The 72089-nt window shown below is 41.1% G+C and overlaps 2 protein-coding genes across 2 annotated transcripts in view; both read right to left on the minus strand.

Moving 5' to 3' along the window:
• Window positions 1-5051: 5051 nt before the first annotated feature.
• LOC113406887 (voltage-dependent anion-selective channel protein 2) lies at window positions 5052-22213 on the minus strand. The gene is made up of 10 exons (XM_026653726.2): window positions 22072-22213; window positions 21574-21634; window positions 17476-17547; window positions 15538-15587; window positions 11820-11972; window positions 11684-11736; window positions 10896-11123; window positions 9221-9371; window positions 8142-8199; window positions 5052-5239 (listed from the first exon to the last, which is right to left on the minus strand). The coding sequence occupies exons 2-10, from the start codon at window positions 21611-21613 to the stop codon at window positions 5148-5150; spliced, it is 897 nt and encodes a 298-aa protein (XP_026509511.1). The 5' UTR covers window positions 21614-21634; window positions 22072-22213; the 3' UTR covers window positions 5052-5147.
• Window positions 22214-53229: 31016 nt separating this feature from the next.
• The window catches only part of LOC113406881 (sphingomyelin synthase-related protein 1), a 29339-nt gene continuing 10479 nt past the window's right edge, over window positions 53230-72089 (minus strand). The window contains exons 2-6 of the mRNA XM_026653717.1: window positions 64758-65347; window positions 57858-57953; window positions 56214-56331; window positions 55215-55365; window positions 53230-53585 (exon numbers count right to left, since the gene is read on the minus strand). Of these exons, the coding sequence (XP_026509502.1) occupies window positions 53281-53585; window positions 55215-55365; window positions 56214-56331; window positions 57858-57953; window positions 64758-65332 (1245 nt within the window). The 5' untranslated portion in view covers window positions 65333-65347 and the 3' untranslated portion in view covers window positions 53230-53280. The remainder of the gene's footprint in view (window positions 53586-55214; window positions 55366-56213; window positions 56332-57857; window positions 57954-64757; window positions 65348-72089) is intronic.

Consider the following 72089-nt stretch of genomic DNA (forward strand, 5'->3'; position numbering starts at 1 on the left):
GCCCACAGATTTTTAGAGCAACATTCCCTGTTGATATCAGTGGAAAATTTTGCTTTTTAAAAAAACGGATAGGTAGATATGGCCCATAAAGAACAGGGACGCTCAAATGTTTGATGGGGAGACAAATCCTAACCACTTGTGGTCTTTAAAGATCCCTCTGTACTTTTCATAAGGCAAATAGCTAAGGGGACAGGTGTAGCCAAATTCTAATTTATATAACTATATTCTACCTAAATTTTTCTATATAGTTTTAATTGGCTTGTATTCTTCATCTCCTGATGTGTTGGGTACAGCATTACTGTGTGCAGTTCCTTTCCAGCACAGAGGTGGCTGCATTTCAGCGGTAAGTAGTATGAGTGTCTTAAACAGCAGGTGCAGTAATTGCTTCTAGAAAGCACTTTGGCACTTTTTAGGATGACAGCAATTCTCCAAAGTGCAATTTCCAGATCATGCCAAGAAAGTCACACACGCGTGCCTAACTTCATGCCCTGTCGACTAGTGCCATTGTTAGCTTACTGACTTCAGTAGGGCCACCCCCAGCACATGCAGTAAGGCTTTGCAGAAGTAGGACCTACGTCAATATTTCTAGAACTGCCCCCCGCCCCGTCCAAGATGAAATTGCAGCTGTATAATTCAGTTTGCTTCTTTATGGTCCGTAGATCAATGGAGAAAACAATGAGGGTCGCTGCCATATTCTGAGCGGAAGCAGCATTCCTGTTCCACCCCTGAAACTACTGGGAAGAGACTGCAGGTAAAACACCTGCAGTCTCTTCCCAGTAGTTTCAGTGTCTGCTCCTTGAGTGGCTATTGACCGAAGCCCTGCACATCCTAGATCTCTAGCTCAGCATGATATAGTCATACAGACAAGACCATAAAACCTAGCTATTACTTTTCAATCCAAAATCATTCTGTTGAGCAGCTAGTCCTGGAAGGAAGCTGAGCAAGCCTGAAATCATATTTGAAGGTGCAACTCAGCAGTTCCACTGCAGCTGCTAACAGGTACATTTTTAACCCATGGACTGCACACTCTTGGGGAGGAAGCATTCTTTAGTAGTTAGAGTAGCAAGCTGGACATTTGAAGTCGTCCTTTCATTCCCAGGTCTACCAGCCCACTGGTTGTTTGAGGCTCAGCATTCATAAAATGCTCAGAGATGTCTGAATGAAAGGAGTTGCATGTAGGCAGTCCTGTGTCCATTTCAAACATAGCAGGTTGCTCAGAAATGGTGAATGCCACAGTGCACAAAAATTAAATGCACACTAAGTATGACACTAGCCCGATTTTCCACAAATCCACAGCCGCTGCACCTGCAAACACAGCTAGCAGCAGCTCTTCTCTCCACTGGCTCATATGGGAACCCCCCCCCCCCCCCCCCCGCCCCATGCCCTCACCTCCCAAAAAACCATTTCCCTGCAGTTTGGCACATTTAGTGTTTAGAAGCAAGACCACAAAGTTAGGAATAATTCAAACAGGACAACAGCATGTAAACAGTTGCTTAACTGTGCACAAGGGTCACTATTAAATTGCAAAAAGCCAGCAGTCTACGGACAGAGAAACTAAAACTATATGGACAGGCTTAGAATAGCAAAAGCTTCCCAACTTTTTACTGCTTTTTGTTTTGACTTTGACACACAGGCAGCTGAGGATTGAGCTTTAACTACTGCCCTGCAATCACAGGAACTTAGTCATACAGCAAAAGAAGTCAGTTAACTCAATTTTTAGATTTTTTTTTTAAAATTTTACTCTGAGCCCAGGTGTGAGGCCAAAATTAAAACCAAGAACAAAGGTATCAAAACCAAGAACCATTTTACTACAGCTGGTAAAATAATGTGTAGTAAATGCTTTATCCAACACATTTAACACTTGTTCCTGTTCAGGAATCCAGACTCTGGTTTTTGCCAATTTGATATCTGTAATTTTTCAGATAAGTGGCATAAACACAGGGCTGCCAATGGTCTGATTGGGACTTAATTCACTTTGATGAGGCCCAATATTTGTGACATGTGATGGTCACGTCAGTGGGATGTATTGCTTCCACTTCCTCTTTAGGTGGCAAGAATTAGAAATAGGAGAGCAAGAACCTTTGTCTGTATTCATGCCCTTGTTCCCAAGCAAAAATGCTTATTTCCCCAACTTGTTCTGTGAATAACCAGGCCTGCAAAAGTGAATGAGCATGCTGAATCAAACACCTATTTGTATGCATGATTTTGTAGTAATTTGCTCAGCTTTCATTACTACAAAAATAAGATCACTTTAGAATAGATTCAAGTCCACCACTGTACCTGATAGGCTACTATTTGCCATAAGCAGTACATGGTCACCAACAGAACATTGGGGGCACAAGGCTCACTCTGCAGCAGCTGCCTTGTGTGAAGAATTCTCAGCAACAAAAGCAGAGATGAGGCCTGTGCCCTAACACCGGCCCCCCCCCCCCAACCAGGAGTGTCTCGTTCTGAAAATTTTAAAGTAACTGATGGCTAATAGTTTCAGGTGAAACTAACTCTAGGCCCTGCAAGACCTACCATCTCACCCTTCAGTGTGAACATCCTTACTTTACTGGAGTATGGTGTGCAAACAGGTTCCATTCCAGCTCTGGAAGGTGGAGACCAAATGCTGCAAGTTCCATAGATATATGTAGGGTGACCAGATGTCCCAGTTTTATAGGGACAGTCCCAATATTCAGGGTTTTTTCTTATATAGGTACCTATTACCACCACACACCCCCATCCTGATTTTTCACACATGCTCTCTGGTCACTCTAGATCAGAGATCCGCAACCTTTGGCACACGGCTCACGAGGGTAAGCACCCTGGTGGGCCAGGCCGGTTTGTTTACCTGCCACGTCTGCAGGTTCAGCCAATCGCGGCTCCCACTGGCAGTAGTTCGCTGCTCCAAGCCAATGGGCCTGCACCGCTTCCCGCAGCCCCCATTGACCTGGAGCGGCGAACCGCAGCCAGTGGGAGCCGCGATTGGCCGAACCTGCGGACGTGGCAGGTAAACAAACTGGCCTGGCCCGCCAGGGTGCCTACCCTGGCGAGCCGTGTGCCAAAGGTTGCCGATCCCTGCTCTAGATATATGTGCACAAATCCCATTGACACCATGATGAGTTGCACAGGTATTCATGAGGGCAGTATTTATCCTAGAGTGTCAGTGGATTTTGTATATTAAAACAAAAAAAAGAATAAGAAACTATCCAGCAGAGGACTGTACTCCCAAGAGCTTAGTCTGTTTTCCCTAAGCCCATGTGTGGAGCAGGGAACCCAATGCACACTGAGGGGGCAACTCTTCACTTCCCAGATATTCAAGCTAGCTTTTTGAGAAGTGCCTCAGAGATTTGGGCTTGGTTCATTTTGGCATTTAGGGTCTCTCTGTACACTGGTCTATAGCTAAAAGAATTACTGCAAAAGTCAGTCTTTAAACCAGTTTAATGAAAATACAAGGCTTACGTGTATCATCTTAAAGTCACCAAGGTAATTAGGGGAAGAGTAACAAGTTATATGCCTTAGTTCAGCTCTAATCTGATGTTTTATCATCTCCCCTTCCATACCAGGTAATACTCAATGTAAAATACTCTTATCACAAGAAGAGTAAATTTGCCATAAAAAAAAAAAAAAAAAAAAAAAAAAGGAAGCCACCCTATTGACTATGGTGACTAGTAGGAAATGCTAGTAAATATTTAAATAGCTTAAATCTACCACATTGCTCTTTAGTACCCCAGAACAGATGCTGTCTTCCAGGCTGTTCCTCCCATCTAGTAGTGTAAATTCAGATGTACACCAATGTGGCTATATAGTGCAAAGCACATAAAACGTATGCCAGGGGAAGAATCTCCCTGAGACAGCCCCCTGAACGGGGGATGTCTCTTTAGCAGCATGTGACTGCATTTTCTAAATATATGTATATATATTTTACCTTATTTATAAGTCCCCAAATTCAGAACTAGAATTGTGACCTTAAAGTCAGTCTTTGCATCTCCATGTTAGGAGGATCACTGCACATGCATTTCCAGTATCCCTTCTAGAAAGGTTCTCTTCCACTTGGAGCTGTATTCTAATACCTAGGAAATCTTTTTAGCACTTGCATTACTGCAACAACTTCAGGAGTTACCACATTTAATCACTGATACTTGCAAAGAACTGTAACATCAAAAGAAAAATGCAAACTTTATCTTCTATTTCTCACTCTAAGGATTAAAGTAAATCACTGTATCTTTCACACATTCTAAATAGAAGCTTAGCATAGTCCTGCTCACATGGCCAGTTGATTGTACTGAGTGGGCCTCCACTCTGCAGCCAGACACTAGTGGGAGATGTAGGGGGCATTTTTCAAGTCAGACGGTGCAGTGAGTGTATTGTACTCTCCAGACCAGTAGGCACAGAGTACTGGACAAAATGCACTTGGTCCATGGAGGGACAGGAGAACTGGAGAATACAGAAAGAGGGCCTTGTCGTACCACAGCAATAGATCAAGGGGTGAGGTTCACTGGCTCCTAAAGGAGTTCCCATCCAATCGTCCTCAGCAGAAACCTGCTTGCTTCAACATGGGTCAAAAGGACTGGGCCCATAACGGAAGCTCGCGATCACTGATGACTAAGGTGTGTGGCACTACAATGATTTTATAAGTAAACTAAAGCTCACTGAGCCCTATCAATAGCTAAACTCTTAAAATATTTGGAGGCACAAATGTGTGTGTGTATTTGTTTTATTCATAATTTGAGTTGTCTTGGGATACCAAAGGTATTTCTAATTAAGGTGATTTAACAAAATTGCTGACCTCATTTCAAAACATCCACTGATCCATTTCTCATTCAATGGCAATATCAAAATGTTAAAAGGAACATAAAAACAAACATGCACACAATTGTACAGTTTTCATAAAGGTCTATTTCATTATTTGTGGGTAGCGCATTAAACAGTTAAATACATTTAAATAATGTATAAGTGACTGCACTAATGCAGAATTGATAACTAGATAGGTAACCAATTTAACTAGAAACCAGCTAACAAGTAACTGTCTAAAATACTTTGAATACAGCTCTTGTTCTAGGTCATCCCTCTTGGGAAAAAAAGCCTGCTGATCACACTGGAAATACATTTTTAAGGCCAAATTCTTCTGATATCCCTTCCTTGCAGCAGTTTCTTCGGCTGTTTCAAGCTTCCAACTCCAGACCAAGACCAAGTTTATGACCTCCAGAATTGATGCTCTTCCCATCTACCAGGGCGGAGAGTGTAAGCTTCACACCTGTAAGATTAAAACAATCCTGTGTTAACATGTAATCTGAAAGTGCTAACTATTGTGTCAATCAGCAATTCTTTGTTTCATCACAAGTCCAAGTTAAATTGTAATTACTTTCCCAGGTAGTAATAGTAAAGCAAGTTTCTAAAGCAATTTCCACTTACGTACATCAACTCCATTCAGCTTTTAAAAGAAAGTTGTACAAAATTAAGCTGAACAACAATTGTAGGTACCAAATGACTATCTGGGGGCACATAAAATGCAACTGCTTCACACAGAACTAAAAAAACCATGCAAATTCTATATAAGTATCACATTTTATATATTGGACTTATGAGATCATTTATTTACTCAAACTAATATGGAAATGAGCCCTTTCACGCATTATAGCTCGCACACAGAAAAATATGCTATGTACATGAGATAGCCATTTGGGAAAAGTGCGATGATGGCTTTTCCCCCCCCTCTTAGAGGTAGGATTAGAGATACTGCACAAGATGTATTTTTGCCCAAACAAAACAACAACTTCCATAAACATGAGGGGGAAAAAAAGTGCAATTTTGAGAATGAAGCTACCTTAATCCTAGCTGTTTAGAGAGCTATCAGCAACCAGTAAAATCAGAGATAAGACCTTTGGAGGAAGACAGTGAAGAATGAAAGAGACCGTCTTATTTTCATTTGCATTGACTAAAACTATCCCCCTAACAGAGAGAAAGAATCTAGAAGTCAAGTATTCTTTTGTCTGAGCCCACAAGAGTCTCAGTAGGGAAAGACACCAGATTCAGTAAGCTACTGAGTCCCTTCTGACTACCCTAATAAAATCAAATGAAGATCCCAAATACTGAAAGTTATTTAGATTCCACTCTCTGCCCCAAAACCTTGATCAGAACAAAGGAATGCTAACATAAAAGGGTGGATTTATAACTCTCTCTAATCTGAGATCCAGAAAGCATTTTGAAGCAACTCAGAAACCAAACACTTTTCAGGCCTTCTTAATGCATCAGAAAGCAGCACACAGGAAAAAGCCCTTTTTTTTCAATTGATTGCAAGTCACCTGTAAGGTTAAAAATCTACAAGAAACCCAAATATTTGGAAATACAGAACAACTAAATACTAAGTTATATTAACTCTGTCCCCCCACTTAACAATTCTAACTTCCCTGGTGTACTCCTTCCCCTCCCCCCACAACATAGTGGTGTTTTGGATCACAGATTTAGAAAAAGATCCTCCAGCCTGTGCATGCAATATGAACAGCCAATGTACTTATAAAGCTTTCCATTTGTAAGTGTGCCCTACACAGCCCTGGTTTATAATTGGTTTGATGTCTCCATTGTACACATGCTCTATCTGTCACCTGGATCATGCACTTGCACATAGAGCTATAAGGAACCCTCTATATTAGACAGAATCAGGCCCTTAATAAGGAGTGGAGGAGTGACTACCAGTTCCTGATTAGGAAAACAGTATGAATATAGTAAAATAGTTTGCTGAGTAAAGAAGGCACAACCCGGAGGCAGTTAAGAATAAAGCATTCTATTTTTAGTAGTGTCTGATAACACAGTGTTTGTAAATGGATGGATAAAGCAGTCTGGGTTTCTCAGATATGGAGCAGACTAAGAGCAGCTCAGCTACCTTTAACTGCACGCATGAAGTGTTAGGATTAAAAACTAATGAGAAATTTCAAACTCTAAATTTTCTTATGCGTTTTTGCAAACTGAAAAAGGAGAAAAAAAAACCTGAAAGGATTTTTATCTGTAAGTTATGGATACGAACAGACTTTTGTCTGGGAATTTCCTTAGTTTTTAAGAACAGAAAGAGCCATCTTCCTCCTTCTGCTGGTGTGCTTGTCCTAGGATTTCATCCTCCCCCCCACAAAAGCAGCAGCTGCAATCATCCAAGGTATGCAACCGAAATTTTGAGAGGCATTATCTCTTCTTGCCAACCGCAAAGTTAAGAGAGGACTTATTTCCTAGTCAGAGAGATGAGTCCCAATATATTTTAATACACTAGCAGTTAACGGTTTTCTAAACCAGAAGTTGCTTCGTTTCTGAAACAAAACTATGCTGAATGAGTTCGCTCCACAAGACAGCCCCATCGTGTATATGGTGTTAATGCTATTTGGACAGAAGCTGCTCAACCCAAGACCAAAAACAGGTCAGGTTTTTCCTCACATAAGTCTGGTGTGTTAATGATTTAGTTATTCACTATCATGTTTTATAACCAAAGTGATTTAAACAAACAGCACAAATGGACAATCACTGAGAAAATTGTTACCAAGGTATTAACTGAACACAGATAAACTGTGTTAGCTGGTGATCAAAGGATGTGTAAATTACTGCACTTGCTTAATATCTTCATAATAGTTTTAATGTGAATCAGGTCTTCAAAAAACAAAACCAAATAGTTCTTTCACTCTGCTGTAAGAAGTTGATTAATGGATACCAGCCAGATAACAACTGGACATTTTCTATGAATGATGGTTAGACCTTCCAGGATACTACCAACAAAAATGTTTTGGTTAAATTAAGATTACTAAGAGCTTGCTTGTTGTCATAGCAGCATAACACCGCATTGAAAGTTAGGAACACATTTGAAATCCATCCTACTGGAAAACAAAATGGAGGACACACTTAGCCCTAAATATTCCAGAAATGCCATTGGATTTAGCCAAGCAAAACTCAAACTCAGTAGGAGTTTTAGTTTATGGTATATGAAACTGTCCAAGTACGAATTAGCCTCCAATATAGATTGAAAGGGAGAAAGACTGCAGAGATAGTCATTCTGAAGAGAGAAGCCATCTACTTTAACTGGCATATGAGTGTAGAGATAATATTTCAAACAGCAGTTCCATGCATAATACCTAGGAATGCATGATTGCAGCGAAGTGATTCATTTATAAAACATTTACCTGGCCTCAGGGTCTGGGTGTAACCCACTCCAACTAAACTAGAGTTGTTCACTTTTGCCTGCAACAAAATAAAAAACTGAGTAAGAAACAGCAATTCAAAGAAAACCATGAAAGAAAGTTCTTTCTTATAATCCTGTAGTGACTATAATAGGTGTCAACAAGAACAGACATCACAAAATTAAAGCCAGTTTATATTTTGCAGTATCTTTATATTTACTGGATACACTACTCCCCTCCCCCGCAAAAAAAACACACGCAAATACCCTTCTTATCCCAGAGGGAAAATAATACATAGTTTGAGTGGGCAGGCAGAAATTTACCTTTCAAACCACATTCCAACACAATCCCTGTTACATGAAATGTTTGTTTAGGACCTTTCTAGGAAGAGAGCCAATTCACCCTTTTTTTTTTTATGCTTCCGAGATGAACTCTATCAGAACAAGCCACAACATCTAATAGTATTCGTTGAAGAAACAGAATTTCATTGATTCACTCAAATCAAGGAATGGCCATTTAGTTTTACTGGGCTGGTACATTTCTATACTAACCATCATTGTAATGCTCTCAATCAATAGTATGTGCACCAGCACTAGAAGTTCAGGTTTGCAAGACTCTTATTCTAGACCCAATGACATCTGTTGCACTGACACGACCCACTTCAAAACTGAAGTTAAACTAGAGCAAGCCAAGCTCTATTGTGAATAGGGTGCTGACTGTTACAGGAGAGTTCTCAGCATGGGAACCCAGTGCAGTAATCTGAAAAAGTGTCTGAACTACCTCTCTAGAGTGATTTAATGTAATGTGTAAGGCACTGAATTGTGTTACTATAGGCATAGTAAGAAGACTTTCTGTAGAAAAAGTAAATCACAGTTACTTTGTGGTATGTAACTAAAGTCACATACTTTACAAGATTTAGTTGTTAACATCTGGGCTATCACAGACCTTTACATTAGTGATACAGAAGAGTAACTGGCATACTTCTTGACCCTTCCATATCAATACAGAATATGTATACTACTATAAAAGATATCCAGTTGTATATTTACACAGAGCAAGAGGAAGCTTAAAGCCATACTTACAGAGATGGAAGCAGTGGAATCCAACTGGTATTTAGCTGCAATGCCAAAACGAGTGCTGTTGCTGCCTGCTGTCCAAGCTAGATTTACAGCAGTATCAAGACTGTCGCTCACTTTCTGGTAAATTGAGCCACCAAATTCTGACCCATCATTGCTGCAAGATATTTGCAAGTGAAATTAAATTACAGGTTTATGTGTATAAAATATAAAGTCCTACACTTATATTTAGCTTTTAAAGTTTTACTCACCTGGGGATATTTTTTGTATTTTAAACATAACACTAATTTATTTTTCCATTATAAGACATTAAAAAGGAGGGCACATAAATGTAGTTTGCAAGGCAGAATGAGGTACTTTAGCAGAGTCCATGAAAGAAGCTTACTCCAATAATTATATTGCTACGGGTGATACTAATATATTCACTTGCACAATTAAGCTCATAAATACTCTAGGTAAATTCCTCCTTCATAGAATATCAGGATTGGAAGGGAGCTCAGGAGGTCAACTAGTCCAACCCCCAGCTCAAAACAGGACCAATCCCCAGACAGATTTTTGCTCCAGATCCCTAAATGGCCCCCTCAAGGATTGAACTCACAACCATGGGTTTAGCAGGACAATGCTCAAACCACTGAGCTATCCCTCCCCCCAAAATCCTGGCTCCATTGAGTTCATGGCAAAAACCTCTGTTTAGTTCTGAAACTAATGGAATATGAAATGTTTGATACAGACATGCAAGTTATAAATCAGAGGCAAATATTCAGAATAATCTTGTGGTTACTGGAAACAACGTTTCTAAGTAGCATTATAGTATTACTGTTAAGAAAAAGGTCAAAGGACATTTTATTCTAGAAAAGCAATACCATTTTCAAATCTTTTAATAAACTTTGAAAGCAGTTCACTGCAAGTCTGAACAATCCTGGTTAAAATTCCCCCTCTTCTCCTCCTTTTTTAGAAAGAGGGGGGGTGCGCAAGTGTGTGATTTGACTCCAGTGAATATAAGTAAGTTGCTTCCTACCTTAACACCATGCAGATTTAAGTTAACATCACTGAGACACCAGTAATGCACCATTATCACAATCATTCAGCCTGAGAAGTCAGCAGGAAGGTGAGAAAACACAAAAAACTATATGCTTTGCCATGTATGGTTAGATTTCATAAATTTAAGTGCGTCTTATGTTAAAGTTCCCTTTCAGGGCTAAAGGAAAGGGCCTAAGAATTAAAAGCACTGGCAAAGCATATTTATTGTAACAATATCATGCCAACTGTAATTGCTAATAACTATTTCCTGTAAGAGATCACAGGGAACAACTGTATTATTGTAATGCAGTTTTCCCAATCGCAAGGAGGGGACAAGTACTTCAGTCTACTTTGTAAATACAACACTTTCAGTATTGCTTTCTATATTTTGCAAACTACAATGTATATATTACAGAAATTACTTCATGTAACAAAGTAGTTAGAAAACAAGCTATAAACACTAAACTTAGAAAAAAGAGGTATAGAAGTAATTACTGATCAGGTAAAGAAAATCTCATGTGTTACCCTGGTTAATTCTGTACGAGATTCTCTCACACAGAGCATATTTGACACTTTCACAAACAAGTGCTATTAATTCAGAATTTGAAGCTTCTGAATACTCTTACTACAAGCTTCTCAAATACAGTATTTTAATACTCACACGTTAGTGTGCAGTTGGAAGTCTCCAGTTTTGTAACCCACAGAGAAGTTATTCCTTGTCAGCTTTGATTTGGCACTATCAAATGTCATCTGATAACCAGCAAGCCAGCCCTCGTAACCAACGACAGCGGAGCCATGGATCGCAGGTCCAGCAAAATCAAAGTCAACATCACAACCAAGATTTACGCATTCACGTTTATAAGAGGACTTAATTTTGCCACTTTTCTTCCTGAAGCAAAGAAATTATTTTTTAAAAAGGCTTCATCCTCTACTATCAGTCTAATTTTTACTACTTAACCTGCAGTAGGCACACAAAGGCCATTAGAGAATAGGTGTCAAGTCTGGGCAAGACATAACTGACCAGTCATGGAACCAAAATGCAACAGCCCATGAGAAAGTTTCAGAAAACACAAGAATTATACATTTGAAGACTAAAGAATGAAGAAACTTCTTTACTTCCTTATCCCACCCCAATCTCCCAATAAAGTATTCTCTTATATTTGTGCAAGCAGAGCCCTGAGTACTATTCTAACAAATCCAATTCTCTCATTAGGGTGCCAACTATCTTGTTAAGGAGTAAGAAATTTTGCATCAGTGCTCCAAGGAGCCACATTCAAATGTAACAGCCTGGATTAACAGCAGTAGTTTTGAGCCACCAAATTCAAGCCATATACATACTCTTCATTCACAAAGTTATATTAACCTATTAAATATTCATTTGACCTTTACATGCAAAGTTATTCCCCTTAACATGCCAAAAAGTTCTCTTAACAAAAACAAAACTCTTACCCTGTGTTTGGTGAGAAGGTTGTGTCAAATGTCAGCTTCAAACCTTTGGCAATCTAATTAGGGGAACAAAAGCTATTAGCTCAGATCTACTGGTTAAGTGAAAAAATTAAATACAAGTAGTACGTCAATCTGTTACCTGATCTTCAATCGCAATTTCTGTTCCCAGAGTGTTATCTGTGTTCCATTTTTCTGTGAAAGTCAGACCATACTCAGCCCATTTGTATTTGGTCTCCAAGCTCCCATTCACTTTCCCTGTGTCTGTGTTTGATGAACCAGCTGTTGTGAATTCCTAATAAGACAGTATAGGTTATTCCTGAGTTGCACACATCCCAGAAAGTCTCACATGGTAAAAGGTATCTTTTTTTTTAAACTTAAAAAACTAAACCATGTAAACAACTGTAAGGTAGCATTGTCCTGTTCAACCAGTTTGAATTATACCCACCCCCTTTTGTAACAATTTGCTAAAAAGGATCTTCCAGATTTTCAAACTTAACCAGGAAATGGCAGTGTGTGCGCTGATACGACACAGTTCAGAAATGTAAAACTCAATTCCAAGCAAGGAAGTCCATTGTGCTCTAAGCAATTGAACTATACTATTCAGTGTAGTTCATGCTTTACCCTTCTTTCTGAAGCAATTTGTTTCAAGTCATTGTTTCCTTAAAAAGCAGAAAAAAATTTATTACAAGTACAGAGAAGTTTGGTGCTCATATTATTGAAGGGACTAATATCACTGATCAGAGCCAGGCACAATGCAGACAGCATCCCAGACAACTCTGCCAACATGCTGCAATCCTCATATAATACTATTGCTATTCCAATCAATAGTGCCCAAAGAGACACTATCATGCTACAATTGTGAGATGGCTCTACATATACATTTTAAAAAATAAATAAATATTCAGGGACTAGAAGAAGAAATTTTACAGTTACAATCAAGAAATGATTTGAACATAAGTCTCTAGACAAAAGGGCAGCACTAGTCCATTGGTTCTTAACTAAGGATTTTAATAGCCACACGAGTGAGTCAGGACTCCCAAGTAAAAATATAATTATATAGGGAGACTGTGACATTAACTGATAGTAAGTTTATTAACAGAATTCCATTCCTTACACAGAATTATATTTTTTAGATTCAGGACTCTCAATGTGTAACTGTTACGCTAAGTTATTTTAAAATAAACATTGCAGTTATTTATATTACAAACAGCACCTTAGTTATTAAAACTGAAAGTTATAAACACTAGTTGCCTCTCGCTACTTATCCTTTTTGCATCTCTCTTCTTGGAGAATGGAAAGGCTAGTCAATATCTACCAAATTTTGAAAATCTAAAAATAAACATGGGCACAATGCTGAAGTGTTTGGCTAGCAACTGCTGCAGGGAATATTTGTTAAACAGTCTTTCCACTCCATTTTATTAATTGTATGGAAAAATTTCTGATGGTCTTTAATTTAAAAAAAAAAAAATTAAGTCAAAATCTTGACCCAAGATATGTCTGGCTGTGGGTTTGTCTATATGGTGCAGCAGTGCACACTAGATGGGTGTGAATTCAAAAGCACACCAACATGTTGCACACTAACTGGCCCAGGTAGACCCTGCTTGAGCATATTAGGGAACTTTTATTTCACGCCAGCAGGGTCTATCTGGGCCAGTTAATATGCAACACATTGGTGTGCTTTAGAATTCACACTCCTTTAATGTGCACTGATGCACCATGTAGACAAGCCCTGTTTCCCCCTACGCCCACTAGAATTAGCTATCCACTCCTTAAGGTACTATATGCATTTACTACTACTACTACTACTAGAGGGAGCATTCGTTTTATGAGAAGACTATATTTAAACCAAACAATTCAGGAGTATTGTATCAATCTCACCATACACTGAAGGAATATCTAGATTTCCTGTAGATAAAGGATGTATATAAATGCCAGAATTTGTTGCTAAAGATTTACCTTAGTTAAGACAACAAACTTAAAATTTATTAAATGTAGGTAGCTTTATATGAAAAATTAACTTTGACTGAGTGATGTTTACTTGCAGCATATTATTTAGCCACTAGATGTCTGTGCAAAACACAGCATTCCAGACATGGCAGCAGTCCCTAGTAAACAAGGGAAGAAAAAACTGGAATTCAAGTTACGCAGAAGCCCATTTGCCTGTAGCGGTCACCTTTTTCTTTAAGGAATACCTACTATTTAAGGCAGGCTGTGATTCCATAAATCAAGACAGCAACTAAAGGCTGAAGACTATTAGTGATAAATAGCTTATGCCTTATCTACACTTAAGAGGGTTTGCCAATATATCTATACCAGGAGAGCACTAGTTGGGGGGGGGGGGGGGGGGGGAGAGAGCGCGCTTCTTTTTCTGGTACAGCTTGAACCTGTTCCCCCAAAAGGAATAATCTGTACCAAAGGACTTTTTCTGCCGATACAGCTATCTATCCTAAGGCTTTTGCCAGCATAGCCATGTTAATCAAGAGTGTGATTTCCCCATGCACCCACACACACACCTAACCAACAAAGCTATGTCAGCAAAACTTTTTGGTGTAGACCAGGCTTTAGTAAGATGTTTAAAAGGTTAGACATTTTCATGAAATATAATTAGTATGACACCACAATGGCCATCAACCTTCATTCTTCAGTTTGTAAACTATTCTGCTGATTCAGAAAGAAATATCCCCCGGGGTAAAATACTGAACAATGTGTCTCCTGCTCAAGAATCCAGCATTGGTCAGTGTCAGGGGTCGAAGTGACTGGTGAAACTGTTGTTTCAATGTTCAATTGTATGGAATCAGATTTATAGAAATGTAGGGCTGGAAGGGACCTCAAGAAGTCATCAAGTCCAGCCACCTGCACTGTGGCAGGACCAAGTAATTACAGACTATCCCTGATAAGTGTTTTTCAAAACCTCCAATGATGGAGATTCCACAATCTCCCTTGGAAGCCTATTCTAGAGCTCAACTACCCTTCCTAATATCTAACCTAAATCTCCCTTGCTGCAGATTAAGCCCATTACTTCTTGTCCTACCTTCAGTGAACATGGAGAACAATTGATCACCATTCTCTTTACAACAGCCATTAACATATTTGAAGATTTATCAGGTCTCCCCGATCCCACCCCAGCCTTCCTTTTTCAAGACTTAACATGTCCAGTTTTTTTAACCTTTCCTCATAGGTCAGGTTCTCTTAACCTTTTAATCATTTTTGTTGCTCTTCTGGACTCTCTCCAATTTGTCCATATCTTTCTTAAAATGTGGCCCCTAGAACTGGAAACAATATTCCACTGATGCCTTACCAATGACAAATAGAGCAGGACAGTTACTTCCTATATTTTACATACAATACTGCTGTTAATACACCCCAGAATGGTATTAGCCTTTTTCACAGCTGCATCTCATTGTTGACTCAATTTGCGATCCACTACAACTCCCAGATCCTTTTCAGCAGTACTACCAGGATCTTGAGAGATTTACATTGAGCACAAACAGAAACAAAGAATATTCAAAGAAAACTAAATTAAATTTCTATATGGTCTGATATCAATTTTACCTTTAAAAAATGGTTCTGCTATTCGTTCATTTTTACACACAAAATGAGTGACAGCCAAAATAAACCCTGCTTAACAACTTTACAAAGACAACAGAACAACTACTTCTGACTACTGCGTGTCAGCATACATGGCAATGTGATTTATGTTTGGAGCTGCAGATCTCTATGGCCCTCTGTACAGCAGTGTACAGCAAACACTTATCAAAGGATTCAGTCAACTAGCTAACTTTGTCCATAAAAGTTCCCTTTGATAAGCAGGAAAATTAGAGCACATTAACCAAAAATACTGTGAATTTAAAACTCACCACCCCGCTTGCAGACTTTGTTTTCACGTCCAGTTTCACCAGCCCAAAACCTTAAGATGATAAAAAGTACACTGTAATAACTTTAAAGTGTTTGCATTTGTTTAAGCAACAAAATTTAAAAAAAAAAAATACTTCAGCCATTGACGAGAGCGGTATAAATCCTATGAACGCTGAAACATCTGTAGTCAGTGTTGAATTGAGTAGGGTTCTCTCAAACTTTAAAGTGAAAAAAAGGAATAGCGAAGGCCTGTTTATTGTACACCAATGACTACTAGGGGATATTCTCTCAGTTAACTAAATGAAAGTTTGTTTCTGTCTACTCCACAAATTCAACTGTGCCTCTCAAAGACAAGCTGTGCCCTTTCTGGCTTTTATGCTGCCACCAGTAAAAGATTCTCCAGTCAGAATTTAGCTTGATGTTATGCTGATGTGTGAACCAGAATAGAATACAGTTCATTCTATAGCACTGCTGAGTCAACAGAGCTAACAAAGGTTAGGACTCAAATAAACTAGGAAATACAGTTCCAAATACACAAAGGGAGTAAATTTAAGAATGTGCCATTTTTATATTGTCACCCTTCTGACAATTAGATGTACTTTATATTATACGAAGCAAATAATTAGATGTATGGGTTTTTTTTTCAGAAATGTCATTCTTATATTGACAGGATGAGATTTACACAGTCACTCCCATGAAGCCTCCTGAAGGATGCTCAATACAAGAGTCCACACCACACAAGTTGATTTATTCAGCTTTAAAATAATCAGAAGTCATACACACACAATAATCAGTCATATCCTCTACTTCTTTGCCACTGTAAGGTTGCTTCCTATCACAGTTATCTAGTCAAGTCCAATTACATGTCCCAAGCAACAGGTTTCTAAGCTACAGTCTAACAGACCTCAAAGTTTTTATATTTGATATTACAGCAGCACCTAGAAGCCCCAGCCAAGACTAGAGTCTCATAGTGCTATATGTTGTCCAAATGCACAGTAAAAGACAGTCTCTGCCCTGAAGAGATTACAGTCTAAATAAATAAGAGTGTGAGGAAAGAGAGAAAGATGATATAAGCAGAAGATTGGGAACTGAAACACACAGATTATGGCCCCAATCCTGCAATAAACTCTGGCAGACTTCTGTGCTCTACAGAGCACCAATGAAGTCCATGAGATTCCAGGGGTCTGCCTAGCAGGAACTCATTGCAAGATTCTGACCTACAATGTGATCCCCAAGGTCACACAGGCATTTTAATAACAGAAAGTCATGTTGCTTTAACTATACCTGCTTAAAGCAGAACAACCCCACAAGTGTGAATGCAGTTATACAAGTACAAAAAGTGCTTTGTACTGGTATAGCTATTCCAATACAGCACAGGAAACAACGACCAGTATATGGCACCTTTACGTCATAACAACTGTGTCCACTCTAGGGGGTTCATCAATACAATGTGGGGTTTTTTTTAAACAGATATAATTAAAGTCCCATACCTAACCAACAATTATTCCAGGATAACTTTCAAGTGTAGACCAGGCCATACGAGCTGGGACTTGAACATCAGTTCTTGATTGCTAGTCAACTGTCTTAACTACAAGACCACACCTTCCTCCCTAGAGTACTACTATAAAACCCATTCCTTCCTTGTTGTTTACAACAGATATTTACATATTTGTTTCCCATCTATTAACTTTTAATTAGCCAATGTGTGTGTGTGTGTCTATCTGATTTTTCTTCAAGTCAGTCCCACAAGCTCTCTAACCATTTTGCTGCCCTTGTATGAACTCCCTCCAATTTAATTAAATCCATTAGTTTATCCCAGTGTATACAGGCACACACAGATTAACATTCCAGAACATGTGCAAATTAAAAATATTAGCTTTATGTGCTTCAGCAAAGTGACATTTCTTTATATTGCATTTTTCTTAAAGTATTATTCCTACCATAGCCTTTGTTGAAGATATCTCTGGCAGATTTGCCAAGATCTGCATATGATGGAGGGATCGCCATTGGAGCTGGAAAGATAGAAATAACAGGTATATTAATATTGAAATATATCATAAAGATAAACTATCTTTAATTCTAAACCCACTGTGTCTTCCAACAAGAACTCATATACAGGACAATTAACAACAGATGGCTCAAACTAAAGCAGTACATGATACACCTACAGATTTTCATAGAATGAATACTGACTATTTCAAAGTGGCATGGGTTTACCAAAGTTCCTCCCCATGTAGATCCCAATATGGATTTCCCAATGTTTAGTTAAAAATGTAAAATGCTCCATATTTCAGAAATTGCAAAAGCTTTCAGAGGAGAAAGATGCCATTCCAAACTGGGGCCCTGGAAAGTTGTAGGAAATTGTGATGAAATCAACAGACTCTCTAAACTCATCAGGATTCCCATGAGATATTTTTGTTAAGACCCCACAGGATTTTTCCCCTTTTTTTTTTTAAAGGAAACATGCACGATTGTGTATCTAGTTCGCATCTATACTTGGCCCTGTGTTTTAATACCAGATATCTAACTCAAGGAGAGAGAGATTCAAAAACACTAATAAGGTTATTAAATTCAACAACTGTTCTGATAAACTTTATAGAAACTCTACACATCCCACACTCTGCAGTGAAGAAGCCAAATATTTTAAAGCTAACAACACCATGTCACTTCTATCACAATTTTTAGTGACATTTGTAGATCGCTGTTATTTTAATATTTTAAAAAGTATTTAATGACCAATCTAGTTACTCTAGTTAATGCATCCCCTTACTATAAAAGAGAGAGCTGGGTCTATTCTGTAGTCCAACCTCTCGCTTCCTCATGCTGGCAAGAGTTGGGAGCAGTGCAGAGGGAATGTGAACAGAAGAACACACCATGTTGCTCTGAAGCAACTTCTGTAACAGAAGTTAGGTTGATGGGATCTAAGTGGAGATCCCCCAAACCAATGAGAGCTATCAGAAAAGTGAAAGAGTCAAATAAAGGCTTTTCTTGGGGAATGTAAGAAAGCTTAAGCCTTTATAAGCCAATGGAGGACAGACTGAGGTGAGGTCAAATAGGTGAAGAAGCACAATAAAGTTTTGGCAAGACTTCCTTCAGCCTGGGAGTCTTAGGCAGATTAGGGGCGCCTAGAACACTTGTCACTCTAATGTGGTTACTACTCACCCCTTTCAAACACCCACCACCACCCAACTCCTCATGTTGGTCTTCAGGATTATCTATCACTGCCCTTTCAACAACTCATCACAATGCAAGGCTGTTATCTCCTTCAGTGGGAGCTTTCCCATAGACTTCAACCGGAAAAGAACCAGGACCTTAAAAAGGGCCATTGTCAATTTGAAATCTAGTCACATTGTCATATTTTCACATGTGAAGTGTTTGTATAACCCTATCTCCCATGCGAAAGCGCCAAAAACAAAAAAGGAAACTACAAAGGGGAAACAGTGAAACTGACTAGACAAGAAGTGCTGTCAAAAGCACAAAGTATCCAAACAAAGAGAAAAGTTCTCTAATCTCCTTCAGTTATAGTGATCTTGTCTTACAAGTTAATAGATAAAATTTTAGACAAATGTAATATTTAAGTTCACGGTGTCTCTAATGAGGAACTAACACACAGCTGCCTCCAATATGCCACCTGTCTGCCTCCTTATTGAGGCAAGAGTACAAAGGAATTTACATTTTTACTAATCTGTATGCCAGAACATTCAATGCCTCCATTTTGTTTTGTAGAGTAGGGCACTAAATTGTCATTCATTAGATTTCAAAGACTAACATCCTATTGAGATGAACAGGGCAGCTCACACTTTAAAAAAAATTAAGGGGTAAATCAAGTCCTGCAGAAGAAATGGGAATTCCACAATGTTGATTTTTGGAAATCTCTGCGAGCCTTAAAGCACATGGGATCAAAGCAAGGTTCAAGAACTCACACTTTTTCAGAATGTTTCTTTGTAATTTTTAAGTACCAGAAATTGCTATTGTAAAGAGAAAATTCAATATTCAGGAACAAATAACAGTCACAATACTACTTTGTTTTGGGACTTAACATTACCTTTCTATGGTGCTAGTACATATGTCAAGTGTACCTGTGTAACTAAATCTCATTTTAGTAGGTTCACCTATAGTCCAGCTATCCCTTAGGTAAGTGTTCTAGGCCAGCTCATTATTCTGAAAAATAGTTATATGTCCTTAATAAAAAGTGGAATAACCTCGGCATTGCAATGAAGCAGTTTCTACCTGCCCTTTTAAAAAGAGTGATTAATATTTATAGATTAAACAGCAGATCATATACATACAGAAGAATGTTTTAACAGCTCACTTGAAATTGCTTTGATTAACAAGTTACAAATTATAATACCCAATTTAAATATAGTTTTAAAAAGCTGCCATAGCAGACTAGTTACCACCTTAAAGAAAGTTAGAAAATGTTTCAATTGTTTAGAAATGAACAGCTGTTGTTCTGATTGAGCTATATAAATAATAAAGGAAATGTTGCTATTTTCCATCCTACTGCCTACTGGGCAGCCAGACTTACAACAGTTCTTGTTAATGGTTAGCGTTTTAAAATAAAGCTAGAAAGTGTTAAGCCACATATTTTGGGGCTTTCTTCCAAACCACCACCACCCAAGAAAAAACTATGTCTGATTTCATTTTTATAGTAACGTTCAGCATCAAAACATTTTGGCAGTGATAAAGTAAATAAGCCTTTTGTTTTTGTGTAGTACAATTTAAATTCAAAAGGACAGTCTCATACTATGGCATCAGATTTATGCTAAACAATGCAGATGCCATGGGAAGTTATTAGAGGAGGTAGCAAATAATTTATAATAAAATTGCAGATTAGAAAGATACTATGAAAATTATGCTAATTCAATTACAGTAACAAACATTTGGGTTGGTACATATAAGTTGCTAAATATTTGTTACATGTCCTATCTGCAAATAAAAGGTGACTAACTGCATGAATACCACCATAAATATTGCCCTTGTCTTAAAATGCAATCTAACCTGCAGGCCTGTAATTTTTAATCTTATGTCAGTACAGATCAAGTGAGGGACCAATGGTTAACATGTGTCCTTGATGCTTTTATAACGATCTTTCCTGTAATGTAGGGTGACCAGATAGCAAGTGTGAAAATATCGGGACAAGGGGTAATAGGAGCCCATATTAAAAAAAAAAGCCCCAAATATCAGGACTGTCCCTATAAAATCGGGACATCTGGTCACCCTACTGTAATGCGCTACATTCAATGAAAGAATAATGCTAAGCCCTGTCTGTCATCAACTCTTTATTTCACTGCCCTCCATTCCAATTAACCAAAAAAACCAACCCAAGTGAAGTCAGAAGCAGTTTTTTTCAATCCAGTCTCAAATTGTCAGTTTCTTTTACTAAAAATTAATATTAACCAGGTAGATTTTAAACATTATACTTGTAAATCCTAGACACTTACAAACTGAAATTTATGAAGAGAAATCAACTATTTGAACAATCTTGTTCTGGATTGTGACTGATGCAAATGGCAGCTCCACCCTTATCTGTGGCTTCAAGCTATCCCTTTTTCCCTGTGCATTCCTGGAAACATGGGGTCACAATTGTTGCTCCCAAGAAAGCCAAATTACGTTTTTCTCTTTACCAAAGAAGGAAGATAATTGGTGATTTAACAACCAGATAAGAAAATACTATTAACCTACCCTAAAGAAATACAATTAGTGTACAGTGTTACCACAGTACACCTTTCCCTCAAGGTATTCTGTCTAACTCCTTCACACCCTCATATTAAAGACACCTTGAGGAATCCTTAGAGGACTGATGTAAATTTTAAAACGTCAGAAGGTGGATCGCATTTTTAGGCAAATAAAAACTGTCTTGACACCAACTTTAGGAAGCCTGGATTTTATTCTAAAAGGTTGGACCTGTCGAGGATGGATGCCTTTTGGAGGAGAATGCTGGGCTGATGTTAGCCCTCTGGGTTCAGTATTCATCCACCCCTTCCAACCTTATACAGCTACTAATCTTACAACAATTATACTCTTTCCCTACTTACGTCTCGGAGGCGGAGGGGAACATGGTGGAGGATAAGTCATAGCTAGGCCAATCTAATGAATCTACAAAGAGGGGGGAAAACCAACATTCAAGGGTGAGTGAGTGAGTGATGTCTCTCTAAGCATGGACCGCGGGCCAGGGCCGCCCCGCTACGGCCCGGGGAGGAAAGGCCCTGGCACGGAACGGGCTCCCCGCGCAAAGGCCCAGCCAGACACGCCGCGGCTGCAAGGTGAACGCGGCCATCTTAGGACGCCGGCCGGCCGGCCCGCCCGGCTCTCTCGTCACCCTGCTCTGAGCGGGCATCGCAGCCGCCCCCATGTACCCAGCCGCGGCCCCAGCCCGGGCTCCCAGGAAAGTGGCCCACTCCCCTGCAGGGCAAAGCGGGACAGGGCTCGATCCCGGGGAGGGACCGGAGGGGCGCGGGCTGCCCCCACCTCACCCCACTCACATAGCCCCCCGCCCCGCGACCCCAGCCCCGAGGCGGGGCCGGCCCCGTCACCTGGCCGGCGGGGCTGTCCGAGGGGAGCCGGGAGGGTCTCGCCGTGAGGAGACCGCGCTGGCTGCGGCCGCTCGAACTGGAGGACGAAGTGAAGGAGACACCGACTAGTCGACCCACCCGCCGCCGCCGCGCAGGACCCCAACGAGTCGGGGCCGCCCCACCAACCGCCTGCCCCGCCGCGGTCCCCGCCTCGAGCAACACCTCGCCCTCAGCTGGTACACACCGACCTCACCCCGGGGGTAAAGCGGGGAGCCCGGCGGCGGAGGGTTAAGAGAGGAGGAGACCGCCGCCGAGCAGGCGCTGCGGAGGGCAACCCCAGGCGAGAGAGGGGTCCTCTGGGCCCTGAGTGAGTGAGTGAGTGAGAGAGAGAAGGGAGGGGCCTGCAGGAGCAGAGGAGAGAAGGCGGGGGGGAGGTACTCTGAGGGGGGAGGGGTGAGACGGCTGGGGAGGGGCGAGACGAGGAGGCTTTAGAGGGCAGGTGCTGGGAGGAAGCTGTATGGGAGATACTCAGAGAAGGGGATGGGGAGAGGCTGGGGCAGAGAAGGGGGCCACTGGGGGAATACTCGCAGAAGGGGGCAGGAGGAGATGCTTGGGGGAGGGGGATGGGGGCTGTAGGTGGGAATGGATATTGAATACTGTGAGATCATATCCCCATCTCCTCTCTCACGCTCTTGGGATGGGGAAACCGTTTTTGGTAGAAATGAGAATTTGGGGGTGAGGTGGGGGTAATTGAACAACCCTTGCTAATGTGCATCACAGCTGCAAGGCTTCCCAGAATAAGGGCCAGGAGAAATAAGACACAGGCCTTTGAAAGCATGCATCTGCCCTGTTGTGTCCCCAATATTTGATGTACTGTTGGGGATGCATTTTTTTTAAAATCCACAGTGTTTTCTAAGGCTGTCTACACTACCACTTATGTTGCTCAGGGGTGTGAATATTCCACCCCCGAGCGACATAAGTGCTAGTGTGTGCGCAGCGCTTCTCCCACTGATATAGCTACTGCCGCTCATTGGGAGTGGAGTAATTATGTCGACTGGACAGCTCTCTCCAATCAGCATAGATCTTACAGTGGCGCAGGTGCATCGGTACAGCTGAGCCGCTGTAAGCTGGTGTAAGCTGGAGCTAGCCTTAGACTTGGTCTACACTACGACTTTAATTCGGATTTAGCTGCGTTAATCCGAATTAATCCTTAACCCGTCCACACAACGGAGCCAGTTACTTCGAATTAAAGGGTGCTTAAAATCGATTTCTGTACTCCACCCCGACGAGCGGAGTAGCACCAAAATCGATTTTGTAAATTCGAATTAGGGGTAGTGTGGCCGCACACCACCGAATTAATGTGGTTAAAATTAATGGGGTAGTGTGGCCGCACACCACCGAATTAATGTGGTTAAAAACCGAATTAATGTGCTTAGTGTGGCCGCGCACAATCGAATTTATACAATCTGTTTCCCAAATTCGAATTATCTAAATTCGAATTAATCTCGTAGTGTAGACGTACCCTTAGTCTCCAGCTCCTTTGTTTCTGCTAAGCCAGTTTGCAGTAATGCAGCCGTAAAGACATAGCAGAAGACTTCATCATCTGGTGGAAAGAAAGTGTGGGTGTGATGTGAGGGTTGTACTCAACATGACTGGTTCAGAGTTGATTGTATGCATGGTGGAGAAAACGTCAGAGGGCGCATGAAAAATGCAAGAGATACCTGCCCACACTCCGCAAATATCCATATTGGGGAAATAATCCCCATTCAAAATACTGTTATACACTAGAAATGGTGCTGCTGTAGTATAGACACTATGGAGATGGAAGGGGTTCTTTTGTCACTGTAGTAAATTCATATCCGAGAGGCGGTAGCTAGGTCAATGGAAGAATTCTTCTGTCAATTTGTGAGCTCTATACTGGGGCTTAGGGCAACTTAACTAAGTTTCTCTGGGGTGAATTTTTTCACTTCCCTGAGCTACATACCTAGAACAACCTAACTTTGTAGTGTAGACCAGCCCTGAGTAGGGAATCTAGAGTCAGTTTTAACTAACCAAAACAAGAGTCCTTTGCTGTGTCTGGCATACTACAGACCATAGGTCCATATGATGTAAGTTTAAGACATTCATGGTGACAAACGTATTCCTATTTAAATGAAGAATCAAATGAAGTCAACATCCAGCCCCCGCTGTGCAGTTTGGAGCGATGGGAATAAAGGTAATTGTGCCATTATGGTGCTATTATTGGAAGGGTATATGATCAAATTGGCTACTTGTCTCTGAAAAACAGGAAATAGTTGCACTTGATTTCAGGGTCTGTCCTTGTTTCCAATTTACTACATACATAAAAAAGCCACTGCATTTTATGCTGTTTTCCTAATTCCTGCATGTGGTAGCAACATAAAGGTACCACCCGGCAGCTAAGCAAATGAAACTGCCATGTTCCTCAAGGATTGCACTACTCTCACCCCATACCTGGTCATTGCCACCCTTTCGTTTCCCCTGTCCTTGGTGCACAAATTCGCCCCACCACAGTTTCCAAAGCCTTTTTGTGCACACCTCTCTAGCCCTGACACCCCACCAAAACCATCCCGTGCTGCCCTACTTCCCTGCTACTGTGATCCTGGCTTTTCCACTTTGAAAATGTGGGCACCCTATACATAATGTGTGAACACAAAAATAACAAAGCAACTGTCCTTTAATTGTTTCTAGAATACATATTGACTAGGATTCCTCCCCTACAACTAGTGCTCCTGAATACTGTGGTCTAAGCTGCTAAAAAGCATCAGTCAGGTCACTGGCACCAATTGCCAGAAAACTTCTCTTTTTACAGTGCTCATCTGACCACAGAAGAGGTCCCTTTCTAAGAATGGAAAGCAAAGCTAGACTGAGTGTCACATGACTGTTCTGCAGCAGTCAAGTCAATCATGCCCTATGACAAACCCCACAGCAGAAATTGCTTAGTCACCAGTACAATATTTGTGCTGGGTCAAGGAACAATCTGTATGGCACAGCTGGTTCTAAGGTTCCTAGTCCCCTCTAATAGTATTGCCTTTTTAATTTATTTGGGACACAAAATGAGGTCCCACAAGAAAGTATAATGAATTCACTATTATATGATACAGTGGTTCATAATTTATCAGAATATATGGCACTAAAGTAATATTCTGGATTATGGAAAAGAAAGCCGTTTAGGAGCCGGGTCCGATATATTCTTGTTTGGTATCCATAAATGATGTGCAGAGTTGAACAGCTGAATACAGTTTTCAGGTCCAGCATAAATACATTCATGCTGGAGGACCCAATAAGCTAATACATTTAAATAAAGAAGATGAGCATGTTACAGGAGACAATGTATTAGTGAGTGAATACCAAATACACAGACCAAAGGAGTGAACAACAATTGGGGAGAGAGAGATAGAGGGATGGGAGGAGGAAATCAATGTTTTGGGATATTCATTAGAAATGAATAGATGTCTTGTTAAATACAAAATGGATTGTGGCATAAATTGTATAATAGTCCATTATTTAAAGCCACAAGTCTACTACTTAAAGAAACAATTAGCCATTATGAACAAACCTCTAATCCACCTACCTGAAATCAGGTTTTTAAAAAAAAAGTTTTAGTTATGATTTGGTTTTATTTTTAGAAATTAGAGACTGCAAGAAATAACTGCCCCACCCATAGGAAATGGTGGTGAATCACTGCTCTTTCAGACTGCACCCGCTTCCCCTTTGTGTCAGCATTCTATTAAGGGTATAAAAACCATGCATCCATCCCTCAGTTCCTCTCTAGCTACAGACACATCCCTTAAGCCAGTGGTTCTCAAACTATTGTACTGGTGATCCCTTTCACATAGCAAGCTTCTGAGTGCAACCCCCCTTATAAATTAAAAACACTTGTTTATATATTTAACACCATTATAAATGTTGGAGGAAAAGCGGTGTTTGGGGTGGAGGCTGACAGCTCGCGACCCCTCATGTAATAACCTCGCAACACCCTGAGGGGTCCCAACCCCCAGTTTGAGAACCCCTGCCTTAAGCCTTCAAAGTATTGTGGAAGGAGGGTCACTGTGGATCTGCAGAGATGATGTATTTGGAAAACAAAGGTTACTTTGGTAGGTAACTTCCTATGCCTTCATAACACTGTCTTCTCAAGATCTTAGCCATTGTCACAACCACCCCTCCCCATTCCCTTCTCTCTAAATTGGCTTTCCTCCACTGTCTGCACCATTCAGCCAGCTCCTCCAGTCCGTATTTCTTAACTAACACAACTTTGTATGGATCCAGGCACCAGTCTCTGTCAGAATGCATGTGTCTGATGTCAGTGCATGGGGTTGGTTGAGAGTGATTGTAAAGTTGTCATGCAAATTTACCAGCTCTTGGAAAAACTCTATTGACCCATACCATGATGATCTTGAAAAATATTAAAAAGTGAGGTACTTGCCCATTAAAGAAAAAGAAAGCAAGTAGGTAGAATTCATATGTATTTCCACTAAACAGCTTGGCTAAGCTGGAGATAGGGCTGAACACACATATCAATAATTTAAGGCAAAAAAACTTAAGAACTTTGCAGATACCACTTACTGAGTGTTAGAAACCCAGGAAATGCAGAGTTGAGGGCAAACTAAAAAGAAAGCCAAGCATAACACTGCAGCTAGGGTACTCAAATTGCCAGAACTCTGCTAAGGACACGCTGAATTGTTAAACTAACTGTGATTTTAAACCAATTTCATGAAACTGGTGCAAAAGTATCCATTCCTATTTCAGTTTAATCCAGGCTTCTTTCATTTTTGTTTAAATCAATTAGAAACAGGATTAAATTAAAGCAAAAAAAGTCACTCCTAAAACTAAAGCAGAATGTCCACACAGGGCATTGCACCAGTTTAAATAAACTTGCACCAATGCACATGTAGGGAAAGGCTGTGCTCACAATAGCGCCAGTGGGTGGTAATCGTGGGACCAGGAGGAAGATGGTTCAGGGATTCCAGCTGGGGAGCCAGAATGGCTGCAGGAGTCACCAGTGCTAAGGGAGCCCTGAAGCACTTTGAAATTGTATAGGCAACCTGAGCTGGAGGAAGCATAGGTGCCCTTAGCACTATAGGATCATTGGGGCCGAAGGAAGCTGGACTCCCTCTGCTTATACTAGGCTTTATAAAGGGCAGCATCACTGCTGGTGGTGGCTGCAGGATCCCAATTATTCACACGTATAAAGTCAATCCCAAAGCTCCTTAGTCTTTCACAAACAATAAGAAAATAAAAGGGGCCGGGGGAAAATTCCACTGCGAGAGAGAGCTTAGGAACCTAAGGGAAGGGGACGGTAGCCAACCTAGGACACATGAATGAGCTTGTACTTACTTTTACTTTTGTGCTTTTCTTTGCTTGTTGAATCCTTTCTCTTCTTTTTCTTTTTTCTTTTTGGTGGGGTTTCCATCTCCCTTGAGGTTTTTCCCTGTGCCTCAGGGAATAAGTCCTGGTCTAACATAGGTAAACACTGCTATGCTTTATCTCCTGCACTAGTCTGTTTTACTAAGGCTTTAGGGTGGCTAAATTGGTGGGACTTTATCCCTTGTAGGAGGAGCTATTGTAGAGCCTTTTACGGGGAGGAATATTTTGAGTTTTCTGCTTTAAAAAGGAGTAAGAGGTTCTGATAAAAGCACAATCTAAGACTGTTCATATACTGACTGTTAATAAAAATATAACTGCCCTTGCAAATCTAAGGCTCATAGGAAAGTTGGTTCAGATAAAGAGCCCAGTTTCCCTAATTCACTGAAATGGAGTAATGAAATCTGAGTGATGTAAAATATGTGTATAGCAGTTTGCACCTGAAATGGCAGTCAGTAAACATGAATAAAAATATTAACTCCTGCTGTATTGTTGGTGTTTTTCTGTCTCTCATTTCTATTTGAATTCTATGCAGCACTAATCATACTCGGGGCTTTACAAACATTCACTAATTAATCCTCACATCACCTTCTTGAGATAATAGTATTCCCATTTTACAGACAGCGAAAACCGAAGAAGAGAGCTTAAGTAGCTTCCCCAACGCCGCAGAGAGGATTGTTATAAAAGGCAGGGCTGGAACTTGGGATTTCCAGACTTCCAGTCTTGTGTTTAGACCACATCTCATCATCTGTTACTATTTTTTCTTTATATTTTTGGATACTATTTATAAGGTATTTATTTTCAATGCCAATGGATCCAAGTGCACATGGGATAGCAGTTAGAGTTGCTAATGGCCTCTAATTGAGGTGCAACTAACATTTAAGAGCAAGGTACTAGAATATGTCCCCAATTAACAAATGAGGAAAAATGTGGCATGAGTACACTTTTGGGACTGAGACCACTGAAAGGCTATATAGAGATGGGCCACAGAAGGAGAAATAGTCTTCTAGCCTACTGAGGCAAGGCCTTCATAAACTTCCTAGCATGTGGGGGAGGGCAGCATTTTCTGTTTGGTAGGATCACTGATTATGATGGGAGGGTTAACACTTCCTTTTCCCTACTACATGCCTCTGCAGGGTGCTGCTTTAAAGGGGTTGAAACTTCAGCAAGCCTTGCCCCTACTTTGTACTATGCTAAGGGCCTGTAAAGGGTTAATTTTGAGGCGGCTCCCCTACATGGAATAGTATTTGAATGAATGGCTTTCACTTAACTATATTCATCCCAGCCGCCCACCCAGTTACTACACTTATTCTCCTACTAGCTAGTGGTTTCCACCTGAAAGACTACTAGGGCACCTTGGCCCTAGCCCTACAAACACCGAGGAATGTAATTTTACTCATGTGAGTTCTATTGGTTTTGATGAGACTGTTCCCAGGAGTAGAGTTACATATGTGCGTCAGTGTTTGCAGGGTTGAGGCACTGGAATCTAAGGGAGTTAGGAAGGGCTCTCCCCAAATCCCATGGTATTCTGAGGAGAAAAATGAGGCTTTTCAGGTCATCGCTCGCATTTTTATTTGATTCAGCTGTGTTGCTGTGGCTGTCTTATACATCGGGGGAAGTCTATACACAAGCCCTAGACCAGGGGTCTCAAACACACGGCCCGCGGGGTTCTTTCATGCGGCCCGCCAAGCTCCCTGCGCACCCCTCTGTCTACCTGGTGGCGCCGCGAGCCCCACACCGCTCCCTGAAGCAGCTGGAACTATGTCCCTGCAGCCCCGGGCGGAGGCGGGGAGTAGAGGGCTCCGTGCTCTCACTTCCAGGCACTGCTCCCAGCAGCTCCCATTGGCCGGGAACGGGGAACCGCGGCCAATGGGAGCTTTGGGGGAGGTACTTGGAGGAGCAAGAGCAGCACATGGAGCTGTTCCCCCCCCCCCCCCCGGGACTCTGGCTGCTTCCTGGAGTGGGGCCAGGGTAGGCAGGGAGCCTGCCCTGGCCACAGTGCGTGGTGCTGCCACCCCGGAGCCACTCTAGGTAAGCGGCGCTGGGCCGGAGCCCCCTGCCACACCTCCCCCCCTCCCGCACCCCAACTCCCTGCCCTGAGCCCCCTGCCACACCCTGCACCCCAAACCCCTGCCACACCCCTCACCCCTCCTGCACCCCACACCCCAATTCCCTGCCCTGAGCCCCCTGCCGTACCCTGCACACCTCCTGCACCTCAACTCCCTGCCCTGAGCCCCCATCACACCCCGCATCCCTTCTGCACCCTCTGTGGGCAGAGTTGGGGTGAGGACTTCGGGGAAGGAGTTGGAATGGGGGCAGAGAAGGGGCGGGAAGAGGCGGGGCAGGGGAGGGGCCTCATGGAAGGGGTGGAGTGGGGGCGGGGCCAGGGGCAGCAAGGGGTGGGTGTCAGTGATGCGGCCCTCGGGCCAATGCACTAGTCCTCATGCGACCCTCGTGGTCATTTGAGTTTGAGACCCCTGCCCTAGACTAGAGACTCTAATGAAACCTGCACACAGATCAGAGAAGGTGGTGGTTATGATTCCAGTTCAAAACATTTCCTTTTAATCAATAGGTTTAAGTCCCTGGCATTGTGTGAAAAATAGCAGGTGTATAACAAAAATTGAAGGGAGACATGTGACCTTTGAAGATTTACGTCCTGATCTTGAAAACACTTACATATGCAGAGTTACACATGAGAGAGGCCTCACTGAATTGTGTGTTGCCAGAGGAGTGCTGTTGATTGTAAGCTTCTGGGGGTGCCTTAAATACACCTCTACCCCGATATAATGCAACCCGATATAACACGAATTCGGATATAATGCGGTAAAGCAGCGCTCCGGGGGGGCGGGGCTGTGCACTCTGGCGGATCAAAGCAAGTTCAATATAACACGGTTTCACTTATAACGCGGTAAGATTTTTTGGCTCCCGAGGACAGCGTTATATCAGGGTAGAGGTGTACATCACCCTTAAATCAGGCTACCAAGTATTGTGTCAGAACAAAGTATGGTGTATCATAGCACTCCACCCAGGGAGATGATTATAGAATTTACTTTGTCAAGCAGAAGCCATAAAGTTGGTCTCAGAAGTTTCAGACTTTTCACTTGTCTAAAGTTTTTCCAGGAAGTTGTAAGAGGATCACCTGCCTCAGACAAACTCCATGGGCTAAATGAATCCGTAATACTACTCCAATGAAATTCCACCATAGCTGAATAAGCCTCCACGTGTTTTACTTACTGAGGTGATCTGCATCATAGTAGCATACAATATGATTGCCTCTGCCAAATGGATTTCTAGTCCCTTGTCTTGGAGCTTGATCCTGCCAGATGCATAGTCCTGCAAGATGTTGTATGTTCTTGTGATAAACACTCCCATTGAAATCAGGAAATATTGAGGGTGCTTAGCACCTTGCGGAACTAAGATAAGGTTCCCCGGACCTACATCAGGGCTTGTCATGGCTGGAAATGCTGCAAGAAAGCTTTATGTGAGGAAACTGCTTTAGCCAAGGATTTTAGCCTGTTAAAGTTAAGTTTAGACTCTAAGAAGCGTGTTATACTTATATTTATATGTAATAATTTGTTTCCATTGTTATCCTTACTTAGTATCTCTTAAATCTTAATCTTTTTCAGTAAACTTATGATTGTTTTCCTATAACTCCATGGTGGGGTGGTATAAAGGACCTGATTCTGAGTTGTACCAGTCAAGCTATGTGTATACTGTTCCCTTGGGATTAGCGAACCTGGTAGTTACTGTGAGTGTGCAGTGACAGAGGCTGGACGACTGTTCAGAGTTGCTCAGGAACTGCAGGACACCAAATGTTAACCTGCAAGGCAAAGTAAAGGCAGGCAGAATGCTGAGGAGATTGTTTGGGTGGCTAAGAGACTGGGAGTTTCAGGGGGTTGACTCCCAGTTTAGCACCAGCAAGTCTTGGTCTTGCTGAGGCAGGAAGTAACACAGTGACTCACAGGCCTGGGCACTCCAAGAAAGTGACCACTAGGACAATACAGTTTATAAGTACAGAAATCAAGGACCAACAGATAAGAATAAATAATGTTTTATTTCCAGAAAGGCAGGGCTGAAAGAGAGAGAGAGAGAAAATGGCAGGAAACAGGGACAAAAGGAAAAAAGCAGGGGAATCAGGGAAACAAATTAAATGAATAACTATCCAATAACCCAGCAATAATTAAACACTTCCTCCTTTCATTACTCAAAATCCCACAACTCAGGAATGACAAGAATGGTCCCCAGAGTGTCCCACAGGCCGTAGCTGAAGAGTGGAGGTGTGGAGGTCAATGAGCTGGCTGATGCTGTTACTTTGCTTTTGCCCCGGGGTAAGGTTAGGGACCGCAGATGTTTGCGTGGACGCTGACCAAGGGGAGTTCCGGGTTCAATGACTGGAAGCAGTGTTAGAGAAATCAGACATGAGGAGATCATGTCCAGGATGAAGAACAAACTAGTTATTATTGTTTACAGCTGTCTTATGCCTCTGGAAGGGTCCTGGGACCAGCTTCACAACAACAGAAAAGAGGCTGCTCACCCACAGTTACAGCTGCCGTCTGACTCTACCAAAACCTGTGGCCAGCCTCCCCGAGAGCCTTTCACCGCTAACTACCACCAGCTCCCTTCCCCTACCCTGCAGAGTCTTGGAGCTAGCAATTCAAAAACCCTTCAGTTCTGCCAACCAGGGCCATGGCTTTTGGAAGGGGAAACCCTCCCACTCTGATTGCCGAGTCTGCTCTGGGCCTTTCTACATACAAGCAGGAGGACTTCCTGCAAAGTCCATCTCCATACCCCAGGGGTCAGGCTGTGCTTATTACCACATGGGACTGGGACCTAGCAGTCCCCTTTCTCCCAAACAAAATTTTACGTATCTGCACCAGGTTCCGATGCTAAGAATTATGCTGTACCAATCAGCACCTACAGCTAATATGCAGCTGCACATTTCCACAATGGAGTGTGGCTTGATCCAATTTAACTCCAGTTTTGAAGTGGGCTGTGTCAGTGTAACAGATGTCATGCGGTCTGGAATAAGAGTTTTTTAAACCTTCTAATGCACATACTATTGACTGAGGCTTAGTTTACACTACAAAGTTTTGCTGTCATAGCTATGTTGACTAGGAGTGTAAAAAAAACCCACATCCGCTAGCCAACATAGGTATGCTGGCCAAACACCTGTGTAGATGCAACTATGCTGACAAAAGGAGCGCATCTGTTGGCTTAGCTAATGTCATTCGAGAAGGCAGCATAACTATTCCAGCAGAACTCCTGTTGAATTCTGTCTCTCCACTGGGGGGCTCTGCCAGCATAGCTATACCAGCAAAGGCTGTGTAGTGTAGACCAGCATTTTTCAAACTTCGGGTCGCAACCCAGTACTGGGTCGTGGCATGTCAGGCACTGGGTTGCTCTGGTCAGCACCGCCGACCAGGACGTTAAAAGTCCCGTCAGCAGTGCTGCCCAGCTAAGGCAGGCTAGTGCCTACCTGCTCCGACACCACGCTGCGCCACGGAAGCAGACAACAGTGGGTCCAGCTTCTAGGCAGGGGGGGGCACGGAGCTCCGCCCCGAGCACTGGGAACTGACCAATGGAAACTGGGGGGCAAAGGGCGGTGCCTGCGGGCGAGAGTTGCGCACCTCTGCCTAGGAGCCAGGCCTGCTGCTGGCTGCTTCTGGGGCGCAGCATGGTCCGCGGTGCCAAGACAGGCGGGAAGCCCGCCTCTGCACCCAGCTGTGCCGCTAACCGGGAGCCGCTGGAGGTAAGTCTGTGCCCCAACCCCACGCCCCAATCCCCTGCCCCAGCCTCGAGCCCTCCCAAACCTGGAACCCCTTCCTGCACCCCAAACACCTCATCCCCAGCCCCACCTCAGAGCCTACACCCCCAACCCAGAGCCCTGACCCCCTCCCGCACCCCAACCCTCTGCCCCAGTCCTGAGTCCCCCTCCAAACCCAGAACACCTTCCTGCACCCTAAACATCTCATCCCTGGCCCCCAGCCCAGAGCCTGCACCCCAAGCCCAGAGCCCTGACCCCCTCCTGCACCCCAACCCCCTACCCCAGCCCAGAGCCCCCTCCTGCACCCTGAACCCCTCATTCCTGGCCCCACCCCACTGCCCTCACCCCTGCACCCCAACCCTCTGCCCCATCCCTGAGCCCCTCCTATGCCCAAACACCTCATCCCCGGCTCCGTTGGGTCGCAAGCATCAACAATTTTCTTTAACTGGATCCCCAGAAAAAAAGTTTTAAAACCACTGCTGTAGACAAGCCCTAGACTGTTATGATGGTGGTCAATATAGAAATGTAGATCCCAGTAATTTAAAATGGTTACTCCTTGATTGAAGGAATTGATAAAATACTGTTTCTTTAACAAATGCAGTTACATGTTGTGGCTTGTTCTGACAGTTCATCTCAGAAGTAGCAAAAAGGTTGAATTGGCTGCCTTCCTAGAAAAGGCCAGAAAAAACGCCTCAGGTAACGGGGATTAGGTTGAAATGTGGTTTGGAAGGAGAATTTCTACCCACCCACTCAAAATGATATTCTTTTCCCTCTCGCGTAAGAAGTGTGGTGTTGTAATGGCTGGGAAGTACAAAGAAGTACAAAGATACTGAAACTAGCAAGTATAAACTCTGGCTTAAGTTTGTGATGGCTGTTCTCGTCTCGGTGGCTGCTATTCTAGCCATTACAGGATTATAGCAAATAACATTGCTTGCTAGTTTTCTTTCAACTGCAGCTTTACTCAGCTTTTCACTGTGTTGTAGGCACAAGTGAACAACTCTAGTATAGTTGGAGTGGGCTACATCCTTTTTGACAATTGCACAGACTGTAACCCTAAAACTCCTGCTGAGTTTTAGAGTTTTGTTTGGTTAAATCCAATGACACTTCTGGAATATCTATGGGTAAGTGCATCCTTAATTCCTTTTCCAGTAGGATGGATTTCAAATCTGTGTTACAAACTTGCAGTGCAGTGTTGTGCTGCTATGACACACAAACAATCTTAATGCTCTAGTAATTTTAATTTATCAAGAATATTTCTGTTGGCAGGATTCTGGAAGTTCTAGTCATCATTCATCGAAAATGCCCACCTGTTGTCTAGCAGGAATCCATTAATCAGCTTCTAATAGCAGAGTAAAATAACTGTCTTTCAAACTTTAGTTCTTACATTTACCATTACTTTAAAGAATCCGAATGGATCATGGCAAAACATCAGGCTTATATTTTTGCACATAGCTACCATTTCATACATCCAACATTTTGACCAGGGTTCATTCAGGGTAAAAGGCAAAATACCAAAGAGTAATGCATATTCTACACCTCCCCCAGATCTTAAGATGCTCATAGATTTTAAAGGCCAGAAGGGATGATTATGACCATCTTGTCTTACCTTCTGCATAACAGGCCCTATGTCATCTGTCTGTCCTGGGCACACAGGAGGAATTGTAGGACAGCAGTGAAGGACTATCAACACTCAAGTGACCTAGCCTGCATCCTCACTGCAAAGTGGCACATGAGCATTAACTCATACCCCCAATTGGGCCAGTTAGCCCAGGTTTAAACAGTGGCTCTCAACCAGGGGTATGTGTGCTCCTGGTGGTATGCAGAGGTTTTCCAGAGGGTATATAAACTCATCTGGATATTTGCCTAGTTTTACAGCAGGCTACATAAAAAGCACTACCAAAGTCAGCACAAACTAAAATTTCATACAGACAATGACTTGGTTATACTGCTCTATATACTATGCACTGAACTGTAAGTACAATATTTATATTCCAATTGATTTATTTTATAACTATATGGTAAAAATGAGAAACTAAGCAATTTTTCAGTAATAGTGTGCTGTGTCACTTTTATATTTTTATGTCTGATTTTGTAAGCAAGTAGTTTTTAAGAGAGGAGAAACTTGGGGTGCACAAGACAAATCAGGCTTCTGAAAGGGTACAGTAGTTGGGAAAGGTTGAGAGCCACTTGTTTAAAACACTGCTAAATTTGGGTGAGATTTTTTTTGTGTGGCTGGGAAGGGAGTTAGAAGCAAGGGCGTGTCTACAAAGGGAAAATCACCAACATAACTCCCCTATGGACACTCTATTCTGGAATAAAACTAACTTTACTGTGGAAAAATTACTCTGCTTCATCTTTATTCCAGAATAGACTGTCTACATATGGGAGTTATACTGGTTAGCTGTAGAGGAAAGTTAATCCACTGTAACTATGCCAGTCATTTCCCTCTGTAGACAAGCTAACTCTGCAGTGAAGACATGCCCTAAGAGAAGCAGAGTATGCCTACACTGGAGTGGGAAGGTGTAATTTCCAGCTTGAATAGACATACTTGCGGTAGCCCTGATCCAGCTAGTGCACTAAAAATAGCAGCGTATGCACTAAAAATAGCAGCAAGCTACTCCAGCTCCAACATTAATCCAACATTGGAGCTAAACACAGATATAAAGGTTTGTTTTATAGTTAGCAACTGAGATCAAGAGGGGCCAGCCCACATTCAAATTAATGAAAAATCTAGCAATGCAAAGTAATATTTTATTGCTTTTTTTATTCAAGATGAATGGCCAATGCATTCTTCTTTGAAAGGAGTCTATTCCATATGCACAGGAACTTCATTTCAAAAGATTTCATAAGGATTTTATATATGATATGTATGTACAAGAGACTGCAAAAGCTGGTAAAAATCATGCCATTCAATAGTATGATTTTTAAGCACCTCTGTTTTTATAAAATAGGCACTCTAATTAGAGGTAGCTGATGGATTGGTGAAGATTTTACACAAGTCAAGATTAATACAAACTGTCCACTGAATATCCCAGAGGAGTTGCTGTTTCCAATCCAGCCTTGGTAGTGACTAGAGGTATTTAGCTGTTGATAGTTATTTGGCAATAGATGTGGAATTGGTGGTTTCACCCCATTCATGGTGGCTTGGGGTCCACATTAACCCCCTCCCCACACCACCACCAATCATAGCTTGCAGGCTCAATTTAAATGTCAAGAGAGAGAGAAATGACAGAGATTTAACAACCTTGTCACCAAAAGCGATTATCCCTCCAGATCCCAGTTGAAGCTCATCTGCCAGATTGGCGGCCTTAGACTGAATTCAGAGTAAATATTAAAATTCTGTAATGCACACTGGCTCAGGTTATCATTTTCCTAATATTACTCCCCTCCAGAACCAGGAACAGAGTCCAGGATTCTTGTGAAAGGAATGAATGGGTGTGAAAAGTGGAGGGGTGAGGGAGGGAGTCAACAAGCATGTGGACAAGGGTGATCCAGTGGATATAGTGTACTTGGACTTTCAGAAAGCCTTTGACATGGTCCCTCAACAAAGCTCTTAAGCAAAGTAAGCAGTCATGGGATAAGAGGGAAGGCCCTTTCATGGATCAGTAACTGGTTAAAAGAAACAAAGTGTAGGAATAAATGATCAGTCTCACAATGGAGAGAGGTAAATAACAGGCTCCCTGAGACATACCAGGGTACAATCCAGACCAATGAGAAGCTGTGTCACCCCTGCCCTGTAACCTGCTTTGCTGCTGTAGCTTCAGCCTGGACTGCTCACAAATAGCCTCCACCACTTCCAGCTATGTCTGTGTGTGTGCTGCAGCCAGGCAGCCACACCTTTGGCTCTTACCAGCCTCGGTTATAGTGCAGGGTGACCACAACATACTCCCAGTCTTAGATTTCCCCCAGAAATGTATGTCCTGCACTGCCTAGCCCTCTCCTGGACAATACAAGCTTATTTAAAGCCTGTTATTTCTTTAACAGAAATAATATGCACACAACTTACCACCCCAAATGGAGTTTCCCAAACACTTCAATTTAAACACACTGGATTAGATAAAACAATGAAACAAGTTGATTAACTATAAAGAGAGAGATTTTAAATGAGTACAAGTAATGAAGCATAGAAGTCAGAAATGGTTACAAGAAAATGAAGTTAAAGTGCTACTGGTGCCTAACTTAAACTACATCAGATTCAAGCAAAGTTTCTCACCATATGCTTTCAGCAGTCTTACTGACCAAACCCTTATGTCAAGCCCCCTTCTCCCAGAGTTCAACAAATGGTTCCTTTGTTGCTTCTGGTGCCATGAATGCTGTGGGCAAAGGTGGGGGGAGTGTGCCTTGGGGTGCTTGTTCCTCCTTTTTATTGTGTCAGTCCCTCTGTTGAAAAACATTTCCCACTGAGATTCAGGAAACAAAGAATCTATATGGAAGGATGTTCCCTGCTGCTTGTTCATCACCTGTTTGCATGTCCTTTGTTTCCCCTCCTGCTTGATGACTGTTTACAGCTTAAATGCAGTTAAGCAGAGCACCCATTCCTTTGTTTGAGACAGACCTGTTTGCAAACCTCAGTTTGGAACATGTGTTAACATCATACAGTGGAATCTTTTAACTTCATACACAATGTTGCCACACACATCTTATCAAGACAATAATGACCAACAAATTATGAGTTTTCAAATGATACCGCACACAACATACATCATACAAAGATTATTAAAATTGTGTCTGGGGTATGGACACAGGTACATTCTGTCACAGTCCTGGAAGGATCTGTACTGGGATCTGTGCTATTCAACATATTAATAAATGGCTTGGAAAAGGGGGTGAAGAGTGAGGTGGCAAAATCTGCAGATGATACAAAATTACTCAAAACAGTTAAATCCAAAGCAGACTGTGAAGAGTTCCAAAGGGATCTCACAAAACTGGATGACTGGGCAACAAAATGGCAGATGAAATTCAATGTTGATAAATGCAAAGTAATGCACATTGGGAAACATAATCCCAACAATATATACAAAATGATGGGGTCTAAAGTAGCGGTTACCACTCAAGAAAGAGATCTTGAAGTCATCACAGATAGTTCTCTGAAAACATCTGCTCCATGTGTAGCAGGAGTCAAAACAGGTAACAGAATGTTAGGAACCATTAGGAAAGAGATAAGACAGAAAATATCATAATGCCACTTTATAAAATCATGGTATGCCCACACTTTGAATACTTCCTGCAGTTCTGGTCACGCTGATTCGTATCACTACCCATCTAATGTGGAAACACTTCTGTCATAATTGCTACAGCTTGCAAGATCTCTTTAATCAGCGAGCTAAACTCCTGCTGGTGAAAGCAAAGGAACTCTGTGAAGCTCAGTGGAGGTACTCCCATTTATACTGAATTTGGCTCATTGGGCAAAATTCAGAGGTAAGTAGCAGTGTAAATGTGTTACACATTAGTAAGCAAGTGTTACATTGACTTAGGGTATGTCTACACGACGGGATTACTCCGAATTTACAGAATTCGATTTTTGGCAACCGATTGTATAAAGTCGAGTGCATGCTGCCACACTAAGCACATTAATTCAGCAGTGTGCGTCCATGTACCGAGGCTGGCGTCGACTTCCGGAGCGTTGCACTGTGGGTAGCTATCCCATAGTTCCCGCAGTCTCCTCCGCCCATTGGAATTCTGGGTTGAGATCCCAATGCCTGATGGGGCCAAAAACATTGTCGCGGGTGGTTCTGGGTACATCCTCCCCCTCCTTCCGGGAAAGCAACGGCAGATAACCATTTCGCGCCTTTTATCCTGGGTTACCTGTGCAGATGCTATACCACGGCAAGCATGGAGCCCACTCAGCTCAACGCAGCAGTCATGAACATTGTAAACACCTCACGCATTATCATGCAGTTTATGCTGAACCAGAACCTGCAAAACCAGGCGAGGAGGAGGAGGCGATGGCAGCACGGCGACGAGCGTGATGAGGACATGAACACAGAATTCTCTCAAACCGCGGGCCCCAGCGCTTTGGAGATCATGGTGTTAATGAGGCAGATTCATGCCGTGGAACGCCAATTCTGGGCCCGGGAAACAAGCACAGACTAGGGGGACCGCATAGTGTTGCAGGTGTGGGACGATTCCCAGTGGCTGCAAAACTTTCATATGCATAAGGGCACTTTCATGGAACTTTGTGACTTGCTTTCCCCTGCCCTGAAGCGCAAGAATACCAAGATGAGAGCAGCCCTCACAGCTGAGAAGCGAGTGGCGATAGCCCTGTGGAAGCTTGCAATGCCAGACAGCTATGTCAGTCGGGAATCAATTTGGGCAAATCTACTGTGGGGGCTGCTGTGATGCAAGTAGCCAAAGCAATCACTGAGCTGCTGCTACCAAAGGTAGTGACTCTGGGAAATGTGCAGGTCATAGTGGATGGCTTTGCTGCAATGGGATTCCCTAACTGTGGTGGCGCGATAGATGGAACACATATCCCTATCTTGGCACCAGGGCAGCCAGTACATAAACTGCAAGGGGTACTTTTCAATGGTGCTGCAAGCACTGGTGGATCACAAGGGACGTTTCACCAACATCAACGTGGGATGGCCAAGAATGGTTCATGACGCTCGCGTCTTCAGGAACACTAATCTGTTTAAACGGCTGCAGCAAGGGATTTACTTTCCAGACCAGAAAATAACCGTTGGGGATGTTGAAATGCCTATAGTTATCCTTGGGGACCCAGCCAACCCCTTAATGCCATGGCTCATGAAGTCATACACAGGCAGCCTGGACAGTAGTCAGGAGCTGTTCAACTACAGGCTGAGCAAGTGCAGAATGGTGGTAGAATGTGCATTTGGACGTTTAAAGGGTCGCTGGTGCACGTTACTGACTCGCTCAGACCTCAGCCAAACCAATATTCCCATTGTTATTGTTGCTTGCTGTGTGCTCCACAATCTCTGTGAGAGTAAGGGGGAGACCTTTATGGTGGGGTGGGAGGCTGAGGCAAATCGCCTGGCTGCTGATTACGTGCAGCCAGACACCAGGGCGATTAGAAGAGCACACCAGGAAGCGCTGCGCATCAGAGAAGCTTTGAAAACCAGCTTCATGACTGGCCAGGCTACGGTGTGAAAGTTCTGTTTGTTTCTCCTTGATGAAAACCCGCCCCCTTGATTGACTCAATCCCTGTAAGCAAACCACCCTCCCCCGTTGATCACAGCTTGCTTTCAAAGGAAATAAAGTCACTATCATTTAAAAATCATGTATTCTTTATTAATTGATTATAAATATAGGGAGAGAACTGACAAGGTAGCCCGGGTGGGGTTTGGGAGGAGGATAGGAGGGAAGGAAAAGGCCACTTCAAAAGTTCAAAATAACGACAGCCTTTCGCTTGGGCTGTCCACTGGGGTGGAGTGGGCGGGTGCACGGAGCCTCCTCCCCCCCCCTCCCCCCCGCGTTCTTACACATCTGGGTGAGGAGGCTATGGAACATGGTGAGGAGGGCTGCATACAGGGGCTGCAGCAGCACTCTGTGATCCTGCTGCCGTTCCTGAAGCGCCACCAGATGCCAGAGCATGTCCATTTGATCACGCAGCAGCCCCAGCGTTTCAGCCTGCTACCTCTCATCTCGAGCGTGCCTCATGGCCTCACGTTCACTGGCATCTTTCCTGTACTTTGATACCATGTCCTTCCACTCATTCAGATGAGCTCTTTCATCGCGGGTCGACTGCATGATTTCAGAAAACATGTCGTCTCACGTGCGTTTTTTTCGCCGCCTTATCTGAGATAGCCTTTGGGACGGAGGAGAGAAGCTTGAAAAATTTGCAGCTGCGGGAGGGAGGGGAAAAAAGGGAGAGAAGTTTTTAAAAAGATACATTTTACAGAACAATGCTTATACTCTTTCACGGTGAACAACACTATTCACATTACATAGCACATGTGATTTCGGTACAAGGTCGCATTTTGCATCTTATATTGAGTGCCTGCGGCTTTGGTGTTAGAAATCACATACCAAGCAAAGCTCATTTAGTGCTGCAGTTTTCCTGTTAACGTGCAGCAGCAGAAACCAAACTAAACCCCCCACCACCCATCCAATTCTCTGGGATGATCTCTTTATCCCTCCCCCCACCGTGTGGCTGGTATCAGGGAAGATCCCTGCAGAAACCAAACGCGAAAAGCTCAGCACCAATGCCCCCCCCGCCTCCCCGCTTGGCTAACTGCAGGGAAGGATTTCTTTTCAGTCACAGGCAAACAGCCCAGTAGGAACGCCCACCTCTGTCCCCTTCAGTAAATTCCCGTATTTCCACCAGGTTACCATGAACGATATCACTCTCCTGAGGCTAACACAGTGAGATAAAGAACGGATGTTGCTTGAATGCCAGCAAACACCGGGACCATACGCTGCCAGGCTTTGTCATGCAATGATACCAGATTACTTGCTATTAGCATGGCGTGGTCAAGTGTCCTACCATGGAGGATGGAATAAGGCTGCACTGCCCAGAAACCTTCTGCAAAGGCTTTTGGAGTACCTCCAGGAGAGCTTCATGGAGATGTCCCTGGAGGATTTTCACTCCATCCCCAGACACCTTAACAGACTTTTCCAGTAGCTGTACTGGCCGCGAATGCATCCCAAGTCCTCAGGGCAAATTAATCATTAAAACACACTCGCTTTTAAACCATGTTTTATATTTACAAAGGTACACTCACCAGAGGTCCCTTCCATGGCCTCATTCTCTGGGATAATGCCTTCAGAGAGTACTTCAATCAGGCTGAGAAAAAGATGCTGGCTGTTGGGGAGAATGGAGTGCTGTGTGCTCTCCACAAGCTCGTCCTCCTCCTCCTCCTCCTCATCTTCCCCGTCCGCAGAATCCTCAGGCATGGCTGAGATTACCCCCTCCTCGGAATCCACGATCAGAGGTGGAGTAGTGGTGGCGGCCCCCCCCTAGAATTGCATGCAGCTCAGCGTAGAAGCGGCATGTCTGCGGCTCTGACCCAGACCTTCCTTTTGCTTCTTTGGTTTTCTGGTAGGCTTGTCTGAGCTCCTTAACTTTCACGCGGCACTGTGGTGATTCCCTATTGTGGCCTCTCTCCATCATGCCCTTGGAGATTTTTTCAAATGTTTTGGCATTTCGTCTTTTGGAACGTAGTTCTGCTAGCACGGAATCCTCTCCCCATATAGCGATCAGATCCAGTACCTCCCGTACAGTCCATGCTGGTGCTCTTTTTCGATTCTCGTACTGCATGGTTACCTGTGCTGAGGAGCTCTGCGTGGTCACCTGTGCTCTCCACACTGGGCAAACAGGAAATTAAATTCAAAAGTTCGCGGGGATTTTCCTGTCTACCTGGCCAGTGCATCTGAGTTCAGATTGCTGTCCAGAGCACTGTCCAGAGCGGTCACAATGGTGCACTGTGGGATTGCCCCCGGAGGCCAATACCGTCAAATTGCGGCCACACTAACCCTAATTCGAAATGGCAATGTCGATTTCGGCACTACTCCCCTCGTCGGGGAGGAGTACAGAAATCGATTTTAAGAGACCCTTTATGTTGAAGTAAATGGCTTCATTGTATAGAAGGGTGCAGGGTTAATTCAATTTAACGCTGCTAAATTCGAACTAAACTTGTAGTGTAGACCAGGCCTTACACCGCAAGGGGGACAAAAAGGAAGGTGAAGCAGGAAACCCCCAACGTAGTTGCTACTGTAGTGTTTGAAAGGAGTTTAGGGAATAGATACAGTGAGGAACAGAATAAATAATCTTATAGGTTCTACCCAGTAAGAAAACATCTGAGAAATCATCTTCTTTGCTAAATAAAAACTATATGTTTATTTCTACATCACTTTCGGGTTATGGAAATGCACAGGTCAACCACTAGCAAAAATAATTTTAGGAGGATGTATTGAGTCTGAACATCATCTGTGAGCAGCGTAAGGGACAAGAGGAAGAAGGCTGTCTACAGTAACTGCTTTTAGCTCAAAAATGTTTTTAGTAGACAAGGTCCCAGGATCTTTGAAGTTCAGAGATAAATTTAGTTCCTTAAAGTGAAAGGAATCAGCTTTGAAGTTTGGATTCTGAGCTGAATTTAAGTTCAGAGGTGTTTGGATTAGAGGTTTTGTTTCATATGCATGTGTAATTTTTAGGTTCAAGTTTTCAGAAGTAGCCTGTGCATTTGTATCTCCAGTTGGCACACAATTTTAGTCTACACAAATCTCCAGATTTGCACCTCCAATTACCTGATTTCCATGCACTAGTGCCATTGCTATTCATAAACACATGTATATACCCACACAAACATATTGATCAAGCAAAGCTGCAGGCATGGACCTGGAGGCTTAAATCTAATTAGGGGGATTGGATTTCACTGCCTGTAAACTAATATTGTAGTTAGGTTTGGACAGGATAATCTCACCAGTTTTTTTTTTTTTTTTTACATTTATAGCCAATTGAGTTTAAATAATCCATAAAAGCAACAGCTAAGTGATCTGAGAGCCCAGACAAGTCAAATATATTGCTGATATTAAGCAATTTAAAAAGTGGAAATTAAATTAAATTTGATGCACAATTGATACACACTATTCAAAGTGATAGCCACAAGCAGATTTAAAACCATATATACACATAGTATTTCAAATAAGTGGATAGGTTTTCTCCCGATGGATTATTGTAACAGTCCATACACAGAACTAACCCAAAACTTGCCTGGTTTGGCACTGAATAGTGAGGAAATGACATTAAAGCTGCATGTGAAACCTTAAGTTCACGTATTTTTTCCTGGCACCAGGCCTTTTCCTGGTTCACGTGGAAAACTTTAGCACTGAGTTTATAAAAGGAAGAGCCGCAGCAACCAGTATAGGTAAGGGGGCATAAGCATTTCCAGTCTAAGATCAAATTTTTCAGTTGCTCATAACTTCCTGTATTTTTCGCATCTGGTCTGAAATTTTCCAGACTTGATCTCTGCCCAAAGGTGATTTTCTTTTCATAAGATCTGAGCCAAAATGGTTCAGCTGTTTGTTATAAGGAGAAAGGGAGTGGGGGAAGAGAACTTTCCCCCCACCATTATTAAAAATCTCTACCAGTCTTTTTTGAACAGCTCTGTAGCTGAAACAGGTAGGGTTTGCAAGCAGGATCCTGCCATGGAAATACCTCTCACCCAGAGAAAAGGCCTTTGAATGCTGTGGTGAGATCTGGACTTGTTTTGATCCTGGGAAAATTGAATCACAATAAATTTCTTTTGGTAAGCTCATAAAGTGCGCCAATAAAGAAGGCACGTTATTCACGTGCTTAGCTGATTTAGCTGCATGGTGAAACGTCTAGTCAAGCATAGCATGGCTCCTGCACACCATTTAGAGACAAAGGATGGTTCTCTAGACTGGAACTAGTTTGGGTTCAATTCCCAGATCTGCCATAGTCTTCATGTGTGATGTAAGGCTAGTTGTTTCATTCCTTCTTTGCACCCCATCGATAAAATGGGAACGCTACTACCTCCTTTCTCCCATGCTTAATCTATTAAGATTGGAAGTACTTTGGGGCAGGAACTCTCTCTTACCATGTGCCTGAGCAGAGTCTAGTACAAGGAGTCCTTGATCACGGTTGGGGCTTCTCAATGCTTCTGGAACCTAAATAATAATTTCTGTGCCTTTGCTAAGGTCTCTAAGAAGGAACACGTACTGTTTCTTTAACTCTATAGAAGGAAGCCAGGCAGAAAGGAACTGGGGAAAGTTCTAGGCAGAGTTCCACTGTGAAGAGGAGAGATGGAGAGGAGCTGTTGGGATACCACCATTTTCTTATTATAAGCTTCCTTGTTCAGTGTAAAGGGAAAGTGACTCTCTCCCATGACAAAGTCTGGAGTAGGGGTTTTATATTCATCTCCCTGCAACAGATTGCTTAACCAGCCTTCTTTAGTTTTCTCTTCTCAGTTTCCTACCCCAATAGTGAATAAAGCCATTCACAGAGAACTGCCCACCACCTGCGTTTTAACTGTCCACATGTCCGGTCTGTTGGCTCCTGTAATTGCAAGCAGTCTCATTAGCTTGAGTGGGCTACTCTGGCTGTATTTGTGCTCTTCCTCAGGGGGGACAAAAGCTCACACTCAGGATGGAGGGGGGGGGGGGGTGCTGTTCTCACAGCTGGAGGCACTGAGCCATTCTTTCAGCCAGTCTCTCACTCACTCTGCTGGAGTCTCTGCCACATTCCAGTAGCAGTACTGGCACCCCCACCAGCACACACACACACACACACAAAAAAACAAATCACAAGTTGGACCCCAACAAATCATGTTTTTTTTTTTAAATGTGTGTTTTTTCATTTTTTAAAAACTCTCTGCCCCTCTATCCCCCCTCCTCCCCCCAACAGGTGCATGTGACAATGAGTACTGGCAATTTATAGTGAGAAATACCGACTTTGGCCACCAGAGAAATTCAATTGGAGCCTCAAACCAGACACTGACTTTGCACCAGGTCCCCCAAACAATTAATGTTGAGCTCCCCCCTCCACATCTGCTTTTTGCCCACCGGTCCCATAACAATCTCCCCCCCCCCCCCACACACACAAACATCTGACCCTTGCTGCCCAGCACATCTCTGCTCCTTCTGTAGCTGTGCAAGGTCTTCATCCCCTCCCAGGCTTGGGGAGAGAAAGCCAGCTTCAGCAGATCATCGCTGTCTGCTCCCGGGGTGGCGTTGTAGGGACAGAGGGGAGAAGTAGAAAGCAGACCGGCCCATTATTCATAAAGCAGGGAGAGGGGAGCAGAGCCACCCCGAGCTCTCTTTCTGCTCCCTCTTCTCATCCAGCTTTGGCTCTTCCCTCCCCCACCGCTGTTTCCTACAGCAGTTCTGATTGGCTTCTCTTCCTCAGGAGGCAGGGAAGCAGGACAGGCAGAGGGGAAGTCTGGAAACCCAGAGCCTTTCAGCAGTGGCCAAAATCCACCTTACTTGAGGTAAGTTCATGAGAGTGGGCAGCACTGGAGCAGATGTGTTCCCCTGCTAAGGGCCTGATGATTGCTGCGTTTTAGTCTCGGATATTTTTAATAAAAGTCACGGGCAGTAAACAAAAATTCATGGCCAGTGACCTGTCCATGACTTACTAAAAAAAAAGCAGTGAATAAAAACCAGGGGCCCCTCAGGTGCTGGGGGAGGGCAGCCCGGTTGCTTGGGGGTAGTGCATGGCCCGGGACCCCCGCTGGTGCGTGTGTGTGTGTGTGGGGGGGGGCAGGGACGGCTCCCTACCTGGCTCCTGTCCCCCTCACCCACAGCAGCAGAGTTTGGGTGTGGGAGGGGGCAGGGGGTTGGGGGACAGGGCAAGGCGAGCTCTCAGCAGCGCTCACCTGGGGGGCTCCCCAAAAGCGGCGACACCCCCCTCGCTGCTAGGCAGAGGCATGGCCAGTCAGCTCTGCAGTGGACTTGCTGGATCAAGCAGTACCTGCTCACCCTTGTTTTTGACCAAACCTTATGCAGTGTGCTACACATGGAGCCAAGTTACAGGGGGAGCTAAGAGCAACCATCTCATTGAGAAGCTCTAGTGCAATGCTACCATGCTTTGGCACATGGGCTTGAAATTTGGTGTCTGGGGAGGGGGGGTCACCTGCCATAGATGTGCCTTTTTCCTGACCCTGTGAAAATTCACCCAAATTTGACAAGTCATAACTCTGTAAAATCTCATGCTCAGTAGAAACTTGTGCAGGTAAATTCTCCAAAGATGCTGTCTGCACCAAGCATGGTCCATCCTAGGGCTTCAGGAACCGACCAGGAATTACCTGGCAATTGCTCCTCCCTGCTACTGGGTGGGGGGCACTGTGGCAGCAGGCACAGGAAGTGAGGGCAGAGAGACTGTTTCTCATGTGCTCTCAGTGTCCACCCATCCCCACTTGTAGCCAGGCAGCAAGTATTAGGTGGAAGCAGCTACACTGGAATGCAAAGGAGTTAGAAATTGGGGTGGAGATGGGGGAAGAGAGGAAGAGGAGGTTGCAGGAGCCAGAGATGGGAGTAGAGGATGGGTTGGGTTAGGTGCTAGTAAACGGGTGTGGGGGGATGGGAACAAAGTGTGTGTGTGGGGGGGGGGAGGGGTTGATATGAGTAAGTAGACAGAGGGGTCAAGTGACTCACCAAAGGTCATAAAGGAAGTCTGACCGTAGTGGGGCTAGGTGTTGAGTCCTGACACCCAGGCCCCTGTTCTAGCCACTATTTTCCATGCTTACAAATGTAAAATAGATACTTGACCAGTCACTTAAATTTAAAATAAAAAAGCAGTCTTCAGCCATCTTCCAAAGATTTTATTTTTAATGCTTTTAAATATTTGTTTTAATACAAGATAAAAATAATATATTAATTAAATCTGGGTTTAATTTTAGAGTCAAAACAGTATTTACTTATTTACATTACTGTGCTTCAAACTTCACTGCCACAGGAACTTTCAAACCTTCAAGTAACGTGTGTGTGTGTGTAGTAACGTGTGTGTCTGTGTGTGTGTGAATACTTAACTAAAAGATCTGTGTTTAGTGCAAAGAAACATTTTCCCCAAAAACCTTTAAGTACTAGTTTTTATACACCTTGTTATGCGAAGCACTATACATTAGTGTAGTTTGTAATTCCTCTGTATAATAAGTCACTTACAATTGAAAGAGCACATTACATTAAGTTTAAAGTAAAGTCACTACTTAAATCGTGGGGTTAATACATGAATTCAATATGCTCCATTTTTTAAAAGTTATTTTAAATTCTTATACAACTACCACAACTCTGTTCTGAAAACGTATTTCATGTAGAACTATGTACATTCCATTCATTGTAGCAGTGCTAAAGTAGCACACTTGTGGCTCAAGCTATGAACATTACCAGAAACTACAAAATGGATAACTGAAAACAGATGTAATATAGTACTGTGCCTTTTAGTGTTCAGAAAGACATTTACAATGAAGGAGAACTATTTTGTAGGTTAATTCCATGTCAACTTTGCCCACAACAAAACACTGTTTCAGTCAAATCATAAAAATCAGACAATCTTTCAAAATCTCTCCATGTCTCAAAGGAACACCAGAAAAATACATATATATGGATTATTAGTGGTCTACCAATTAATCCTTGACACAAAAAGGCCTTTAGGCAGGCGAGGTAATTCACAGTTCACGTTAGATCATTGCTGGGGTATCTACTAATTACAAACTGCCAACCCTACAAAGCCATGTTGGCTTTATAATTACCATGGGTGAACTTTTTTTTAAAAAAGAATCCTAAATTGCTTTGAATAAAGCAACATAAATTATGGCAAAATCCTTCTTGACAAAAATATCTTAATCTTCTCAAATAGAAAAAAATACAGGAAGGAAAGGACTAATAATTCATTATTTTTATGTGGTACTTGAAGTCTACAAAAGAACTTCCATTAAACTCAGACAATTCCAAGTAACTTGATTTTGTTGTACTAATAAGAAATTGTGTAACTAGTAATGAAACAGTGTAGCACTGTAGTGTGTAAGTACTTAATACCGCTGTGCTAATAAAAAGTTATGCAGACTTTAGGAATGCTGTTTTAAATATTGATTTTTGTTCAACACCACAGTAAATTCCACTAATACCATTCCCCCAAGTGTTATTCTTTTTTGCACCATATGAAAAAAATACAGTTAGCCATATGGGAAAACAGATCAAGAATTGCTACACTGAACAATCTACACATTTATAAATTAGCCAAGTTTTGGGGCTTGTGGGGTTAGAAACTTGTGAAAAGGTTTTATTTACCATATTAGCACTGGCAGTTGGGATTTCCAGCTCATTTTCACTGAGCTCTGCTTCTTATAACATCAAACCACTAATACCAATGGTCCTAGATTTGATGTCATCTCTACAGAAGTGACTTTACTTCGAACATTCGTTTATCTTAGATATTCTATTGGAACATGTTTTCCATATGGTGCATGGAGATTTAATGTGACCTAAAATAGAAAACAAAATCATTTGCCCACTTATTTATAATACAAGGGCTCGGTTCTACATGGTGCTGAGCACATTGGCCCAGATGCAGGGAAGCACTTAAAGCACGAGTAATCTCACTGAAGTTAATGGGTCTACTCATGTGCTTAAAGTTAAGCGTATGTTTTGCTAGATCAAGCTATGTGCTTAACACCTTGCAAGATCTGGCTCTAAGTCAGTCTGAAAGTCTGAGGACTTGGGGGCCTATTGAAATGTTTCTGCTTATTTGATTTTCTTAGACATATCAGAACTTTTGAGTTGTCCTGTTTTTGCTGGAGGACTCCATAAAAGGAATAGAGAAGTGGAGTGGAAGCTGAGTCCTCAGTTGAAAAGCAGAGGTGTTGAATCTTTGATAAAAAGATTCTCTCCCAAGTCTTTGTCAGGAGTTTGCGTTAAACGGTTTTTAAAAGTACTTGTTTTTTTATTCAGGTTCATTCTCTGGTAGTGTCACAATCCCACTAATTTTCCAGTCCTCAGAGGAATCCTCCAGCAAAAAGAATCAAGACCTGATATTTTGAACACAAACAATTTGCATGTAGCTTTCAGCCTTCTTATGTCACGAGACCGAGAAAGGGCACTTTCCTCTTTGCGTTTCACCTTCAATATACACCAAAAATCTAAGCCTGAATTTACACTTTTGCCTCAAGTATTAAGCCAGGGTTCCTCAAGACCTCAACTATTTCAGCCAAGTTAAAAGGGACATAATCAGTTTGGGGTTTTTTTGTTTTTTTTGGGGGGGTGGGGGCGGGAATCTGTAAATCTGACCCTACTGTTCCAATAATCTCAGGTATTCCTTGTAACTGAAAGATTAGAGAAATGTTTCTCTATTTGATTCAGTTTATTTACTTTGTGTGTTTGAAAGTCCATTTCTCATCATTTGCACTTCCTGTATAAAGCACTAACCTGATGACCTCACACATGTCCTGTTTTGAGGGGGAACTCACGTATGGTTTTACTCCAGGCTCTGCAACAGGGCATCTGCCAGAAAGAGCTGCAGGTAAGATGAAATAGAAGAGGCAGCATGCAGGTGTGTGAGGTCATAAAAGGGGAGGCACAGCAAGCTTGAGCATGTTTAGCATTATTCAGGCCCACCCTTTCTGCTGCAAAAGCAAACACCAAGACTTGTTAACAGCAGGGGCAAAAAAACCTGTATAAAAACACTTTAAAAATTCTGTACCTCACTTGACTTTGAAACGAATTGGGGGGAAAGTCTAATCAAGTTGTCAGTATTGCTTTAAGGGCCAACCCTTGTTTTGAAACTCTGAATAAAAGCACCTGAAATATTTTGTTTTCTCTTTATAGTCAGAAAATCGTTATGAACTACTGCATTTGTCTCTATTGGCAGAGATGCCCAACCTCCAAGAAACAGAAGGATTGACAGTCTTAACACCCTGCCCAGTTCCCAGGAAATCAATCCTGCATGTTACAAATATCCGAAACAGATTCTTAGCAGCAAGAGGATCAGTGTGTGAATACATAAAGCAATGGTGTAGATAGCAAATATCCTATTTTCATAAAAATATTCAAAAAACAAACAGCAATACTGACTTGACAATACTTTAGATGTAAACAGCACTTGAGAAATAAATAAAGCTGGAGGCAAAATAAAAACCCAAGAATGTTTATGCTTCAAAAACAAAGATTTGAACTTGAAGTATTACACATAAAAATCTTGAGATGTCATTTTAGTTTATGTAAACACTTTTGTGATAAGTTATAGAACTTTTTGCTTTACTAGACATGAGTAAATAAAAGACTGAAAAAGAATTCTACAATTCAGACAGCAAAGCTGATCAGCAGTCTGGAGTTACTGTCAGAGTCAATAGCTTTGCAAATTTAGTTGCATTTTTTATTCCTGTTTTCCCTAAAGTATCAAAAACCTCAAAGAATATAAATCTTTACACATTTTGGACACACATTAAAGTGTTAAAGAAATAACACTGTTAAACAATGGCCCAATGAATTACTGGGCACTGCAGAAGCAAGTGCGTCCCCATAGCTGGGGATGTTTTATTCCAGAGTACCAGAGAGGAATGTTCAGACTGCCTCTTCCTATCAGGAAGACAAGGGCAGCAAACAAACATTGTTTATCATAAAAACATAAATCCTTGGAGATTAAAGAGTCTGTTTTGCAAAGTGTCAGTGCATTTCCCTAGTTTAGGTGCTGGGAGCACTCAGCAGGTTTGGATGCTTTACCATTAGCAGCAGGTTTGTTAAAGAACAGGAATGTTACAGAAATCAAAGTCTGCAGAGCAATGTAACTTACACTAGGTGTGCTCCTGCATTTGGTACAGATACTCTGGGATATGGAATTCGTCCCAGGAACAGGAACTAAATAAACTTGCAAACTTTTAAAATAAACATTATGAAAAGCCGATAATATATTCTCTCCTTAATTACTGCTTCTAATTCCAAGTTTAAAGTATCTTTGTTAAGGCCCATAAATGTAGAGATGGGAGACCATACTAGATTGTTGAGCTTCAAATACCTAACCAAGTCTTGCAAAATTCTACTTGACTGGGTAAATTTGTTGTTGACAGGCAAGTACTGTATGTATTTCAGTTTTCCTATACTCACTGTAAAGTGGGAGTGAACAGTTTGTATCGGGATGGCAAACTGTCATGGAAATTTTTTGAGGCTGACATTTTACTACCTCTTCTCACACATTAGCTATTCTGAAATTGTGGGATAGTGAATTAACGTGATGATCACCAACATTTATATATTTGTTGCAATTTGCAACTCTCAAATTACACTACTATTTCCCATTAAATCTGAGTAACTACAGTTAAAGCTACCTTCTTGCACACAAAAATATATGGATAACGGTTTGTAAGATCACTAACAAGTATGGGCCTTGCTTGCACACACTACTTCAGGCTCCAGTTCTAACCACTAGTCTTTCACAAGCAAAGTCAGGATCTCTCAAAAAAATGATAGAAGTTAAACCACTTAAGATACTGTAACTCCTAGTGTTATAAACAAGCAGCTTATTTCTAACAGTCTATTTTCATAATTTCTAAGACTAAGTATAAAGCATTTTACTGTATATACAGTTCATCAAAAAACCCTTAGGCATTCAAACATGTTCAACATTTGCTGATACCAGATGGATTGGGACAAAAAAATTAATAAAAAAAGATCAACATTAGCACTATTTTTGAAACTTGCTTTTAAACTTTTCCTGAAGGGGAAAAAAAAAATCACTACATGCATTTCCCCATCTATTTACGAGGCACTACGTTACTTCAAGATAAATTTAACTGTTCTATTCTTCTAGTGGTTAAAGAGTTGCTCATAAAAAGCATGCATAGGTTTAGGTGAAGTATTTGATAAACCATACAGAAGAGAGAGTAACTATGTGACTCTAAAGCACTAAAGCTACCTCAACTTCATTTTCAAGAGATGTAGCTTTCATTTCTAACCCAACAAGGAACTATCTAAGCAGCAGGACAATGGCATAAACCGTTTATTCTGACCAAATAAGCCCTGTTCAAACATGATCTTAATAGCTGACAACCCCCAAATCAAAAAAGCAGGCGGTTTCATTTTTGGCATTCTGTATATACACACACACCACATTGTCAATTATACCTTTTTCAGAATTCTTATTTAAGATTTCTGGGAAACCATTTAGTAAAGAGCTATACTACCTTCCTTATTCTGACAAGCTACTCTTCAGAATCTCATTTTGTAAGTGTACATGCCTCAACGGAAAAAGTTATATTTAATATTATTTTTAAAAGAAAGTCAGTGGCTAACAAATTAGTACTTAGTATTATTTGTACAGGCAAACATTCAAGGTACCAGAGATCATCTGGACCTCAAAACAGCAAGTCCGGTAAAGCATACATTAAAAGTGTAAGTTATTCTCTACCCTAAAGCATTTTTGTAGAATCATGCCAATGGTAATGACGACTTCTCTATTTCAGATTCATAATGATCTATGGGGCAGCCTCTACTTATCCTCCTAGCGTTAGTTTCTACTACTACCTTGTGAAGTATGGAAATCCCAACTTTGTGACTGAGAATCTAAGAAGTGGGGCATGAGACCACAGGGATGGAAACAGTTATTTTCTTATTTTTTCAACTAGTTCTGTAGAGATTTGTTACGAATACTTCATACTAACTTAGATTAAACTAGGTACTCTTCATCCAATTAACCTTCTCATTATTGTAGGTTTTGAAAAGGGCCAGCAATACTCATTAGGAACTGTACCATTAACATTGCATTCAAAAAAAGAAAACATTGGAAACCAGATTCTTGCTCTCCTACTCTGCTGATATGCTCTGGTATTAGCCAATGTGTGGTAGTACAAAAAGAGTCTTGTGGTGATGTAGAAGGCAATGAAGACATCTATAGAGTAATGTTCATGTGCAGCCAAAATGAAGAAAATTCCAAAGAGATTCAGGACCCAGGATAAAGTATGTAAGAAGTTCCAGCTTCTTGGTGTATCTAGCAAAGGACAAAGTATCAAGTTAAAAGATTCACCTAGAATGTTTCACAAACCAAAGTTCTTAGCAAGTTTACTACACCCACTCCCATCAGACACCTGACATGATCTTACATTTACACAGCAATCCGAAGGACTGAACAAATTAGGGGCCTGATCCGGTACTCATATGCACAGCCCAATTAATTTACTTCAGAATACTTCATTAAGAATTATGACTATGAATCACTTCACCCATCACTGAAGTGCAACAAGCACAGTGGCGAAAGGGGGCACCTGTTTAACAGTACATAGAAATATTGCACAGTAGAGCCCTGTGCAGGACTATTCTTTACTCCCGCTCCGGTCATTATGGCAGCGGATCCTGCAGGATCCCAGTCCCGCTGCAGGGCTCCATTACATAGTAACATATGGCATGACTACAAACTGAACACCTTCTCCAGTGGCAGCTATACAGATATAGGTAGGTCTCGCATACTTTTCTTTAAGAGAAAGAAGTTTCCAGGTGCGCATGTATAACTGATTTTGAATTAATTCAACTACAATTCCTAGTCAAGCTAGCTCTCTTAATTTGCTGTTTAATGCATTAAAAAAAAAGTCACATTTTGAATTACTAACGATACTTTATAGAGTGACGGATAATTAATATCAGCATCAAGTACTGTGTGAAGACCAGTCAAAAGGCTTGTATCTTTGTAAAGTTTTATTTTCTAAGTACTAGACTCATGTTAACACTATAAGAAGCTTATTGTATGCAGGAAAGAGGGATGAAACACAAAAAGAGTGGGGATCAGATAAGGATAACGCAATGTGAAGGCGACTTCTAAAATAAAATTGAGAACTGAGAAAAGTAATAGAGAAAGGGAAAATATTAACACGGGTACGGACAGTTGAAGAATGGAAGACCACTGCTGTACAAGAAAGCAACTTGAACAGCAAGATCACATCTCTATTTAGTTCATTTAAGAGAGTCTTAAATTAAGAAGATTTTAAAAACATGGCAGTGACACTGTAGTTGAAACTGATATGGAACTTCCATTTTCCACCCCCAATCTTCACTTGTTAAAATCTTTTTAGAAAGTTGCCTTTGGGGCTGGGGTTACCAAAACCCCACCCAAATGCTTTTGAGCCTGAAGGTGCTACGGAAATCCATTTCATAAGCTCCCATATGGAATGTATGTCCTCGAACTGCTCAGGCTCCCCCCGTAAGCACTTTTACAAGGAGGGCAGGAAGCCTGGTAAGAAGTCTGTTTGGGGGCTTGAAAAGTAGCTAGGTGCATTCTGAAAACCACTTACCCTTCACTTTCCAGTTATAGTCTAAGCAAATCTTATCAAGCACATTCCATTCTAATCTTTTAGGACACCTAGATTCTACAGTGATTGGCACATTAGAAATAGCTAAGATTGGTCAAAATACTCAGGGACTTAGTTCTTTTTAAGTAACTTCCATCTCCAGCTCAACACTAATCATGAAAGCTTTCAGTCATAAAAGGACAAGCTTTCAGTCAAAAAAGAGGAGATTTTGAGAACGGAAGAAATAAAAATAGGGAAGGAGTATGCCTCTTAATTACAGTCACTGTCATGTCTCCATAATACTCGTACGTGTTTGGACACTGGCATTGTGTACTTACATTCAGTGACAAAGAAGTTCAGCATAGTCAGGACAACAGTATGGCCACTGAACATGTAGTCTCCACATGTATGTACTCCAGTGAGTGTCATTCCAAAACCACTCCATATTGCAAATGCTCGCTGAAGTTTTGCCCACACGTTGCCATACAACTAAAATTAAAACAGCAACATTAATATTTAAAAGCCATTGCTAAGAATACTTTTTACTATAGTCCAAACATGTCTAATAGAAATTCAGTTGCTGCCTAGCACTATGTATATTTAATTCACATTCCCTGTTTCCATTTTTAACTTTTTACTGCAAATACAGATGATCAGAACAGCCCATGGATTCTATTTTGGCATAACTAGGATCTAGAACTATAATTACAGAGGTACACAAAGTACCTCTGATAAGTGCTTTCTCTAAATTCTGTGGTTTATTTAATCCATAGCTATAAATGATTCACATAATGGAGCTTCCACACATTCTCTTGAGGATTTATTCCACAGCCTAGTGAGTCAGTCAAAAAGATTTTCCTGCTATTCAGCCTAAACATTTTTCATAATTTCATCCCTTTATTTTTAGTTATAGTCTTACGCCCTACACAAGCCTTCTCTCTCCTTAGTGTTTCCATCCTTCAAATACTTGGCAGCTGTGTGTCATTTTAGCAGGCTAGATGAGGTATAAATATTTAATTTTCAGTCATTCCTCATAAATCATCCCCTTCAGTCACTCAAATGTGTTCCTCTGATGAATCCTCTCATTTGCATAGAGTACTACCCTGAAAGCCCCAAAATGAATGCAATATTTTAAGTGCTTTCTATCAAAAACCCTATAGAAGTGACTACCAAATTAATGATCCTTGATTTGCACATGAGGGTCAGTATTTAACAAGCAGAAGTTTGCAGCTAACTACATATATGCTTACAATATGACTATCCTTATCACAATAATTTTCATCTGAGAAAGTTAAACCAAAATCAGAAAAAACAAACATTTAAGAATATTCCTTTACCTTTCCGGAACACTGCAGATGCTGGCCTGGCACAGAGAGTGAGGTAACAAACATTGTAAAGCAACGCAACAAGAACACTGTCCCCATTAAGCTACACAATCTGCGTAAGAGTATAGACCTGGGAAAATAAAAAGGGACGCAAGAGTCGTACAAGAATTCAAATACTTTTGCACATTTGGTTATGAAAATTAAAAGAATTATGAGAGATTTACAGCATTCTTCTCTAACTTATCCCCATGACATGATTTTTAATGGGACAGGGATTTCTTGAACTACAACAATTTAGCCTAACATGGTATTAAGTTTTATTTCTATTTTTAATCTTTCTTTCAAATAGTAATGTTGTTTTATGTACTGGCATCTTACTGAAATACTGACATTTTTGAATGAAATTGTGTGTCATGGTGAAAGTGACTGACAAAGATATTCAGATCACTGCATACAAGGGTTCAGAAGTCAACATGTCTCTGAATACAGTATTTACACCCACAATTTGTCCATAATAGAGTGACAAAAGCCAAGTCTCAGGAATGCCAGCCCTCATTTCACAAGCATATAAAAAATGTGATTCTTCAACCATGTCTGCTATGCTCTTGGGGTTTTCCCCTCAGACTGAGGTGACACTCTATCTCCTATTCAGCAAAGGGACAATATGGATGCTGTATACAAGAGCACTTAGAACAACAAATTCTTCTCCTTTGGAACTACAATCTTATATGAGGTCCTACACACAAGTTGTCCAGTGAACTCTTTAGTGTTGAGATGAAATGTTTCAAAGCACTAACACAAAATGCAGCAATACTAAAATTAATTAGACCCTCCCAAATTTACGATCATTTAATATTGATCTTAAGACAGGCAAGTCAATGATTCCTTTGTCCTGCTCATGATACAAAAAGGAGCAAAGGTGGTTTTTGTCCACCTTGTCTCTTGGGCACTAGTTAATGTTATGCTTCTCTAGAAGAGAAAAAAAAAAAAGTCAACTCAAATTGTCACTTCTGACTCAACTACAAAGATATTGTTTATTCTAAGTGTAAGGTATGTAAAACTATTTTTCTTGGTTCTCTCATTAGAACTAAGTTGCTATTAGCTAGTCATTCAGAGAAGAAGTTTACAAGCTTCTGGAGAAAGCCCTGCAAGAGGACACACTGGAATCCCTGGACTAAAGAGAACAGAACAGTTGGAAGAAATGTTGTGGAGCTAGTCATGTCTGACACATGTCACTCATCTCCCAGTCTGGGGACATATACACCCAGTTCCTATAAACAGGCTGGTTATTTAGAAATGGTGGACATTCAGACGGTGGGGCAGAGAGAGATATACAAGATTGGTTTTCATGGGTTCCCAATTCAACCAACATTGCAAAATAAAGTGGCAACAACCACCCCAATGGAAGTAAAGTAGCACAAAATAGTGGTATCCTCCAGGCACAAATAAAGGAAACAAAGGAATTCTTTATGGGAAGTGGAAGGAAGAATTGTACCATGGCCTCATCGTGCCATCTTAATGATGGTAAATAACAATTGTGTTTAAAGGTAAGTCTTGGCTATAGTTATTATGATGGATTTCTGTCACATTCAATCTTTATTAGGTTGCCAACAGATGTTTCTGAATTAAGAGTTCTTTTAATTGAAAGTACTATACCTGTGTCTGTGAAGGAGGAGAACCAGGAGCCAAATGTAGCAGAGAATCACACCACACACTTCAGTCATGGCAAAGGCCCAAGGTATCCTAGGAACACTAAAGCAGAAGGAAAAAGTTAACCTACATAATAGAGCTAACTTTTATGAATATGCGTGTTTTAAATTAGGCACCTGAATTAATGGCCTAATTTTCAAAAGGTGTTGAGCACCTGCAGCTCCCACTGAGGTATATGGAAGCTGCAGGTGCTCTGCACTTTTTGAAAATGAAGCCATGTATTTAGGTGACAAAATAAAGATTTAGATGCCTACCAGTGTACAAGTACCTTCACAGGGAGAAAATACCAGGTACTAAAGAGCTCTTTAATCTAGCAGAGAAAGGTGTAACAAGAACTGATCACCGGAAATTAAAGGCAGAAATTCAAATTAGAAATTCAGCCCAAATGTATAATAGTGAGTGAGGGTGATTAACCACTGAAAGAAAATACCAATGCAAGTGGTAAATTCTCCATTTTTTTAAATCTTCAAATCAAGATTGGATACCTTTCTGGAAGATATGCTTTAGTCAAACAAGTTATTGGGCTCAATGCAGGCATAATTGGGTAAAGTTCTATAGCATATAGGAGGTCTGCTTAGATAATCTAATGGTTCCTTCCGCTCTTAAATATATGAATCTACAGGCACCCAAGTTTGAAAGTTTTGGCCACAGTTTCTTTGGTACTACTATCTTGTATTGCATTCCTCTGAAACTGGTAAAAACTAACACTGAAGATTTCCACAGCACAAAACTTTATTTTGACAGACTTAGTAATGCCTTAAGCTCTAGTTCATTTATTTACTCCCCTCGCAACCCATTTTAAAAATGTTTTAGAGGACATTTAAAATGAAACTGATCAAAGGCCAAAACCTATTGTAAAACTCAATGTTCTACATGGATTTCCTACCAGAATTTCTTTACTGATCTTAAGGTTTTAGTAGTTTCTTTATAATGAATTTCCAAAACAATATCACTCATCTTGACACATTAACTTACATCATGTATCACATATATTGTAACTGCAATAAAAAACTAGTCAGCACAAAGTTCTTAAAACACTACCATTTCAATTTAGTGTTTAAAGCATAATAAATCTCTTCAATGCAGGAGGACAGGACCATGAAACTCATTCTGTGATAAAGGCTAAATTAAATTTGTAATTAGGGTTCATATGCCAGAACTGTAAGATTAGGTCTTAATACACTAACCATGAGGAAAAATACCCATGCTACCTTTCTCTCAAAACAATGTCCTCTGTAATTTATAAAAGAGGACCTTGTACTGCTTATTGTGCACTCTACTATATTTAAGCACACTGTCAGCTTTTTATTTAATACATGCTACAAGGTCTCCACAGCTTTCTTTACAACTCCTTTTCCTTCCTCACTTCATGCCACTCATTTTCTTTTAAAAAAAAAGAAAAAAAAAAAAGTGCTAATACTGTAGGGCATTTTTATCTGCAGTATCATCAGTGTATTCCTGCTTTCACCCTGACAGACTTTTTGGTATTTCCCCACACTGTTTTCTCCCTCATCCTCCCCTTCCCCATAATATCCACCCAATCTCCTATTTCTCCTGTTATATCTGCTTGATCTCTCCTCCAACCCCCATATACTCAACCCATCAGTACCATTTGTGTTCCTCACTCCTTGCAACCCCATTCTTTTTTAAAGAGAGGATCAACAGTGCCTGGGGCAATAATTCCCCAGCTTCCTCCTCTCCCAAGAAAGGATGCAGCAGCTTCACAGAGAGGATCATTCACTTGGACCGCAAATATAAATACACCCTGGGTATGGGTGACTAGGTTTTTAAGCCCTGACTTGAGTAACAAAAGATCTTCATTGAGGGTAATAGGAGTTTTGCTCAAAGATAGTAGGTTAAATATAGCTCTGATTAATTTAACAGTTTAGTTGAAGTTCATTATTTTCAAAGCATTCAACATTTATTAGTTGGGGGGGGGGGGAGCATGGTGTGTGGCGCATAGTTAGAACCGCTGCTCTTTCTGCTCTTCAATTTACCTCTTCCTAGTGTTAGGAAGTTCACATTTATAGCACTAATAGAATATATTTGATATAGTTTTCTGAGACTTAAAATTTAGATATATACTAGGATTTTCAGAGAAGCTTAAGTGAGTTAGGTGTCCAATTCCCACTGAATTTCAATAGGAATTAGGCAGCTAAATCCTTAAACTCCTTTGAAAATCCCAGTCAAGATGTATGCAGCGGGAGAGAAGTACTAGAAAAAGTTCATTTCTGTCTTCATGCATTCTTACACAAGTCCTCACTCAGATGGCACAGTCTTGAGTACGATGGTTATATACCTAGAGGAGATAGGAGGGACACACCTATTACATGCAAAAACTTAATCCCTTGGAAAGGGTAGAGAAGCCTAAAATGCCTAGAAATCTCAAAGCTATTCCAGAGTCCTTGCATGATCAAACTTTTTGGTATAAGTTTTAATTTAACATTTACTAAATCATTACTTTGCTCTTATAATACATTGCATATTTACATTAATGAAACATCACCCTCCCGCTCCCCCCCACAACAAGGTAGGTAAACTGAAGCTTAGAAGTTAAGCAACTTTTCCAAAGTCACAATCAGTGAGCAGAGCATGAAATAAAACCAAAGAATACTACCAGTCCCCTGCTTCAGTAGAAAATATGCTTTAGTTAGCTCTTAAAATGTGATATTTTCTTATCATTTTACAAGCACTTAAAACGTACTTAAGGCCATATAATATAAAAGGATCACAGTCCTTTGCTGTAGTATTGTGCTGGAAAATGGGGAGGGTAGAACAGTTTGCATAGTTGGTAAACACCTACCACAATCCCATTTATGTCTCCACAGTAAAATATCCCGGGCGCTAAAAAGAGCCATGTAGATGTTCAGGCTCAGGCTCTGAAGGGCAGGGAAAGGGGTGGGTTTCAGAGACCGAGCCCAAACATCTACACAGCTATTCTTAGTACCGTAATGCGAGCCCACATCTGCAGACCCAGATTCTAAGATGCACTGCCACGTTGTTAGGGGTTTGTTTGGGGGGGGGAGGGGAAGAGGGAGAGGAGGCGGCGGGTCATGTAGACATACCCGAAGAGTACTGATTGGAGAATCAGAAAGGAAAAAAAAAAAAAAAAAAGTAGAAAGCTAACAGTAAGCTATTGCTAGCTGCTGAGTAAAACCTCTCCAAGAGAGGCCACTCAAACTTATTCAGTTTCTGTCCTCTTAGTGCCTCATCTGTTGTATATATCAATGAATCTTGAGAAGCTACAAAGCATTTTTTTTTTAACATTAGATTTCAACTACAGAATGATTGTGTATTAATCTCTTTAGCCTTGTTTGTCGAAGTTCCTTTCCCAGGAAGCTGGTACTGCCAGTAATTTGCACTTCGCAATATCATCAGAACAAAAATTGTTACAGATTTCAGCTGAAGCTGTTTCTCTGTCACATGTCCCCTTTGCTACACAAAAGGTAAAAAAGTAATTACTCAGACACTGGCTCTGTTGTAATCCTATGACAATGTTTTGGTTGTTTCTGCTAACATTCTCCAGAGTAGCAACCCCCTCCCCCCCGAACACTGTGATTACAGCGCTTCTGTCCTGGGAGCAGACTCTAGTATCCAGTCTTGTCATGACTGTCATTCTCCCTTCTTCCATCACTCCTTTGGTCATCACTTGCTGAGTTATGTCTAAATTAATGACAGGCTGTGCGGCCTTTATTCACATGATTAGTCCTATTGACTTTGATGAGACAACCTGTGAAGTAGAGACTACTTTAATGAATAAAGGCTGCAGGACTGAGCCCCTCCTGATACAGGTTATGTCTTATTTCTGTGCACTTTATAAGTCTGTAGTATAGTGTGAGAGAATTACTTGGAATGGAGCATTTATTCCACATTAAACTCACATGGTTGAGCAGAAACTAAGTAGCTCTAGCAGTTGCTCTCTCTGGATTTAAAGGAAACATTTACAGCATGGATGTCATTCCTCTATCACTAAGGCTGCGAGTTTGTCATGGAAGTCACGGATTCCGTGACTTTCCGTGACCTCTGTGACTTCTGCAGCAGCCAGTGCGCCTGGCTCAGGAGCAGCTCAGGGAGCCCTTGTGCCAGGGGCACCGGCCACTGCTGGGGCAGTCTCGGGCCACCATGCCCCTACCCCCCGCAGCAGAATTTGGGTGTGGGAGGGGGTTGGGCCACTGGACAGGGTGAGGCAGGCTCTGGGCGGTGCTTACCTGGGAGGGGCTCCCCGGAAGCAGCGACACCCCCCTCACTCAGCTGCTAGGCGGAGGCGTGGCGAGGCAGCTCTGTGGGCTGCCTCCGCCCAGAGCGCTGGCTTTGCAGCTCCCATTGGCCAGGAATCTCGGCCAATGGGCGCTGCGGGGGCAGTACCTACAGACAGAGGCAGCGTGCAGAGCTGAGCAAGGGGGCGGGGGGTGTCGCCGCTTCCAGGGAGGACCCCCAGGTAAGTGCTGCCCAAAGCCTGCCTCACCCTGTCACAGTGCCCCAACCCCCTCTCCCCCCAAGCACCACCACACCTGGGCCGTGCGCTGCGGCCCCCTCCCCCAAGCAGCCAGGCCACCCTCCGCCAGCACCTGCAGGCCCCCAGGCAATGCTCCCCCCTCCCAATTTTATTCACTGGTATTTTTAGTAAAATGCACAGGTCATGGGTTGTGAATTTGTGTGTACTGCCCGTGACTTGTCTGTAACTTTTACTAAAAATACCTATGACTAAAACGTAGCCTTACCTATAATTAATGGCTCTCTCACTAGCACTCAGTCCACCAAGTATTACAGATAATCAAGTATAACAAACCCCTCTATGCATCTACTCCAGACGTTCAGCCATCATGGGGATGTTGGGGCTAGTAGGAGTGTTGAGAGAAATAAAACTAATAAATAAGCCTTGTCTAAAAACTTCCTATACTATTCAAAACAAATGGGACTTTATGGTAGTACTCATGTTTAGGAAATGTGTGGGCTGTTTATCAACAGCCACTTACCAAATGCAGAATCAGAATATGCAGACACATCCAGGCATAGAGCAATTATATCTCTTGGCTAAAGGTGGAAAATGTATGACAGCTGATTGCTACAGTATGTTAATGGAACTCCAGTTAGTGATTTCTACATCAGCAGACCTGACATTCCTCATTACATCTGGCTGAGCAGTCAGCCACAAACAAAATAATTTCCAATGTAAACAATCTCTTTGAAACTTCCCTCGGCTCCTTTCAAATTCCAAGCCTAATTGTATTATTATACTTCATTATTCTGAAGTACCCCAGTCTCTACCTAGTGATTTTGTTTAAACTGGTATAGGAAGTTGGAGAAATAAATTGTATATTAGCAACACAGTTTAAGCACTTTAGCTATCACAACTCTCTATTTGGTCTTTACTGATAGCAGATGAAGAGACACAAGTTGCAAATGTGGAGGAGTCTAAGTCTTTAGTCTGCAGTTTTAACTACGAACTTTATCCAGTTCAAAGGATGACTGAGAATAAAAGATTATTATTTGGTTACAATAAAGCTTTTTCCACTACAGTTGCTTGGTTTTGCAGGAAGCAGTTCCGTTTCTTCATACCCAGGAAGAAAAAAAGTGAGCTCTTAGTATCAAATACAAATAAACTGAACGTGGTATTAGCACTTAGATTGCTTTATTTCTCCAGCATGCCAGTTCATCAGTTGTCAAGGACTGTCACATCATTTTTCAGCATGCTATACACATTGCATAGCTACTTCAAAGATTATCAAAAGTGACAGAAGATTGAATGGAAGAAAATGTTTTAAAAGGCAAAGTTTGCCGTTTACTTTAGTGCACCAAAGTGGTTGTAATCTTGTTCAAGTGCTGCATGCCTCAAAGAACGAGATTCAAAGAGCAAATTCTGCAATTCTGAAAAATGAGTTGCACATATACTGAATGATATCAACTTGTTATCTGTGCTCCTAGAACACTGGTAATGTTTGGCCCAAACTCTTTAAAGAGATTTTTAAAAAAGGCCTGTCAGTCCTTCCCACAATGTGCTGATACTGTTCAAACACAAAGGAATATACAATTCCTACCTCAAAGCACTTACAGTCTAAAATACAATCTCTTCTACTACCCAGTTCAGTGCCTTGCTTCTTCTATGAACTCTTGCTCTGCTCCCAACTCTGCAACATGAATTTGTCATCAAATGCAGTTTATTTACAGTCCTGTTTGGTGAAGCACCAGCACAAACTAAATCAAACTTTACAGCTAGTACATGGAATGGAAGAAAGGGCAGCACAGCAGGAAAAAGCAACACAATAAGTCACCTGAAAGTGAAGCATCCAAAAGGGAATAGATTTTTAAAACATGACTGAAGCAGTACTCAGGTGGAAGGAGAACTTATACCTCAGGTTAATGGAAGCGCTATCTGCTATATGATAAATTACAACAACTAGTGTCACTTATGAGATTTCAATGAACATGTGAGAAGGGAGTTATGATTCTTTAAAATCAATTTACTTGGAGTGTGGGAGGAAGGGACAGTCAAGTAGGTAGTGTACACACCTTTTAAGTAACCATTTAGCTAAGGAAGTAGAACTAATCACAGCAGTTTTCCTTTAAAATCCAATTGTATAGTAGTAACAGCAGCACTTTAAGTCAACTGCTCAATTTCTTTCTTCACAAAAGCCTTTTAAAATTATATTTCTTTAAACTCTTGAGAATTGGAGTACATTACAATCTAGACCGTGGGCGAATACATTCAGAAATGTGATATCCCAATGCCAGGTGTTAGATATTGAAAGATTATTATGAAATATATTGAAATTCAAAATATCATCTATAAAGGTGCAAGAATTTTGTGATTTAACACCATCATTCTGTTTCTGAACAAGTACTTACCTGTCTAGAAATATGTCTGGTAGCGGTGGATATGTCTGCATGTCAGGTACACGCTCATGTACTATAACCATGACAAATGATGTAAAGCCAAACACTATGAAAACATATATACAACTTAAGACTGTTTTCCAGTACTCAGGGTCCAGTCTTCGCATAGGATGTTTGTTTTTCCCATTTGTGTATTGATACTGATCAGCATTCAGGTCAGTAACTGGTCCACAGTCCCGTGGTACTTCACCATTACAAAACCAATCCGTATCTTGAAGGGAGCCAACGGTAGGAGACATTGTGCCAATGGGACTATCGCTGTTGTAACCCAACTCTTCTAAAACCTCAATATGCTGTTTCTGCAATTTACGTATCGACAACATTAGTCTTTTGATATCCCCCAGGACTTTGATTTCCAAAGGAGGAGATCGCAAATCATATTCAGTCAGTGTCAATAATGTAATTCCATCCAATCTGTGTCTATTGCACAAAACGTCCACGTACTCGCAGAAGCCTTCTTCCTTTAGCCATTTGGCTACGTTCTTAGTAGTCCAACGTCGGATGCAAAGCTGCTTGTTGCCTGCCATTGTCTTACTCTCTACCTGCCAATAAAATACATTAATTATATTCTGCAGAGAGATAAGGCTCAAATATTCAAAAAATATTCCCAAAGAATTAATATACACACATTGAGCACACTGTGTGCTCATAATTACTTGAATAAGAAAAGATGCTATTAAAATTATTTCCCCTCAGTATTAGGATGTAGATCCACTATTAAATGAATAGTAAAGGTCTAACACTTATTTAGAATTACTTTATAATATTCACTGATCCAATTTACTATTTTGGATTTTTTAGATTCATTTCCTGAATCCTTGAGGTATTTTGTACAATTCTAGCTATTCAGAAAAGTTAACTAAAAATCACAAACAGAATAGACTATACTGACTACTGTTAACCAGAACATAATTATTCTTTAATCACATTCCTTTATCCATTCTGTTTTCTAAAGCATAATTTAGTTCTTAGATAAGGGTATCAGTATGTTTGGTTTGTTCTTCAATGACAAAAACTTTTCTGTTTAGATACAGATTTCATCACCACACTCTTCTGCAGTGTGCAATTTGTAAGCCAGGTAAAAATATAGGCAGACGCCATGCAAACTTCCCTATGCAACTTTACCATTGACTCTTCAGTCCTGACCTATACTACACTGCTATTTAGGACCTAATCTCTCTCCTTAAGACAGTGCTGTGTCTAGTCATGTTCTGCTTGTGATGTATAGAAATAGAAAATAGGATGAGATCAGCTGGTTTTAATTTATGCCCTTTTTAGAGTTGAACATAGATATCCTAAAATATATACTACTGTTAACCCACTGCACTATCTAAGCTACTTTTCTTTTTTATTGTCTGCTACCTTACTCCCTATAACTCAGAGTTCCCCCAATGCCTGACATCACTGATTGAGACCCACTCCAGCTCAGTTTCTCCACAGAGATTCCAGATCACTCCTATTCCACAATATTGTTCTTGATATTTACTCCTCTCCCTTAAACCTGATTGAAATAGCAGTCTCATTTCAACATTTTATGGATCAGGAATGGGTATTTTTCCCTGTTGGCAACACAACATCCTGTTCAGAAAACTATTTTCTGTCCAGCTATGAATTGTCATTTCCAAGAAGAAACACACAATCCTTGGAGCCTCCTGTTGCAACATAAGGAGAGCTTCTGCATCAACAGATTTCACTGTTTCATGACAAGATATGTACTGTGATTATATACTATATAGGGCATAAGAGCAACAAGGAGAAGGCTAAATACCTATAATGCCTAAGATACCTCATGCTAATATTCTGCATGTTCAGAGTGTAAGCATATTTTAATTTATCCATTTCAACTACAGTAACATCAAAGTGACAGATACTTCAAAATGTTTTACATTGCTGCCACAATCATTTAACCTGTATTTTACTCTGAAACAAGCATTACATCTAGCTCCAAAAGAATCCAAATCTTCTTTTAAAAAATGATGCAGTACTAGTGTCAATGATATTACATAAAAGAAAATAAGCTTTATGCTGTTGGGAAAATTTCCAATATTCCCAGACATCTTTTTGGACTGTGGAATATTACTCCAAGGAAGAGGTAGATGTCCCAATACTTCAGCCATGTAGAACTAATTTGTCAACCAACACAAAAGTTTTCTGTAACGAATAATTCTGTATTGGCTGACTAGGTGAGCAACTGTTATATTAATAAAAGTACAGATGATGGGATAACATAGTAAAAGCCCTCCCAGAAGTTGAAATATTTATTTTTGAAGGCCAGTATAGTAAATCACATAACTAATATAAAAAGTTACGGAAAAGAAATTCAGAGAGATGCTCCCAGAAAAAGCTAACAAATTTAAAAAAAAAAAGCTTACCAAAGACTTAAGAACTCTCAGAATTAGTACCATGCCTTTTTCATCTCATAACACACTTATGTGTACACTTTGCATTTGAGGGGTTTGTATATTACATAGTCCAATGCTGAACAAAACAGAAATAACAGGTGCCATTAACGAGTAAGCAAGATCTATAAAAGTGGGGAAATTAATTTGAATAACTCAATCATGGAGAAACCCAAGAGATATATATTAAGCTATATAAATACATATATTAATACAACCATATGATCAGAAGGACTATTCTTTGACCAGGTGTAGCATCTGAAATTACTCATGTGTTAGGTTGCAAGTTGACAGTATCCCTAGCGCAAAGGTTTAATATCACAAATAAAACGCTGTATATAGAGCTAATACCTACACAAACCTTATTAAAAATATATTGATTCAAACGATGGCCAAGGCATCCATAATGCATTGCTGGGAGTGTTTTTGCCATGCAATTTGACTCCCTATATACAGGGGTAGAACAATGGGATTCATGCACTGTATACCTTTTATACACCATTTTGAAGACTGATATCACCGAATAATGAGGCTGATCTGCATATTGATTAATTCAAACAGGTGAGCTACGATTCTGCTTTCCTTTATCAGTGGTAGATGTGTTAGTTTATCTGATGTTCCTAAACCTACAATTTTTTACAGTAAGAGCTAACTTTACACAGCCTAATGTACATATAACTTTTTCAAATTTAAACTTATTTGAGTAAAGTTATATACAAAGGTCATTGTAAAAAGGAATCATTCCAGTTGCTGACAGCTCCCTTACTGCTTTTGTTCAATATAAAGAAGTTGTAATATTTTCTATTCAGAATAACCTTACTTTTTCTATTCAATACACAACTACTAGCAGCAGGCTGCATTATGCGGATCACTAATTCCAAATGAACTATTACAGGATTTTTTGTTTTGTACCAAAGCATCTTGCGTTAACACCTACAAATTGTCTTTCTATCAGTCACTAACATGTGCTTCTGATTTTTCCTGCTCAGAAATAGAGGCAATACGGGGGGGGGGGGGGGAGAGAGAGAAAAGACTGAAGTAGCTGCTTCCGATACCTCTTGTAACGGATACTGTACACTGCCAAAGGCTTTGAGAAACAGTAAACTTACACTCACCAAGAATTCACTCAAAAATCCACTGATTTTCCTTATCACAAAGCAATTCCTCAGGATGAACTCAGAAAATGTTGCGGAATCCCAGAGAACTCAGTTAACATTTTTTATCAAGAATTATAACACTAGACAGACCTCTCCCTCTGACATTGCAGGGCAAATATCACCCCTCAAACTCCATGTAATAAGAGTGATTTAATAATGCTGAGCAAGCACATACCAATACATCAAAGGTCAGTACTGGCAGGGTTGTACTTCGGAAAGGTCTACATCTAAAGTACGATGCAACTGATAGTTGCTGCTTACTAATTTCAAATGCATAGGAGAGGAGGGAAAACGGAGGTAGGGCATAGGTAGATTTAAAAAACTATAAGAGAAACAAACCCTTATGTGATGGTGTGGAATAATGCGCCCCCCCCCCCAGCTTTTACCAGTTTCAATAGTTGCAAGTTAATTTTGGTTCAGTTATCTTTCCCAGTCTGTTTGAACTAAAAAGGCTCCTTCCCCCCTTTTTATGATTATTCATATAAAGCCATTTTAACGTGCACAATAAAAATGATTCTGCTAATGTAATATAAGCTACTGTGTATTAAATCAATTAAGTACTATGTGTAGTTAATGAATTCAACTAGTTCAATTCAATAAGTAATTCACTGAAAGTTAATAAGCCGATTGCATGTTAAAAAGCAATCTCTTCCAATCTATGAATAAAAATTAGGTGCAAGAGAATGAGCTCTACTAGTTCTAAAGTCTTGAAGGAATGGCAACCAGAAAAAAAAAATCTATTCAATTCATTAACTACACATAGTACTTCATCTGTATAACACAAGTTGATTTTAAATGCAAATCATGTTTTGATAAACTCTCTTATATGCCTAGCATAGGCATAGGGCACTTTTAGTTTAAAACTTTTATATAAGTTATTTCTGTAGAGTTTTAATTTAATTCCAAATTCCAAACACAGATTGACACAAATGAGGAGTAAAAAACCACAAGTAAATAAGAAACGCATCATACACCATTTTCTAACAAAATGTAAAAAAAATAATCTGAATAAATTTATGTTAAGCAACTATATTGCTTAAATAAATGTGTTGAGATGTAGCCTATCCTCCTAGTTAGCAAAAAGTACCACCAAATTTAGTGTAAAGGCTTTTTTAGAGTTGCAAATCAACATATTTTAATGGCTACCAAGCAATGAGACTAAAAAAATACAAATGCAAGACAAGATTAATATCAATGATTTAAATCAAGGTTTTCCACTAGGTGATTTAAATCATTATTAAAATTTATTTAAATCTATCCTGTGAAGCTCAAACTCTACTTTAACCCACTCCCATTAATTTCCATAGTTTTATTCCTCTCAAAATATCAGGTTCTTCATATCCTGATCCATCTGAGTGTTAAATTAACAAGTAATATTTTAAAGTTATTGCAAATATGGAATGATTGTACTTGTATACATAAGTATTGTGTAAAAATTAATCCAGGAAAAGCTCCTTGCCCTCTATTTGATGGACATAGTACTAAAATGCAGTTAAGTAAGGCAGACTTTCAACTTACGTCTACAGGAACAGTTGGAAGCAAACTTCTGAAACTGAAAATGTTAGGATTTTCTGTATTACCCATCACCATGTTATTTGTGTGCTCCCCAAGAAAATAAGGTCCGCATGATGTAATTCCTGAAGGAATCAATGAGTCTTTTACTCTTCTCCCTTCACTGGCAGGAAACAGCTCTGATTAGGAATATACATGGGCATGTTGGTTTTCCTTCTCTCAGTCTCCCTTCTTTCCCCCACTATAGTGGATAGTACTTTTCTAATTAATGGGGAATCCTTCAAGGGAACTCCTTAACAGATTGGCTAGACTATAGGAGGCATCTAAAGAAATTTCTATTGTTTAACTGCACAGAATATGGATCTCCTTGGCAACTTTTATTCTGATCCTTCTAACTCTGAAGAGTGAAACAGATTTCAATATAAAATTTACTTTGATAAGTAAGAGTGAAAATTGGCATATAAAAGTGACAAATTGGAAAGGCTGAAGTCATCTAGATAACTAGACTTGTACGTTGTAGGAAATGGTACAGAAAGAGCTATTTACTTTCCTTCAACATTGCCTGTTTTATCTCTGAAGCCAAATATCTAAGTCCACTATGAGTAATACCTGGCAAGCAAAGAACTTAAATGTCAACGGGTGGAATATGTTTTCCCCTGACATCAGCAACGTCTGCAACTAGCTTCTTAGTTGCTTATGGGCTACAGAGGCCTTCCATTGAGTCAGATTATCAACAGTCATTCTCTCCTTTTGCATGCCACTTCCCCCTTTCCTCCCAATTATTCAATTAAGGACATGTACAACTGTTGAACTGTGACTAAAGCTTAAGGTCTATGTGCAAAAACAAAAAACAAAAAAAAACAACAACAGAACAAAAAATGAATCTATTGAGTGTTACCATTCTGTGAAAATACACAGTTCTCTTTCACTCCAATACTTTGACCCCTCAAACCACAAATATCCATGGCTCACTTAAAAAGCAAAGTTTCTGTATGAAACAGACCATAACCAGCTTTGTTAAACAAATTGTTTTGCTAAATAAATGCATATTTAAATATACAAAATTACAGTATCTTATCATTGATTATCCAAAGTTAGTAAAATGACAGAAGCTCTGTGCTTTTCGAATTACCAGCAGTCAGCCATGTAAACAGACCTGTGCTCCTAACTTCCCAAATGTAAGCATTCATAGGACTTCATAACTCTCAAACTAAAGGTTCTGTGGAAAGATGAACAATAAAATCACTGGTGCCAGGTAACGAGCAGCATGGGTATTATAGGATCAAAAACTGTTGCTGACTGGAGCAACATGGGCATTACTGTTTTAAATGCTGCTTGCATCCATTTTTTTTCATCCCTCATTTCAAAAGTGAAACAACTATGTTTGGTTCCCCCCTTTGAACTTGGGTCTGAGTACACTGGTAGATAAACACCCTTAGACAACAACAGAAGTGATGGTGTCTAAGCCATGAACACACAATAGGGAACAATAGGAACGTGAACCTATCCTGACTGCAGTAGGAAGTCGACCTTCATACACCAGTTAGTAGTACCACGCTTGAAGCATGGAGAGCTAGTTACATAGTACTGCCTTTATTTTAGAAGGACTTTTTCCCCAAGGTGCTCTGCATCTAACTTGCAACAGAGGTTGCTATTACAAGCTTTTCTTTAAACAGAATAGTACTGTGAAGTTCTCAAACTATATAAAGCAAATAAAGCTCTCATGATAATGCAGTATTTTGTCTTTGAAGAATGTTCATTAATGCATTGAGCTGACCCTGACTTTACCTTCAAAATGTCACCACATATAGTATATTGCAAAATCCAAACTTACTGTGCTTTCACAGTCAATAGCTGATTTTAAGTTTTTCAAGCAATGTGTGCCATTGTATGTATGAGCATGATCAAGAATATGGTGGTGGACACAAACTGGAAAGGGGGAGAAAAATGTTTATCTGAAGCACACACTCTTACACACAACAATATTGTAAGTTACACCCTTATTTTCTTAACAAAACCTTGCTTTTATACAGTTACTACAAAAATGCTGATCTGACAGCTAGTGGCATGGTCAGCAACACGTCTTAGGTTATGCTAAGCAAGCAGTACTTTATGAAGAAAAGCTAAGCGATCTTGTATTTAATATAGAAGCCCAACCTGTGCCCTAGATTTTGAACTGGAAAGGAGAAATTGCCTTTCTTGCAGTCCTCTTCAAA

This window comes from Terrapene carolina, unplaced genomic scaffold (assembly GCF_002925995.2).
Source record: "Terrapene carolina triunguis isolate 2854851 unplaced genomic scaffold, T_m_triunguis-2.0 Scaffold147, whole genome shotgun sequence".
Taxonomy (NCBI): domain Eukaryota; kingdom Metazoa; phylum Chordata; order Testudines; family Emydidae; genus Terrapene; species Terrapene triunguis.

What these genes read in the sequence shown, in the direction of transcription:
- LOC113406887 (XM_026653726.2), bottom strand. Translation starts at nt 21,613, where the DNA reads ATGACTTATCCTCCACCATGTTCCCCTCCGCCTCCGAGAC. An exon ending in CAAAGTCTGCAAGCGGGGTG is followed by an intron (nt 11,973 to 15,537) that starts GTGAGTTTTAAA and finishes CTGTCTTATTAG; the next exon opens with GAATTCACAACAGCTGGTTC. An exon ending in TTCCAACTGCACACTAACGT is followed by an intron (nt 9,372 to 10,895) that starts GTGAGTATTAAA and finishes AATATCTTGCAG; the next exon opens with CAATGATGGGTCAGAATTTG.